We start from the raw sequence: 72089 nt of genomic DNA, 5'->3' as shown, positions 1-72089 counted from the left end.
GAGGTGATGGCAGGGTAAAAGCCTTGGTCAGGCAAGTGGTGATGTCCCCAGAAGAGGGTGGGAGGAGCACATTTGGGGAGCAGAATGGGTTATTTCAGACATCCTGAATGTGACGTTATGGGTAGGGCTGGATCCAAGAGGAGCTGTCTATCAGATGAAGCAGAAAGGATGAAGGTGCGAGAAACCACCGTTGGCTGTTTTGCAGGAGTCCGTGGGGATTTTTTTAAGAATGCAAAGTGTGTCAGATAGCAGAGCTGCGTGTCAGTGGTCAGGGGCCCCGGGAAGAGACAGATGGCCCGCTCAGGTCGGGTCATTTGAGAAGACTTTAATCAAGGGATGGTGTGCAGAAGTGTGAGTAGGATGTAAGAGAACCACAGACATGTTGCAGACCTAGGACCAGAGTAGGGTGCTGCTCCCAAAACCTGAGACAGAGAGCAGTCTCAGCGGCGAGTGACTGGCAGAGGCTGAGCCAGGGCAGCAGTATTTTGTCCTCCATCAGGAGGGAAGGGAGCCATCGATGGAGTCCCCACTGTGCGCCAGCCTTCTGGATCCCAGAGCTGGGCGACAGGAGGAGGAGAGGGGACCCAGAGGGCGAGCAGAAGACACGGTTGTCCAGAGCCAAGGATCAGGGAGACAGGGTGATGCAGACACAGTGGCAGGTTAATGGCACTGGTAAGAGCTGAAGTTGGGGTGGGGTGGTGCTGGGCAGCCTAAGCAGATGATGGTTGTTGGCTAGGAGTGGAGCTGTGCACACCCGTGAGCAGGGGAGGAGGGAAAGATGACCATATTGGGAAAGGGCTGCGTTGGGGTCCAATAACCAGGTACTGGGAAATGTCCCTGGTCAGTCCTACCTCTAGAAAAAGCATCATTAAAGGGAAAAGAAAGAGACAGATTAGTAACCCACAAGGACTGAGTGATAGTGATGAAAAATGCAAAGTGAGCTTCCAGCAGCCTTTCGATCCTGGGAGGTGCTTTTATGAAACTGGCAGAAACCAGAATTTCCAAACTGTACCTGCTCTTAATTTCTTTTCCCTGAAAGTTGGACCCACCTGGTGCGTGAGAAAAAAACAGTCTTGAACACACACAGCCTGATAGGAAGCTGCCTGTCTCCCACTTTTCACTTCATCAGCCTCTGCCCTTGAACTGGGTTCCTCCAGCTTCCTTGTGCTCGCCCAGGGATCTTGTTAAGTGCACATTCCGATCCAGCAGGCCAGGGGTGAACCCAGGGGTCCTCTTTTGCACCAACTCCTCAGTGAGATGCTCGTGGTCTCTGGAGCCACTCTGGGTCCTGACGTCCTGGGAGGCCTTTTCTGTGATGAGTGGGGGAGTGGGGAGCAGCAGCCATGAGTTCATCACAGGTATGAGAACTAGATAGGAAACATCCAAAAACTGCTTTTCAAAGGAATGGCCTCACCTGCACCCCCAAAGCCTCCCCATCCCCCACCGCCTTTCTGAGCATTTGAAGCTCTGCATGTTCAGCAGATGTATTCCACTGGTACTCACAGCTTAAAAGCAAATGCTCCTGCAGGCAGAACGGCTCCTGCACATTGTAAATTAATTGTTAATTGCAGTGGCACCTTAAATAGATTGGCCAGGGTGGCTTGCTGATTTCCTTCTACTTGGAATGGTTCTCTAGCCCACACGCTAGATGACTTTTCACCACCACCCCTCTCTCCCTGTTCCCCTGCACGCACTAGAAGTGGTTTTCTGCAGCTTCTTGAGATGATTTGCACCCATGGATGGAGGCAGATAGTTCAGGAGCTTCTGTAAACACCTCCTTATCACCACTGTCTGCAAAACTGGCCTCCTGCCCTTCTGACTGTAGCAGTAAATTTCAGAAAAGGCAGCTCCCAAGCATTCGTTTCACTCATTAACTGAAGAGGGCGATTACAGGTCTACTGGATTTGAAAAGCACAGGGCATTTGAGGCTGGCGATTTCTCACACTCTCACTGAAGGCCCTCCTTGGCTGAGAATGAGCCCATCCAAGGGCAGCTGATGCCCTTCTGGCCCCTCAGATCCCAAGGGTTATACACTTGGACGCACGTTTCATTTGTTATCCATTATTATTTAGTTCTAATGTTTGGGTGATGAGTTCAGAGCTAGGGTGTACTTATTGTCATGAGACTGTTTGTTTTGAAAATTAAGGCCCGTGAGATAGAAAGATCCATTCAGACTTCTCCCTCAGGCACCGAGCCCACCCTGCCCCGCTGCACTGCCCCTCCTTGAACTTTTTTCTTAAAAAGCAGAATGCAGCATTTGCCAGCACCTGCGGTCTGGATATGCCTGGGTCCAGTCATCATTTTCTCCACTCTTTCCCGATGTCTTCATACCCACTCAGACTCATCAAGCAAAACAGGTTCACCCATAATCTCTGGTTCACCCTAGATTGCATGCACGCTAAGTCACTTCAGTCGTGTCTGACTTTTTGCAACTCTGTGGAGTGTAGCCCGCCAGGCTCCTCTGTCCATGGGATTCTCCAGACGAGAATACTGGAGTGGGTTGCCATGCCCTCCTCCAGGGGATCTTCCCCACCCAGGGATCGAACCCACATCTCGTGTCTCCTGTATTGGCACACAGGTTATTTATCACTAGCCCTACCTGGGAAGTCCTCACACTAGACTATAGAGAATTAATTCACTTCAAGTGGGATCATCCCCTCACTACAGCAGTATTCCAGTTACAAGTGATTATTACTGAGTGCTTACTGTATGCCAGGGGTTGTACCAAGGCTTTCCATACAATGGTGCATTGCTATGCCAGACGCCTCTATGGGGTGGGGGTGAATCCCTTTCCCAACTTCACAGGAAGGAGACCAGGACATACCATGGATCAGTACCTTGGATTGGGGGCGCTCAGTTGGGAATAGCAGTATTAGGCCTGCACAGAAAGAGAACCCAGTTCCTAACACTGCCGTCTAGTGTAAAGGCAGCTTGAGGGACTTCCACCCTCATCACACATGCTCTGGGGAAATTCAGGAGGTGCTCTTGGAAGTTGAGGGGATGCAGATGGGAACAGCCCTTCAGTAGCCATTGCACACTAACAGTGTTTGCTGTGTGCTGACCTAGAGCTAGACGGTGCGCATCGTTCCCTGCATGCTTCACGAGCATCTGCCTCCACGGCTTTCGTCTAGCTGTTACGGGGTCCACGCTCATACTGATGGTCACATGACAGGTCAGTAAATTGAGAGCTGAGTACTTGGGGGCAAGGAAGAGCAACTTTATTTAAAAACCAGCAGACCGAGACAATGACAGACTAGTGTCCCAAAGAACCATCTTCAGGCTTTTATACTAAAAGTCGGGGTGCAGACTTGGTGCTGGAATCCTTTGTTCTTGTAGCTGCCCGCATAGGTCCAATCACAACCTTCCTGAAAACCTCCAACAAGACAAATGTTATTCCTTGTTCTGTAACTTTTTATCTCTATGTGGATGGACTCTTTAAGGCCAGAGCCTTGAGAATAGGCTACCCTTTGTATTTCCGGCTGCAGGCAGCATTCTTTTACAAGAGGTGCAGAGTCAGCATGACTCAGCACAGGCTGTCAACAGAGCACAAAGGTTGAGGCTAAAAGAGCAGATTCAATATGGAGGCAGGTTTGTTCTTCTCTGTTAACATACCTATGATGAAAAGTCCCATTCTAGCCCCAGGCCACCACACACCTTGGCAGAGACCACAAGGGATTCTTTGTCAGGCATCTTTCCCAGTGCCCTGGGCAAGAGGGCTCAAGTCAGGTTCTGGGAGGGGCTAGCTCTGGCACATTTGTTTATGTCTGAGTGAGCTGGGCACCTAAGTACATAAACTGTCAGACTCTGATTCGGGGATCTCAGAAAGCTGGGTTCCTAAGATCATGTGAGGAAAGTAAGAGTTCAGCCAGAGCGTGGGGTATATCTATTGAGTACAAGCCAGATAGGGTAAGGTGGAAAAGCCAGAGGGATAAAAAAGATACAACCGCTGTGTCTGGGCCCCATGACGACCCGTGTCAGTCCATAACACACACCGTGTGACTTCATAACCTGCTAGGGGAGGCCAAGGAAGGAAGGGGAGGGAGCTGGCCGGCAGGCAGCCTGGGAGGCCTCAAGGGGGAGGTGGCATCTGAGGCGAGACTGGAATGGGGCAGTAGCTCTCAGATGGGCAAAGCCTCCAGGGGGCGGGATGTTGCCTGTAGAAGCAGGAGTCCCCCTTTGAGACTTGGAAGGGTGTCAGTCAGTCTGGGTGTGTCTGGGCCTACAGCTGCGTGGCCATGTGGCCTTGGAGAGGACTCAACATCCAAAAACACTGTAACATCAGAGCCAACATCGAGAGTCTTAAACCACTGCACACTTTGGAGGCATCAGTTCAGTTTCTCTCCTCCCCCTCAGAGGTAGGTTTTATTACCTCCATTTCACAAATGGAGAAATGGAAGCCCAGAGAGGCTAAGGGACCTGCTCAAGGCCAGGTGAGGAGCAAAACCCCGGCTGGCACCCTTGAGAGGCCCTGCTCCTCACCTGGGCTTCCTGCCCCACTGTCGTCGACCCCTATCCTGGGGACCCGATCTGGTCGCAAAGCCACAGAGGCTGGAAGCAGCGAGAGCCACCTTCTCCATGTGTGAATGGAGGTGTTTCTGGGTCACATCCTGCGTGGTATTGGAGGTGGAGGCACTTTGGGGACCTACCTGGGGGACACAAGCCTCCAGAGAGGAACAGCCCCAGGTGGCCAGAAGCACAGTCACCGCAGGCTTGTGCTTCCCCCGCAGCCGGCTGCTTTGCACGAGTGCGTGCAGAGCCCCCACGCACCAGGGAGCTCCTGTCTCTTCAGACCACCCTCACCCCACCAAGGCAGAAGAAGAGAAGGGCCAGCAAATTAAAACAATCGAAGTCACATCACTTGTGCTTCTCTGAGCCACCCATAAATACATAAATACTCAAGCCTACTATTCTGACTCCAGCTAATATGTTGTAACCATAGTCTGTGGGCTCTGGAAAGCAGCTGTGAGGAGCAGAGCAATAAATTGGATTGTAAAAGTGCAGGATAGGAAAATGATTGCAGCCTTTTTACAATTACCTGGTGTTTCTCGGTGCAGAGGGGTGAGAGTGCTTTCTCGCTGTACTTCGGCGGTTAAAAAATGTATTCAGGTTAAGTCCGTTTCATTATTACACCATCATCGTCCAGCCTGTATCGATTGCTCCCCGCTCACAGGGCACTGCTGCTTGTCACCGTTACAGCTACTCCACCCAAGGGCCCTCCTGGCACTCCTCCTTTTCGGGGGAGTCAGCCGAGGCTCAGAGAAGTCAAGCAGTGTTCCCAGCCCAGGGGCTGGTGACTGTGGACCAGGACCCCAACCCAAGACATCAGATACCAGAGCCCATGCCGCCTGAGGGTGAACGCTTTTGCTTTTCACTCCCTTACTGCCAGGGAAAGGGAAATAGGTCAGTTTCCATCTGTCAATTGCGTGTTCTTTTCACAGCCGAAGGGTTGGAACAGTCCCCTACTTGGTACAGTGGATCCACGATCACTTCTGTGAGATTGTCAGTCACGTGAGGGGGTCCCCCTCTGACTGGAGAGGCCGGGTCCCCTCATGGCATCCAAGCATGGGGCCATTTTCCTGGTCTCCTTCCACTTTATTAAGAATCTCACAGACGTGAACTTCGATCCCTTGTACTGCAGACGGGCTGCTGTCTATTTTTTGCTCTTCTACTAAAATTTTCAAAGAATCTAAAATAGCAGTTGCTGACTCTTCCCCACCCCCCGCCCCCCACTGTGTTCTCTTCTGAAATATTTAATTCTTCCTCGAGCGGTTTAACATTGCTTCACCCAAGGATTAACTTCCATTTCTGAAGAAAGTCCATTAGCCGAGAGAGAGGAGACCTATTTCACCGAGTGGCAGAGATGGGAGGCTGGCAGTGCACGCGGAGAGAACCAGGGAGGCCCACGGCTCGCCTTGACGGAGCCACTTGCCCATCAGCAAAGCCGGGACCCGCTCCCTTGATCAAACACATACTGATTTTTAAAAAGCAAAGTTTCCCTGCAAAGACCAATTTTAAGGGGATTAGTGCTCCATGAATAATGCATCGGGGAAAGAGCTACAACAGTAGTACTTAATTGGAAGAGGTAAAATCAACTGCGGTGAAGAGCTCACTTCACCTTGTAGACACCGAGCAAGTTCTGGAGGGTCTTCAGCCCATGAGACAGATGGGAAGGCGGCTCCGGGGAGCCGGCCAGAACGGTACCGCTCAGGATTGCAGGCTGCTGCTCATTTTCTGCTTATTTGTTTCTTAATGGCTCGAGAAGAGGGGATGGGGAAAAGCATGGGTGAGATCAAAGCTTTGGTCATTTTTGCCTTTGTTTTTGAAGGTCCGAATCACACACTTAATTTCTCCGTCTTCCGTAATGAAGTCAGATGATGCTGGTGTCAGCTGACTCACCCAGCTCTTGCTTCAGTTGGGTCCCTGGCCTTCATCTCCTGCTCCCCTTGGGCGAGACCTAAAAAGTGTGCTGTTTCTTGCCCCATGAGGCAGCTTCTTCCAGCAGCCTTTGATGAATAGCTGTGATGGTTTTACTGCCTCCCCCCACGTGTCTTTCTGTTCAGCAAACTGTACCTTGTTTAGACTGGGGGGTGGTATGCAGCATTTTATATCTTTGACCGAAAGTGTCAGAATTCACTCACAGTGGTAGCAAGAGAAAGGGATGTTTCCTCCCTTAAACTTGATCCACTGTAAAAAAAAAAAAAGAAGTCTCTAAGCTGTGACAGTGGAAATGTACTTGCCAGTCACCATGGGAAAATGTGATTCTTAACCGATTAATGATAAGGCTGATTTTCCCATATCCAGATTGGGTAGTGATGAATTACTAACTGTTGTCAACTCTCACTTTCTTTTTTTTTTCTCCCTTGAAAAAGAAAATGAAAGAGGATCTGTAAAAATTAAAGAGAGATCACAAGGGCCCTACTTTGAGCATATCTTTTACCCTGCAGCTGGCCCCCCACGAGACACAGTGGACACCGCCTGTCTTCCACTTTGCTTTAAGATCACTGAATTAAAGCCCAGAGAGACGAGAGGCATAGTCAGCCCTAGAGAGTGTGCAGGGATGCCCACGCTGCTTCACAGTGCATTTTGTGGCTCCTGGGAAACCTGGCCCTTTGGCTCCCATGTGGTCAGCTGTCCAGGGGCCCCAGGTTTGCAGTCACCTCAAGATCAGGCACCAAGGGGAGGTATGTGGAAAAGATGCCCATCGATAGTATCTAGAGGTAGGGTGCTTTTAGAAACCCTCTGACCAGTTTAATTATCCCCACACTAATTAAACTGAATTTCTGGGCAATTTTGGGACAGGGACAGCTGTGCTTTTTTTCAAACAGCCCACTAGAATCCACTGTGCAGCCAAGTTTGAGAGTCACTGATCTCAGGGCACCTCCTGAGACCACTTTGAGGAAGGTTTCATTCAGGATAAGGCTTCCCTGGTGGCTCAGATAGTAAAGAATCCGCCTGCAGTGCAGGAGACCCAGGCTCAATGCCTGAGTCAGGAAGATCCCCTGGAAGAGGAAATGGCAACCCACTCCAATATTCTTGCCTGGAGAATCCCATAGACAGAGGAGCCTGGCAGGCTACAGTCAGTCCATGGGGTCACAAAGAGTCAGACACGACTGAGCAACTAATACTTTCACTTTGATTCGGAATAATGCCTGCCTGCATCCTAGTCCCTCTTCGTAGAATCACCAGATTTACCATACTTTTCCTATTGTGTGTGTCTTTTTTTTAATCTTTCTTTATTTGACTGTGCCGGGTCTTAGTTGTGGCATGCAGAATCTAGTTTCCTAACCAGGGATTGAACCCAGGTCCCCTGCATTGGGCGCACAGAGTCTTAGTTAGTGGACCACCAGGGAAGTCCCCCCCACTGTGGGTTTCTTTCTTTCTTTTTGACACATTTCATTCTGTAATTCCGTTATCCCTCCGTGGCAACACAACATTTAGTCGTCGTGTTTCCCACCAAGAAGATGGTTTAAAGCTTTCAGCAGTATGTGACCTCACAGCCTTTGTCCAGCTTAGTAAATCTGCTGACTTGTGAGAGCCATCGCTAAGACTTCACAGTTCCATTGGAGTTACTTCGTTTTACTTCACCAGTTTTTTCTAAAGCAAAGATGTGTTTTGGCTTTGCCTTGAAAAGATTATAATTCTTTAAAATTAAACATGCTCAGGGAGGGAAGAAGATTCTTTTATTCTAGACTTTTCTCAGCATTATTTCTATAAAGAGTGAGTTAAGCTCTTCTACCACTAGACTATTGGGTCTCTAAACTGTTAAAGAGTAGAGCTGTACTAAATATCTGCCAATTTTTACAATTTACATCTAAGGAGAGAACAGGTGTAAAGCTGAAGTATTATGTGAAACAGGAAGAACAAAGTGAAACAGCCGTCATTGCAATTAAGCGTTCCTTTTTTACAAGACTGTAACAAATAATGTGTTTATTTCCCCACCAGCACACCTTCCAGAACACATAAAAGCTGGGGATAATGGGAGGCAGAAATCTCTGGTTCGGTTTCTGACTCATCCACTGTCTGAACGTGAAATGTTAGGTATACTATTTCATTTCTCGAAAATGTTTTATACTGCCTACCTCATGGGCCTATTATGTCGTTTCAAAGAGATGTAGGTGAACACACACTGAAAAGCCTCAAGCATGATATGATATAATGTAAAATTAAAATGTCATTAATTAAGGGTTCACTGTCTGCTATGGCCTTTTTGTACTTGGGTACAAGGCTGCCCTAAAATAGGCACATTTAAGCCATGATCTAGCCAAAAGAACTGAAGTTAAAAGAGAAATGAATCATACACCGAATAATGTTTCAGTGCCTCTTCCCGGAGGGCAAGGGGAATTTACATCACCACCTGCAGAGGGCAATTAATTGGTTGAAAGACCACTATCGCTCAAGTCACTGCCTTAAAAATGCCTTGCACCGCGCATCAAGACAGAAAAGCAAGGGGTGTTGGGAAGAGAGAAGGAGTCTCAAGTAGGTAGATTTTATTTACATAAAGTAATTTTTCTATTCTAGCTTCTTAAGAATTTATGAATGTTTTAAGTTACTTGGACTTGCTTCATATGTAAGGTGCATTTTCCACCCTGAGGTCAACCAGTATGCATCTTCAGAGACAGCCTGAAAGGCAGGGAGATGCTATAGCGGGAGGTTTCTGCTGTGCCCCTGGCCTGGTTGCTGTCGTAGACTCACTCACTGTCCTGTGCTTATGCCTCAGACTCTACCACTTGAAGTGCTCGGGTGGTACAGTGGTTAAGCAAGGGGCACTGGTTCCATCCCTGGTTGGGGAGCTAAGATCCCATGTGTCGCACAGCCAAAAAACATTTTTTTAATTAAAAAAAAAAAAAAAGATTCCCCACTTGGGTAACCCAGTGGCTCAGATGGTAAAGAATCCGCCTACAATGCAAGAGACCCGGTTCAATCCCTGGGTTGGGAAGATCTCTGGGAGAAGGGAATAGCAGCCCATTCCAGTATTCTTACCTGGAAAATCCCATGGACAGAGGAGCCTGGCGGGCTACAGCCCATGGGGTTGCAAAGAATCAGAGACGACTGAGCAACTAACACAGACCACTTGTCATCTGTCAGGACAGTAGAAGGAAGACAATGGGGTTATTTCCTTATACATGTATTTATTTGCTTTTTTTTTTTAAGGATAAGTGCATATTGCAGTTTTTAAAAAATTATTACGATGAGAAAGTTCCTCTTTTAGAATGATGGAGGTAAAAATGTGTGGAAAACATACTTCTCTTTATTTCTGCCTTGATTATAAGATCTCCCTTCCCTCACCTCCTGCCAGCTTCATCTCTCCCCATCTGTGTCCCATCTCTGGGAAGATTCACCATTTGCCATTGATAATCATATGCCTTTGCAAACAAAAGCCACAAGTGGGACTCTCATGCATGAGTATTCAGCCAGTTCCCGGATGTTAACTGAGCAGCTTCTACAGGCAAGGCACTGTTTAGGTGCTAAGGATACAACACCAAGAATTGTTGCAGTCCCTGGTTTTCAGATACCATATAGTTTAACCTTTAGTAGCTTTTTTAAAACCTTTCTTTTTCCCCCAGAATAATAATAGATTCACAGAAAGTTTAAAGATAGTATAGAAAGGTTCTATGCATCCTTTTCCAGGTTTCCCAGTATCATAGGACATTGTGTAAACCAGTCTTATATAATAGAATTGCATTTGTGGATTTGTGTAACCATCATACAGTCGAGATGAAGAACTGTTCATCACCATGAAGACCTTCATGTTAGCCCTTTATAGTCGCAGTCGCCCCTCACCCCCCACCCTCTCTAACCCTAGCAACCACTCACCTGTTCTCTACCTCTACAGTTTTGCTGTTTTGCACATATTATATAAACGGACTCACGCTCTGTGTGAGCTTTCCTAACTGGCCTTTTTTCTGCCTTCAGCATAATGCCCATGAGGTCTGCCCAAGCTGCCGTACCCTTAGTCTGTCCCTTTCTGCTGTGGAGTGCTGTTCCACGATATGCGTGGACCACAGCTGTCTAGCCGTTTACCCGTGCAGCAACCTTTTGCTTGTTTCCAGTTCTAGATTTTTTAAAGTAAATCTTTTATGAACAATGGTGTGTACAGGTTTCCGCATGAATGTAAGTTTTCATTTTTCCAGGACAAATGCCCAGGAATACCATTGCTGGGTCATATAGTAAATCTGTGTTTATTTTTTGAAGCAACTGCCAGACATTTTCCAGAGTGGCTGTACCATTTCACGTTCCCAAAGGCAATGTATGAGCAATATTGCCACATCCTCGCCAGCATCTTGTGCTGCCACAAGTTTTCATTTCATCTGGACTAAGTGTGTAGTGATAGCTCATCATAGTCTCAATTTGCAGTTCCCAAATGGATAGTTGTGTTGGGCTTATTTGCTGTCCACGTAGCCTCTTTAGTGAAATGTCTGTCTGGTATGTGTCTTCTCGTATCTTGCCCACCTTCTGATTGGATTGAGTTTTTTTGTTTTTTAATTGACTCTTTCTTTTTTGGCTGTGCCATGCAGCGTGGGATCTTCATTCCCCGAGCTGAACCCACATCCCCTGTGTTGGAAGTGTGGAGTCTTAAGCCACTGGACCGCTAGGGAAGTCCTGTTTGAGGTTTTAATATTGAGTTTAGAGTTCCTTATATCGTCTGGATAAAAATCCTTTGTGGACTATGTGGCTTCCAGATATTTTCTTCCAGCCCATATAGCAAAGGTTTTTATTTTATTAAAGTCCAGTCATCAACTTCTTTTTCTTTTATGGTGTCATGTCGTATCTAAGGATTTTTTGCCTAGCCCTAGATCCTAAAGACCTGCTCTCATGTTTGTTTTTTTTTCTCTAAGTTTGATAGTTTCACTATAATTGTCTATCATCCCCTTTGAGTTAATTTTTGTATAAGGTATGAGGTTTGAGTTGAGGGGGCTGGTTTCCTTTTTTATCTATAGGTATCCAACAACCCTAGTGTCATTTGTTGAAAAAGTCAGCCTTCTGCCACTAAATTACTTTTGCACCTTTGTCAAAAATCAGTTAGGCAGTAAAGTGGAGTTATTTCTGGGTTCTCTGTTCTTCCCATTGATCTCTGTCTCTCCTTCTGCCAATACCACACAATAGCTCTACAGTATGTCTTGAAAGCAGGCAGAGTGATCTTTACTTTATTCTTCCTCAAAATTGTTTTAGCTATTCTAGTACCTTTGCTTTTACATAAAATTTTTAGAATCATCTTGTCTATAGCTACAAAATAGAGGGATTTTGTAAAGCATTGCATTAAAACCTATATCAACTTAGGCAGAATTGACATCTTTACTATGTTGAATTTTCAAATCCATAAACACAGTATGTCTCTCCATTTATTTAGATCTTTGATTTCTTTCATTAGCATTTTGTGGTTTGCAGCATCCAAGTTCTGTACAAATTTTGTTAAATTTACATGTAAGTATTTCTCTTTTTTTTTTTTAGCAATTGTGAGTGATATTACATTTTTAATTTGGTGTTTATATGTTCATTGCTAGCTTATAAAATACAATTGATTTTTAAATATTATATTTATCTAGTATTCTGCAACCTTGCTAAACTTCCTTATGAGTTCTAGGAGTCATTTGTTCATTTTTCTTTTGGTTTCTTTTTAGGTTCCTTGGAATTTTTTATGTAACCTCATGTTATCTAGAAGTAGAGATATCTTTTGTTCTTTGTAAGTTTGTTTTTCTCACCTTAGTGCACTGACTGAGAATTTCCAGTGCTGTGTTGAACAGGAGTTTTGAGAGCACACATCCTTGCCGAGTTCAATTTTATGTGGAAGGCATGTTAACTACAGCAATTTGTAGATGCTTTTTTCAAGTTAAGAAGGTTCCTCTTTGTTTTTATTTTTCCAAGTGTTTCTATCATGAATGGGTGTTGAATTCTGTCAGCTACTTTTTATGCATTAATTGATAACTATCTTGTAATTTTCTTCTTCAGCCTATTAATATGATGGATTTCGCTGACTGACATTTTTGAACGTTGAACTAGCTTGAATCCCTAGAATAAGGCCCACTTGGTCATGGTGTATTATTCTTTTTATATTCTGCTGAATTATATTTGCTAATATTTTTAAGGAGTTTTACATCCATTTCTATGAAGGCTATTGATCTTGAGTTTTCTTTTTCATAGAGTCCCTGCCTGGTTTGGATATGAGGATAGTATTGATTTCATAAGATGAGAAGTTTCCTCCTCTTCTAGTCACTGAAAGAACGCATACAATCGTTCTTAATTCTTCCTTGGTAGACTTTTCCTAGGAAACCATGTAGGCCAGGAGATTTCTCCTTTGGCAGACTTTAAATTACAAATCCAATTTCTTTAATACTTATAGGGATATGGGGTGAGTCTGTGATAGTTTGTATTTTTGTAGGAATTGGTTCATTTTATCTAAATTGTGAAATTTATATGTGTCGCGTTAGTCATAGTAATTCCATATTCTTTTGGTATCTTCAGGGCACATAGTAACAGCTTCTGTTTTAATTCATGATATTTGTAGTTCGTGTTTTTTTGTTGTTGTTTGATCAGTGTTGTTTTAAAGAAACAGACTTTTCTTTCTCATTTATTTTTCTATTTTCAATTTTACTGGTTTCTGCTCTTTATTATGTCCTTTATTCCACCTGCTTTGGGCTTATTTTGCTCTTTTTCTAGATTCTTGAGGTAAAAGCTTAGATTATTATTTGAGACTTTTTCTCTTTTCCAAAACAAGCGTTTAGTGCTAAAAAATTTTCTTTCGGCACTGCTTTAGCTGTGTCTCACAGATTTTAACATGTTGTCTTTCCATTTTAATTAAGTTCTATGTGTTTTTATTTCCCTTGAGGCTTCTTCGTTCAACCATGGAGAGCTTAGAACTCTTTAGTTTCTGTTTGGAGAATTCTCAGTTATCTTTTTGTTCTTTCTTTCTAGTTTGGTTCCATTGTGGTCAGAGACACACTCTGTACGGTTTCACGGGTGGTGGTGTGTTTTAATTTGGTGAGTTTGGCTCTAGATGTTCTTCTTTGCCTGCTTCCACGAGCATCTGAAAGAATGTGTGATCTGCAGCTGTTAGGTGCAGTGTGCTATGGGTACCAGCGTTGCTTAGTTCCTGTTGGTCAATGACGCTGAGTTCTTCTGTTCCCTGGCTTATTTCTACTCACTTTTGGGAAAGGGATGTTGAAGTTTTCAGCTTTGACAGTGGACTCTCTGTTTCTCCCTTCAGTTCTGTCAGGTGTTGGTTGGCATATTTGCAGCTCTGCTGTTTGGTGCATACACATTTACGATCTGCTGTTTTTGTTTGTTGGGTTTTATTTTTTTTGATCCTTCTAACCTCATGTAATATTCACCTCTGTCTCCGGTAATCTTCTTTGCTCTGAAGCCTATTTTGCCTAATATCACAATTCCATTCCTGCTAGTTTTTGATTAATGACTATATGGTACATCTTTTTACGTTCTTTTACTTTTAATCTGTCTTTAACAGTGAGTTTCTTGGAGACAGCACATAGTTGGGTCATGTTATTTTATCCAGTCAGCCCCTCTTTGACTTTCAGTTAGATATAGTTAGATAATTTACATTTGATGTAATTATTGATACGTTAGGGCTTAAGTTGACCATTTTATATTTCCTTTCTGATTGTACTTTCTCCCTCTCTTTTTTATCTCTGTCTTTTTCTTGTCTTCCTCTGGGTTGCTTGAACATATTTTACAATTCCATTTGATTTATATATAGTGTTTGTGAGTGTGCTTTTGTATAGCCTTTTTTAGTGGATTATCTAGGTATTACAAACATATGTATATGTGTGTGCTTGTGTACACATGTAATCTATCACTCTGCTGGTGTCAACATTTTACTGGTCTGAGTGACATATAAAAACTTTACTTCCCTTTATCTTCTTTCACTCTCTCCTGTTTATATACACATTTCCTCCACCTACATTTAGAACCCATCAGACAGCTTCATTTTCAACCATCAAAAATACTTTAGAACATTCAAGAAGAGAGGGATGGCATATTATTTGTTCAGTCTCTCAGTCTTGTCCGACTCTTTGTAACTCCATGGACTGCAGCACACCAGGCTTCCCTGTCCTTCCCCATCTCCTGGAGCTTGCTCAAACTCATATCCATTGACATTTATTGTTCATCCTGACATTCCAAGGTCCCTTCATGTTCATTTCCGGTGTGTTTGGAGAACTTCCTTTATCCATTCTTGTGGGATTAATAACACATTCTCTTAGTTTTCCTTCATCTAGGAATGCTTTGAATTACCCTTAATTGCTAAGATATTTTCACTGGTATAGCATTTTGGGTTGACAGTTCTTTGAAAAGCACTTGAAGAATGTTGTACCACTTTCTACTTGGCCTCCCTGGTTTTGGATGAGAAATTCTTTCCTCTTTCCCCTCCGTTTGATGTTGAGCCCATCCACTGAGCATTCTGTTTCATGTAATGTATTTTGCAGTTCTAAAATTTTCATTTGGTTTTTCTTTTATAGGTCTATGTCTTTGCTGAGACTGTTCTTTTTCCATTTGTTTCAAGAGTGTCCCTAATTGTTCATTGAAATATATTTTGATGCCTGCTTTAAAACCTTTGTTAGATAACTGTAGCATCTCTGTCATCTCAGCATTGGCATCTGTTTTTTCATTCATTCAATTCATTCAAGTTGAGATTTTCCTGCTTATTGGTCTGAGTGAGTTTAGATTGAGTCTAGGACACTATGGGTTTTATGAGACTTAGAATCTTACTCAAAGCCTTTTCTATTTTAGGTGGCTTCTTTTAACACTGTTCCAGCAGGGGAAGGGATAGTCTCACCTTACTTCTGCCAGATGAGTGTAGAAGTCTAGGTTCCCAGTTCAGCTGCTATTGATACCCAAGGGAGGAAGGAGCTCTTTATTATTGCTAAAAAGGGGTGGAGGTTTCAGCTCCCCACTAAGCCTGGTACCACCTGGCTAGGAAGAATATGGGTGCCTTCTACAGCTCTTCATACGGTCTGCACTGGCAACTCAGTTTGAGGAGAGTGGCGTGCCTTATTACCACTGTTGAAAGTCTTTACATTCATAAGGCCTCCCAGACCCCATCCCAGCATGGGGTGGTAATGAAGGTTCAGGCTTCCTACTTAGACTATTCTGACACCACTCTGGCAGGAGTCAGGGTCGAGTATATTGGGGGTACCTAGCACAGGCTGGCAAGGCTGAGAGTTTAGGTTTTCCACTTGAGCTTTGCTGGTGGGAGTGGGGTCACATTTTTTTTCTGCATTGTTTGGCTGGAATGGATCAGTTATTGTCTAAAAGTTTTCTGTCTTGCTAGGATGCCTCTTTCCAGTCCTTTAGCTGTAACGAGCAGCTTGTTTGGGGGTGTTTTTGTCTGTGGGCTTCCCAGGTGGCACAGTGGTAAAGAATCTGCCTGCCAGTGCAGGAGACACAAGAGACGTAGGTTCGATTCCTGGGTCAGGAAGATCCCCTGGAGCAGGAGACGGCAACTCACTCCAGTACTGTGGCATTTCCAAGTTGTTGGGTTCTTCACCTCCAAGTCTGGAATATAGGAGGCAAAAGGACAACCCAGGACAGTCATCACGTCGGTCTTGGGCACCCCAGGCCCCAGCCAGTCTTTTCTTCCCTCCGCGTCTCACCTCTCTGTCTCCATGATGTAGAGACGCAAGTATACAGATAAAGAGAGCCTCTGTCTAGGCACCTTACCGAACCACTGTAGCGATTCTGATCATTTTCAAATGATGAGCTTGGACTTTGGAGAATGACCGTCACATCCGTGGACAAGAACTATCTTGTTCTCTTCCTGTACAATTTTTATACCTCACTTCCTATCTCATCACTGCCTTACCCAGCATCACCGGCGTAGTGTGGCAGAGTCGTGACAGTGGCAGGCACTCGTCCTTCTCTTGCATCTAATCTTTCAGTGACCAGTAGATTGTTTTATAGGTTTCTGTTTATATCCTTTATCAGTGTTTTCTCCGAACATAGCTTATTAAGAATTTTTATTCAGAATGGATGTGCAGTTTTATGAAATACCTTTACTAAATTTACCAAGATGATCAGTTGGTATCATCAAAAATCATGTGTTTTTTCTCCTCCAGTCTATTCATAATAGAATTCTAGGGACACGTTTTTCTAATGTTGAGTCTTCCTTGCATTCGTAAGACAAACCCTGCTAGGTTCCAGTGTGTTACTCTTTTAAGACACTGCGAATTTTGATTGGTTACTGTAGTTAGGGCTTTTGCTTATGTACGCATTCATAAGACTGTGTTTCAAAGCCCTGCATTACACCAGTGGGATGACCTGTTACAGATGGGGCATACTGTCTCAGACCACTCCCTAAAATCACTCTGTTAAATGAATACTACATTTCCTATTAAATACTGAGTTTGTTTTTATGAAGTGTCCTGTCTGGCTTTCATAGGCGTTTGAGCTATTGGTCTGTACTTTGCTGTGTTAGCACCATCCTACCCATCTTTGGTAGCTAGGTTATATTAGGTTAGTAGAATGAAGGGAGAATCTTTACATATTTTCTGCATTCCACAGCAGTCTAGCACCGGAATTGATATGTACTTTAAACTTTAAAGGTGTTGAAAGTGAGAAAAAAGGAAGAGTGAGTAGTAAAACCATCTGGTCCTGGGGCCTGGTTAGTGGGGATTGGAGGTGGAAGAGGGGTCTCTAACTACCTTTTCTCTTTTCTTTTCCTATGGTCACTGGTCTTTTCAGGTTTCCTGTCTCTTACAGAGTCATTTTGGTCATGTACATGTTCCTAGAAAATCATTTTCTCTTTCTTTGCAAATTTAGGTTTCTCAAACTATTGGAACTTGCATATGTATTCTCTAATAATTCTGAAATGAATCCATGCCTGTAGTTTTTTTCTGTGTAAATGTTTATTGGCGTATGGTTGCTTTACAATGTGGTGTGGTATTCGTTTCTGTTGTACAGCAGAGTGAATCGGCCATATAGCCCCTCTGTTTTGAATCTCCTTCCCAGTTAGGCCACCACAGAGAGGGAGCAGGGCTCCTCGCGCTGTCCGGGAGGTGCGCCGTGGTTATCTGTTGTATGCACAGTATCAGCAGTATCTCAGTACTACTGGGGTGATAGTCAAGCCCAGTCCCCCAGTTCATCCCACCCTCCGTCTCATGTCTCTAGTTCTGGCCCCTTTATTAGTCCTAATTTTGTTTTGTTTCCTTTCCTTTTTCCTCCCACAGGCCGATCTCTTGTGTTGGTCTTTAAATAATCTCTTGGTTTTAATGATGTAGCCGCCTTGTTTGTTTTTTATCAGTTCCTGTTTTTCTCTTTATTGATTCCCTTCCTTCCACTTTGTTGAGCTCTTTTTAAGACATTGCTTGAGATGAACGTTTAGTGCAATTTTAATCTTTCTTGTTTTCCAAATGCACTTGAAGCGTGGAGTCCCTCTTTGATGCATCCTGTCAATTTTGAGCTGAGTGCTCTTATCATCATTCATTGCTACGTGGGTTCCAATTTCTTTTGATTTTCTTTTGTAAATTAACTCTTAGGTTAGAGTTCTAGGAGGCCTGTGCTCTTTATCTTCCATGAGTTGTATTGAGATTTTATCTGTGGCCAAATGATTGGTCAGGTTTTTTACCTGTTTCATGAAAGTTCAAACATAGCTGGGAACTGAATTGTCTGTTAGTTGGGAACTGAATTCAAAAAGGAAATGTATTTAGTTTGATGATTGTGTATTGAAATCATCTCTATCCTTACCTCTTCTTCTGTCTACCTGATCTGTCAATTTCTGAGGAAGACATGCCAAAGTTTCCCACGAGGATCATGGATTTAATGGTTTCTGCTTGCATTTCAAACACTTGTTACATAATTACGTGCTGTGGCGTTCAGCAAGAAAGCTTTGTGACTATTGTCCTCTAGATTGTATCTTTAAGAGTCCTTTGCTTTTGACCTTGAATTCTATTTTCTGTCCAATATTAATACTTCATGTTTTTTTCTTTCTTTTTGATAACATGTACTAGGTTTATTGGGCTTCCCAGGTGGCGCAGTGGTAAAGAATCTGCCTGTCAATGCAGGAGATGCGGGTTCAGTCCCTGGGTCAGGAAGATCCCTTGGAGACAGAAATGGCAGCCCACTCCAGTATTCTGGCCTGGGAAATCCCATGGACAGAGGAGCCTGGAGGGCTACAGTCAGTCCATGGTGCTGCAAAGAGTTAGGCATGCCTTAGCAACTAAACAACAACAATTAGGTTTATCTCCAGTCGTTCTGTTTTGTGCCATTCTAAGTCTTTTAAAATAACATACAGCTCAGTTCTAAATATTTCTCATCACAAAGTCTGTCTTTTAATAGGAAAGTTAAGCTATTTGTATTTATTATAAACATCATTATGTTTGACCTTACCTGTCATTTATTTTCACTCTCTTAACATAACTCCCTTTTCTTTATTGATGTACTCGTAATGTCATCTTTATCTTTTTTTTTCTTTTGGTGCTTTGGAATTTCTACATTCTATTCTTCAGTTGTTTCAAGCAGGGCATCTAACTCTCATCACTGAGAGGAAAATATCATTCTAATCAGAATTTGTAGCCTATCCTTGCCACGATATAAGATCTTCAGTGAATTTTACCTGTTTTTAACTTAACTTCCAAGGACTCTTTCCTGCTCTCTGATGATTCAGTGTTCACAACAGCCTGTTCTGATTTTCTCAATGCAGTGTTCCTCTGAAGATAGCAGTTGCGAGCGTGTGTGTGTGTGAGTGTGAGTTCTGTCCTCTGCATTGGGATCCCATTTAGGGTATCTTCATCTTCCTCCATGGTGTAAAGTATTTCCGCAAATGTCTCCTGCTTCCTGCTTGTCCATTCATATGTTAAAATGCAGAAAGCTGCGGATCGGTGTTGGTCCCTGCCCTGTGCTTCCTCAGCATCACATGCTTGGTTTCCACCGCAGATCCCTCTTCTAAGAACCGCATATTGGTTCATGGAGGGGCAGCAGTACGACAGCTGATTTCCCTTCCGGGCATCTGGGAAGGAGCAGCCAGGCCAGCTGGGGAGCCCTGTGGGGTCCCATAGGGCAGCTCCGCCCTGAAACAAAGCAGTTTCCCACAGCTGACTTCCACGCTGAGTTGTTTCTCTTTTCCCCTCCTTCCCCTCGACTCTGCCTGCTGAGTTCTCTCCACCTGTTGCTCTAGACTCAGCTTCCAGGAGGACACCCCCAACCCCCTCCAGCTCCCAGCCTTCTTAAGGCGGTAAGTTCACAGCATGCAGCCTTCTCCATGCCGGGGGAAGGGGCATGGAAGGGCGATCCCGGTTATTTAGAGCCCATCTTTTAACTCCTTTCCCTCATAAGGGCCCCGTGGTCTGCCTGTGTCCAAATTAGGCTGTTTTCAGCACAGCAGTGAGAAGGCTCTGCTGAACCGGCTGTTGTGCTGGGCTTGTTTGGGGCAGCAGTTTTCCCCATTCTAGTTTTTCTATCTACCTGCCCTTCCTGCCAACATGTCTGGGGCACTGATGACGCCCTTTCAGTGCTCAGAAGGATTTCTGTTCCTTCTCGGTGTGGGGAAGACAGCATATGCGCTTGGTCTGCCGTCTTGAAGCAGAAATCTCAAAAGGGTTTAGGATGACAGAGAGGTGGCTCTTCTGTCCCGGCTTCTTTGTTTTTGATTTTATTGGAGTATAGTTGGTTTATTTGCAGTGTTGTTAATTCCTGCTATGCAGCGAAGTGACTCAGACACATCTCTACTCTTTTTCCTTTTCTCTTCCATTATGGCTTATCATGGGATATTGAATATAGTTCCCTGAGCTGTACAGTAGGACATGGTTATTTATCCATCCTCAGTATAATAGTTTGCATCTGCTAACCTCAGACTCCCACTCCATCCCGCCCCCTTGCCCCCCTTGGCAGCCACAAGTTTGTCCCCTATGTCTGTGAGTCAGTTCAGTTCAGTCACTCAGTCGTGTCCGACTCTTTGCGACCCCATGAACCGCAGCACGCCAGGCCTCCCTGTCCATCACCAACTCCCGGGGTTCACCCAAACCCATGTGCATCGAGTTGGTGATGCCATCCAACCTTCTCATCCTCTGTTGTCCCCTTCTCCTCCTGCCCTCAATCTTTCCCAGCATCAGGGTCTTTTCCAGTGAGTCAGCTCTTCACATCAGGTGGCCGAAGTACTGGAGTTTGAGCTTTAGCATCAGTCCTTCCAATGAACACCCAGAACTGATCTCCTTTAGCAGGGACTGGTTGGATCTCCTTGCAGTCTAAGGGACTCTCAAGAGTCTTCTCCAACACTACAGTTAAAAAGCATCAATTCTTTGGCGCTTAGCTTTCTTCACAGTCCAACTCTCACATCCATACATGACCACTGGAAAAACCATATCCTTGACTAGACGGACCTTTGTTGGCAAAGTAATGTCTCTGCTTTTTAATATGCTGTCTGCTAAGTCACTTCAGTCGTGTCCAACTCTGTGCAACCCCACAGATGGCAGCACACTAGCCTCCCCCATCCCTGGGATTCTCCAGGCAAGAATACTGGAGTGGGTTGCCATTTCCTTCTCCAATACTTGAAAGTGAAAAGTGAAAGTGAAGTCGCTTAGTCCTGTCTGACTCTTTGCGACCCCATGGACTGCAGCCTAGCAGGCTCTTCCGTCCATGGGATTTTCCAGGCAAGAGTACTGGAGTGGGCTGCCATTGCCTTCTCCGAATATGCTGTCTAGCTTGGTCATAACTTTTCTACCAAAGAGTAAGCGTCTTTTAATTTCATGGCTGCAATCACCATCTGCAGTGATTTTGGAGCCCAGAAAAATAAAGTCAGCCACTGTTTCCCCATCTATTTGCCATGAAGTGATGGGACCGGATGCAAACAGGTAGCTTTTTGAGTGAAAAAAACAAATCACTTAAAATTTTCTTTCTGTAAAGAATTCCAAAAGACACATCCTTCTTCCTGTACCTGAAAGTCAAATAAATAAAAGGCAAGAATAGAGTCATGTTTGTCTACAACCAGGATGAAGGGGTGCTTACTGCTGCCCGACAGAGACTGGAGTTGGGACTGTGTTTGTATTGGCAGCATCAGTCATGTACACTAGCAGCCTCTATTAAAATGTAACTATTAGCAAATGAAATTAAATACTTCAGTTGCCTAGTAACTAATCTGATCTGAGAAAGAAGCAAAAATAGAATACATAAATTTAGAACTTTTAGGCCATGTGCCAAGCGAGATATTCTTGCTTGAATCCTTTGGATCATCTGCCATTTGAATAGAAGGAAGGATGTTTTTAGTGTCAAATCGGCAACATTTGACCTTGCTTGCTGAAAGTGAATCCCTTTTGATGACTAGACATATATGAGAGATAGGCAGGTTTCTCAAGGACTTCCATCTCCATGAGACTCTGAAATTGCCAAGTAGGGGTAGGAGCAGGAAGAAGCTTTGAGGGGGATTACTAGGAATTTATTTTTCAGACTAAAGCCAAAGGGCATTGAGTGATTTAAGCCACCTGATGCAATTAGGGGGTAAAAATGTATAAAGTGTCTATTTTATCTATTTCCACATAAAAATAAAATATATTTCCTCCCAAAGTGGCTTTTCAACAAGGCAGAAAATTAAGGAACAGTTTATGATTGGGTAGTGCATCAAGTAATGACTTGGGTCATATAATATTGGAGTTTAAAGAAATACCATAATAAATAAATTGACATTCAGTGTGATGTCAGTTACTTCAGGTATTATTTTTTCCTGCTTCTCTGAAAAAACTGAGAAAAAACTTAACCACAGTTGCCTGTATTTGTGGATGACATATTTCAAAAGAGAAAGAAAAACATTTTAATGGGTCCTTCCAAAATAATTGAAAACTTCAAAAAGAATTGTGAGAATAGTGGAATGAATTCTATGTACTGTGGACCCAGGTTAATAATTTTTTGATGTGGACCATTTTTAAAGTCTTTATTGAATTTATTACAGTATTGCTTCTGTTTTATGTTTTGGTTTTTTGGCCACAAGGCATGTGGAATCTTAGTTCCCTGACCAGGGATCAGACCCACAAACCCTGCCATGGAAATGCAGAGTCTCAGCCCCTGGACCACCAGAGAAGTCCCCAGAGTAGTAATTGCTCTATCATTTTTCTCTCTCCCTTTCTCTTATATACACACACATGTACATTTATATGTGCACACATATACACATACATTTTTCCTAAACCATTTGAGAGTTTGGTTCAGTAGCTCAGTCATGTCCAACTCTTTGCAACCCCGTGGACTGCAGCACACCACGCTTCCCTGCCCATCACCAACTCCCAGAGCTTGCTGAAACTCATGTCCATCGAGTTGGTGATGCCATCCAACCATCTCATCCTTTGTCGTCCCCTTTTCCTCCTGCCTTCAATCTTTCCCAGCATCAGGGTCTTTTCCAATGAGTCAGCTCTTCACATTAGTTTATCTTAAAATATTTCAGCTTGTATTTCCTGAAAACATAATCAAATACAATATTCAATTCAGGAGATTTAACATCGATATAATAGTATTATATGGATGCAACTGTATTAGTACTGTGTTGTGTTGAGGCTGTATCGCAATCCATATTCAGATTTTGCCATCTGCCTCAATAATGTTCTTTAAAGTAATTTCATTTTCCATGCATCCAGGATCCAGTTCAGTAGTGCTTGTGTGTTACATTTGGGCGTCATGTCTCTTTGACCTTCTGTAATCTGACTCCTCAGCCTTTCTCGTCTTCTGCAGCATTGACACGTGAAGAGAGAGCAGAGAATGTCCTTCATTTGGGGTTTTTCTGATGTTTCCTCATCATTAGATGAGCACCTCTTTTTCCATTATTAATGGCAATATTCTTTTAAACAATCCAAATTCATAAGAGAATCATGCAGTGGCAGATGGTGAGCAAGCCTCAGAGCCCTGTCACCCCAAATTGTGTCTGGGTCGGCCGTGGCTCATGGTTGGGCATGGCTGGCAGTCCTGCCATGTGCCAAGGGCTCCAGCCTCCACCCTCTGGCCTGTCCCACACAGGAGGCATTTTCTAACAAAGTATCCAGGGACTCTTTCCAAAATAGGAAACCAACCATTTCAGCCCAAAACCTACTTCTTCCTGCCCCTTTCTGTTTTATTTTATGTTTTAATTTATTTGTATGTCTAGCTGCACCAGCATAAAAGTTGTGGCGTATGGGATCTAGTTCCCTGACCAGGGATTGAATGTGGGCTCCCTCCTTTGGGAATTCAGAGTCTTAGCCACTGGACCACCAGGGAAGTCCCTCCAAGTGTTTCAGAGATGTAAGAAGCTCATGAAAGAAGAGGCCACATATATTATCAAAAATATTTCAGCCATATAAACATTCTTCCATTACTAACAGTTATTAGAAAGCTAAGTTTTTAAACTGATACTGACATTCACTGCTAACCTAAAGAAAGGTTGGCTGATACCTGGAAGGGCTGGGAACTATGAGTAAACATCATTGGCAAGGCCAAGAAACCAGTGAACAAGACTGACAAGGGATGTTCACATTCAGGCCAGTAAGTGAAATCTATAGCCTTCTTGTCTTCAAGTCGAGACCTACCCCACACCCAGGTTTTGACTAGTGGGTTCGGTTAAGAGAAGTTTTTGCAGGGAATCTGTGACATGTGTGTGAGAGTTAATGTTTACCTGTGGTTGGATCTAGAAGAAGAAATAGTCAAAGAGCTGTTTCTTGTCCTTGGAACTGAAGAGGTTCACGTCTTAGTCCTCAGGGCCTCAGGTTTCTCAGGGGTGTGGGCCGGTTTCCCTCGTGCCTGCAGGCACATGCATGTTCTAAATTCTGAACAGTACCGCAGTTCTTCTGGGCTTTGCTTTATGACTCTGCTTGGTGCTCACCTTCGCTGATGTCTGTAACTTTTTCCTTTTCCTCCTCCCCTTCCTGTTTTTCTGTACTTATTTCCAGTCTTAAAGTTGCAGACTGGAAACATCATAACAACTGCCCCTTGGCTGTGATACCAGAATCTTGAGGCTTCTAACCATGGTGTTGTGTTGGCCCAAACGTTTGCTCGAGTTGTTCTATAACGTGGTGTGGGAAAACACTCGAACTTCCTGGCCAGCCGAATGCTTGATGCCTTCTGCTGATTTATGGTTCTCAGCTTAGTTAGTTCTGAGCTAAGTTTCTCCTTCAGCTTCCACGAGACTCTCCTGAGCAACTTTCCGCAGCAGAACTCCAGTCCCGCTCTGTGCAGAGCCAGGGTGGAGGGGTGGCAGAGATCAGAGGAGCGTGGGCATCTCTGTGGACTGACGCTGCTGCTTCTCATTCATTCATTCAGCAAGCTCACCTTGAGCATCTCCTGTATGCCCAGCACTGCCCTTGGAGCTGGAGATACACAGGTGATGGATCAGATCAGATTCCTGCCTTCATGGAGCTCGTATGACAGTGAGGAGTCAAGTGATACATTAGTAAGTAAAGCCAGGAAGACACACTTCCCAGTGGTGACAAGCACCATGATGACAATCAAACAGGGTAGCGTGAAAAGCAGTGGGAAAGGGTGGGGGCGCTCACCTGGCTTCCCCAGGCACTGTCTCAGCCGGGTGTGCCCACCTTACAGAGAGAACTCGGGGTCAAGGAACTGGACAACAGCTTATGGACAAATAGGCATGATCAAATGGACACCATTTGATAATCTGAGAAATTACCTGCTTCCTGAAGAAGACGACTGTTTATACCAGGGGAAGCTAATAGAGCATTATCATTTGTTTGATGTTTATATGACAGAGAATTGAGTTATGGACCACAACTTTAGAATAGGCGTTGTCTCGCTTACGCTTTCTAGACATGATGTGGCTATACCACGCAGTTCATTCCAGTGAATCTCTATGACTCTTAGCAAAGTAATTACCATTCCGTTCACATCTGCCCTTGAAAACAGGCCATATGCAAGTCTCTCTTAGAGTAGTTATCTTCCAAATCAAAAGGTAACAGACTGAAAGGATGACTTAAAACTGGGTAGATGTTATTCTTCTCAGATCTTTTCAAAAGGTCACATCTTTGAGCTTTTGCAGTGCATCAGGCTTCCCAGGTGGCTCAGTGGTAAAGAATCTGCTTTCCAATGCAGGAGACATAAGGGACGTGGGTTTGATCCCTGGGTCGGGAAGATCGCCTGGAGGAGGGCATGGCAACCCACTCCAGTATTCTTGCCTGGAGAATCCCCATGGACAGAGGACCCTGGCAGACTATGATCCATGGGATTGTGAAGAGTTGGATGTGACTGAGCACACACATGGTAGCCTGGATGGGGCACAAGAGGAAGGAAGGGCTGGATCTATTCAGAGCATGACTGGTCACGAGCCTGCAAGCCATCATAACAAATGGATTCTAGTCTCTGGGTGTCAGCCTGAGATAGTTGCATTATAAATTTATCAGCAATGGGCTTTCTCTAGTGCATTATGGAAAAGTGCCTGCATACCCTCCAAAAAAAGATATATGCCTTCACCAAAACTTGACCAAAGAGACTTACTACAGGGTGAGGTAGCAAGGCAGGTCTGATGCCTGTGGTGGGGCAGAACATGGCACCCAGCCCATAAGCTCTCCCCTGGGTGGGCGGCTTCTCCACCACTTTGAAGTCAACTCTGCTAGTTTCACCTCCCCTCCAACACCCCCTGAGCAGAGCCCCCCAGGGCTCACCGTTTGAAGGGAAAGGGAGAGCTCCCTCCTGGGAAGAACTGGCTGAGGCCTTGCTCAGTTCAGTTCAGTTCAGTTGCTCAGTCGTGTCCGACTCTTTGCGACCCCATGAATCGCAGCACGCCAGGCCTCCCTGTCCATCACCATCTCCCGGAGTTCACTCAGACTCACGTCCATCGAGTCCGTGATGCCATCCAGCCATCTCATCTTCTGTCGTCCCCTTCTTCTCCTGCCCCCAATCCCTCACAGCATCAGAGTTTTTTCCAGTAAGTCAACTGTTCACATGAGGTGGCCAAAGTACTGGAGCTTCAGCTTTAGCGTCGTTCCTTCCAAAGAAATCCCAGGGTTGATCTCCTTCAGAATGGACTGGCTGGATCTCCTTGCAGTCCAAGGGACCCTTGGACTTACTACTGCAGCTTATCTCAGCCAGCCCTGTCCTCCCCTCTGCTCTGATCAGCTGATTCCACAAACCCTGGGAATGGCAAAAGGCCCAGTGGAAGGGCTGAAATGCACACCTCTTGTGTATTTCCAGTCACAGTGGGGGACAACAGAGGCCACTGTTACCTACATAACCCTCACCAAGGTCAGTAAAGCCAAGCCTGGAAGGTCAGACTTCCTGCCTGGGGTGGTGGTAGGGGTAGGGGTTGTGGCGCTTCAAAGCTTAGAAATAGAAAGTTCATCAAGAAGAGGACCTGGAGAAGCGAAAGGCAACCCACTCCAGTGTTCTGGCCTGAAGAATTCCAAGGACTGTATAGTCCATGGGGACACAACTGAGCAACTTTCACTTTCAAGAGGAGGCTCTTTAGAAAGGCCCAGTGCACAGATTTTATCACAGGCAAACACAAGACAAAGGGTATCCCTACACAACCTACTCTCCGACAGCACCATTTGCGCCATCACAAGGTTCCTGAGCAGAGCGAGCATTAAATGGACAAGCTCAGGTGTCCTTGTGGTTCCCTGCTGACCTGCCCCAGCCCTCAACCCCCTGTGCCAGAGGTCGGCCATCATTTCTCCTCGCCCTGGGGTCCCTGGGCCTGCACTTGGCCAGCTACAGCCTCGAAAGTGGAGACCGCTCACCTTGTGCCTTACCCCAAGAGCACAGCCCCATCATCTAGAAAGAGACTGGAAAAAGCAGGAAAAATAAACAGGCTTCCCTCTCTGAGAGGCTTTGATGGCTTCTAATTGTCAACACAATGCAAAATTACCCTGAAAGATAAAAATGTAAACTTGAAGAGCCGCAGAAGACGAACTAGACCGGCGAGCAATGTACGTAGACTGTTGCACTGGCGACCGACTGTCAGCTGCAGCAGCGGGAGTCAGGGTCCCTTGGTAATTATGCGCATCCATTAGCATGGCATCCGTTCTTTGTCACAAGCGTTTGGTGACAGTCTCTCTCCAGAGAAGCACACAGCCTTGTGGTCTGCAGCGCCGTGACCACCAGGTACCATCCCGAGGGAGATGCTACCGATAACACCGTCTTCAAGGCAGAGTTTGCTGGGTTTCTGTTCTTGTTTTAAAAGCTCAGGTGCTGGTGCAGAGGCACAGTGTTTATGACAGTTTTGTAGGCCCTGCTAACAAAAGCCGCACGCACAGAGGAAAATTCAGCGTTAGGGTTTCGTGGATGATGGTGGTGGGGTGGGGGTGGGTAAGCGGCAGAAGGTAGGGAAGGATGGGGGAGTGTCGTTGCCTTTCCTTTCGCAAAGGAAAATCGAGGGGCAGGCCATAAACAGAGCTTCATTCCCAAGCCGGCAATTCTTACACTTAATATGTTTTGTCAGGCAAGTCTTCAATACAGATTAAAATGAAATGCCAAGTAATTTCCACCTCTCGGCCGCTCATGTCTGCGAACAATGGAGAGTGTTTTGATGAATGTCAGTTAATGGCACTTGCATGCTTGTAGATTTAGTCCCAGCAGCAAGGACTAGGGGTGGGGGGGAGCGGGGGAGGCTGTGTGTGTGTGTGTGTGTGTGTGTGTGTGTGTGTAGAGGAGGGTTGGGGAACATTGCTCCCTAATCTCCTCCTGACTGAGGTGGTTCGTGACAACCCAAATTGAAAGTGAACCCACAACAAAATCGGGATGCCAAGATGAGACGACCTGTTGTTGTTCATTAGGCTCAAAGCAGAAAAGACGACTGCCAAGAGCTGCCTCTACCCCGAGTAGGATTTCTTTGCATGTAGGTGGCATTGTGGGGCGGATGCAGTTTCCGCGGAAGGAACGTGGACAGCTGCACTGCTGCATCCAAGGCTGCGGTTCAGCTAGGATATTGAAACCAAGCCTCAGTAGTTGTACTTTTTGGGTCTGTCTGCTTCCGGTTGGGTCCTATCCCCACAGAAATCAGACCCTGCCTACCCACAGGTTAAGCTATGATTCCTCATTCCCCGTACATCCCTGCCTTTGCCATTTCTCATTGTAAACTCCCAGTGTGGGATAATCAGAAGAGCAGGATTAAGACAGAAGCTCCAGCAGACTCTGTCCCCCAAGGATTTAAATTCTCATCTTCCTCATGACTAGTGGAGCTTCCTGGGGTGGCTCAGATGGTAAAGAATCTGCCTGCAGTGTGGGAGATAGGGATTCAATCCCTGGGTTGGGAAGATCCGCTGGCGAAGGGAATGAATCACTCTAATATTCTTGCCTGGAGAGTTCCATGGACAGAGGAGCCTGGCGGGCTATAGTCCACAGAGTCGCAGAGCCGGACACGACTGAGTGACTTAACACTTTCACTTTCCTTCCTTGTGACTGGTGTGTGCTGTGTTCTTATTTCTCAGCCTGTTCTTCAGCTGGATTGGGAGGATTTGGTTTCCAATGATTCTCTTATTGTTCAGCATAGGAGCTTTAACGGGAAGTTGCTGACTAATTTTACGGTTGTGTAGGTAACAATTAATACTTCTGTCCAGCAGTCATTGTGAAGGAAGTTTCCATGTTCAAAGTCTAGTAGATTAGATTGGTTTTCTCTTCCAGTACCAGGGACCAGGCTGTTAACTGGACTTTGGTGCTGACTTGCTTTCTGAATCATTTGGTTACCAAATTTTTTAGTGTCCAAGCTGATTGTTTTTTTTAAAGACATCGAATCAGAAAGAAATTCCTGAAGGAATGCTTAGGACATGTGTGAAAATTCTCTTCCTGTGACCAGCAGGTGAATCCCAAGGGCAAAGAGAAGAGAGGCTGAGTTGTGTTGGGCTCAACTGTTCTTACTGTTAGTTAATAGCGTTTGGACCCTCTGTTTATCTGGTTTGATCCCCACAGCAGCCCCCTGTGAAAGGGTTACCATCCTCATTTTATAATGAAGAGACTGAACTCTCGTGGTTTCCCCAAGATATCACAGAGCAAAGAAGCAAGTTTACAGGTCTGTCTGACCCAAAGTCCCAGCTCTCTCACCAAAGCCTTATCTTTGAGACATTTTCCAACTATTTGGAACTATTGCCCACTATTTCCAAGTAATTCAGGATTGAACTGACTTGCTAAAAGATGCATGGGGAAAGAAGTCATTCTCATCCATTTATACACTGGCATTGAACAGTTTAAAAAATTTTAACTGGGTATCCTTTTGGTCAATAATTTGTCTGAAAACATCAAACATGGTGGCTGACAACTGAGTCTGTTGCTCAGAGGATTGCTTTGCATGCCGCAGTTCATTCATTTCTCAGGTGCATTTCAGAAGTGGCATGAGTTTTTCAATTCTTAGTCTGAAAAGTTTGTGTTGCTGCCAATTCTGGGCTTTATGAATATGAAGCCAACATTTAAGGAGGTACTTCTATAGCAAGAATAAAATGAAATGGCTTGAGTTTCTCCCTTCTGCATCCAGGGAATTTGGGAAGGCAGTAGGGAGAGGGCAGCCTGCCAATCTGTGAGAGGAAGGGTGACACTTCCTGCCAGTGTCTGGAGTCTGGAGGACTGTGGCCAGAACGCAAGTCATGTCCCTTGTGACTGACCCAGAAGCCCACTGTCCCCTCTCACTTCCCCAAACCCTCCTCCACCGTCCAGCTTTGTTTCGCCGTCTGGGTAAGAGAGAGCCAACCTCCGTGTCTTATTATCACTACCGTTGGAAGCACGTATGATGTCGGGGAAGCATGTGGGTGAGGCCAAGTCTTCATTTCCTCGTCCATAAGCGGGAGTGATACCTCCCTCCCCGGGTTCCTGAGTCTTCAACAGAAAACCCATGGGGCACCTGGGCCAGCCGGCACAGCCAGGCTAGGTGAGAGGTGGTTACCACAGCAGAAGCATTCCCAGAGCCCCCAGACATGGCTCTCCTCCTCCGCACACCTGACCGCACAGTCTGTCTTTGAGAAGAACTCCAGATCTTCTGGCATTTGGAGAGAGTGCCAAAGTAAGCGTTTACACTGCTGGGGAGGTCAGCGTGGAGTCCCCGCCTGCAAAGGTGATTTCAGAGGCAGCTGTAAAAAGCAGAACTGTCACATCAGAGGGCTCCTGGGCATTTCCTAAGACTCGGTCTTCCGAGACTTTTTCCTGATCAAAAGGATTCTTCAGTTTCAAAAATCAAAATAAAATCTCTGGCAAAATGCCAAAATAGAGTTGAGCATCTCTGTCAGCAAATTTCACTTCCCCAAGAATCGTCTCCACAGACAAACACTGGTGGTAAGTAGGAGCCAAAAGATGTGGGGCCCAGGAGTCCTGCTTCAGCTTAGACCTCCATCGGGAGGTGGACAGGATGGGGTCTGGTCCCCAGAGTACAGGTGTAGGGAGAGTTCAGAAGGGGTGTTCCTCCGAAGGAACTTTAAGATTTTGCTCGTTTCTATTGGGGAAGTCTGGGGACTTCCCAGGTGGCTCAGTGATAAAGAATGTGCCTGCCAGTGCAGGAGATGCAAGAGTCACAGGTTCGATCCCTGGGTCGGGAAGATCCCCTGGAGGAGGGCATGGCAACCCACTCCAGTATTCTTGCCTGGAGAATGCCATGGACAGAGGAGTCTAGTGGGCTACAGTTTATGGGGTTGCAAAGAGTCGGACACGACTGAAGTGACTGAGCACAGATATTGGGAAAAACCTGAAGAATGCATGTTGGAATGGATTCTAAGCAAGTTAAACTCAGATGAAATAGTCTGAATGTAATATGTTCTCTCAAACAGCTGGAGGTGGCTCTCAGAGATGGCTTTGTTGGTGGGCTGAACGTTGGCCTCAATGGTCCTATGTTGAGTGCAGTTCTGGTGTGTCCCTGGTGTATCGCAGAAGGAAGGCATTACAGGCTTAGCAAGCGTGGCAGGTTGGAGTGCATCTATCATGTATGCCCTGCACACCCACTTCTCACCTTGTCCCCAGGCCAGACTCAGAGGACACTCCCTGCTCAGGCCCTGAGAAGCACGTTAATGGTGGGGTGAGGGGCACTAGCCACTCTGCAGGCTGGGCGTGCTGGGGTGAGGCAGCCATTGAGATACTGATTTTGATATGGATGATAGGGGTCGCTGTGTGGCAGAAGACACAGACAGCAGTGTTACCAGAACCAAAACGGGTCCACTCAGCCGCACGCGGTAAGCTGTATCTTATGGACACGTGGTCTGTGAAGGAAAGCGTGCTGTTTACTGTAAGGCGCCAGACAGGGAGTCTTGGACAGTTAATGCTCCAAAAGCCCAACGTCCCCAGTAGGTTTCAGCAAAGCGTTTCTAAAGGCCAGGCAAAGGAGGGGAGTCCCAGGGTATGTGATTAGCTCATGCACAATTCTGGGATTGGTGGATGGTGAGGTAAAGGAAAAAGGTGGTAAGTTATGACCAACCTAGACAGCATATTAAAAAGCAAAGATATCACTTTGCCAGCAAAGGCAGCTGAGATGAGCTACCCCACGTCCAAGGTCAGGGGTGGCGGTTGAGACGAGCTACCCCATGTCCGTCTAGTCAAGGCTATGGTTTTTCCAGTGGTCATGTATGGATGTGAGAGTTGGACTATAGAGAAAACTGAGCACCGAAGAACTGATGTTTTTGAACTGTGGTGTTGGAGAAGACTCTTGAGAGTCCCTTGGACTGCAAGGAGATCCAGCCAGTCCATCCTAAAAGTCCTGGGTGTTCATTGGAAGGTCTGATGTTAAAGCTGAAGCTCCAATACTTTGGCCCCCTGATGCGAAGAGCTGACTCATTTGAAAAGACCTTGATGCTGGGAAAGATTGAGGGGAGGAGGAGAAGGGGACAACAGAGGATGAGACGGTTGGATGGCATCATCGACTCAATGGACACGGGTTTGGGTGGATTCCAGGAGTTGGTGATGGACAGGGAGGCCTGGCATGCTACGATTCATGGGGTCTCAAAGAGTCAGACAAGACTGAGCGACTGAACTAAACTATTGCAGATATTTCCTGAATTGGCCAGACTCTAGAGGAGATGTGTCAATTTCTTTCATTTGATGAGGGTTTTTTAGCATCAGCAGAACAGATGCTCAGGAAAGGTGTATCAGGTGCTGTTATCTAGGTACTTCACAGAGGAGCTACAGCAGAGCATACGGGGGAGGGGTCTGTCCCAGGAAGGTCCCAGAGGATCCTGCTCAGTTACAGGCACAAGGTGGCACCGTTACCTAGTGGCCATCAGAACGTTTGTTCAATATTGCTGACCAGCTCTCCTACCAACATCATTTGTAAAATGTTTCCTTACGCCATTATTTTTCTTTGCTTTTACTGTTGATACCTAAATATTCTATAGCCTGTTCTAGCTGTAAATCAACTGAGTGCTTCTACTTTGATCCCCTTTTCTCTGTATCCCTTCATCTTTGACATTGGAGAAAACCACTTCCCAAAACATAATGGGTTCTACCAACATGTCATCTCTGGCATACTGAACTGAGTGCAGGAAGTGTGATTGAGAAGGAGTGTTCCAAGTGTTCAGCACTCCTCCAGGGCTCCCCAAGGAGGGCTGAAACACCCCACTGCCTTGGCTGGTGGCTCTGTGTGTGTATCAAGCCCCAGGATTCGCTCTTTTGCTCCCTCTAGTGGCCAAGGAGGATAAGTGCTGCTGTTGTCTTCATTTTACAGATGAGGAAACTGTCAGCCAATCATTGAAAATCTCTCTGACCTTAACCCTTCCATCCCAGGCAACCAGGGTGTCTCTGTGAGAGTCCCCCAGACCTCCAGCCACACTGCCCTCTATTTGATGAGCATGAGGTGGCCAGACACTCAGAACCAGCCACGAAAGGTGGGCAGTGTTACATAGCTACAGGCTCTTGGCAGACGTTGGGGGAACATTTTCCAAATGGCAAAGCCTTCCTTAGACATATGGTCTTGTTCAGTTATAATAACCCAATTTCCTGTTATACGTGATGCAGCTGAAGCTTGGGGTAGATGAGTGGCCAGGGTCCCATGGGGGGAAGTGACCACAATTCTCGCCCTCTGACTCCAGGGCTCCCTCTGAAGAAGCTAAGTCATGATCCCATGTCCTTCCATAATCTCACCAAAGTCCTATTAACAGAGGATTCAAGGGGAAAAGGCAGTAAGTAATGTCCACATTCTGGGTGTCACCGTGATGAGCCTTCCTTCCAAGTCCTGAAGGGCAGCCCTCTGCCCTGAACTTCCTGCTGACTCAGTCTGAATTAGTACTGTGGCCCAGACAAGCTGCCTCATTCTTTATCTCCTTTTCACTTGGCTAGTCTGAACCCATTATAGGAGTAAAGGAAATAGAAAGTATTAACTATTAAAATTTGCTTCAAAGAAAAGTTGAAAAAAGAAAAGTTTAAAAAATTTGCTTTGAAGAAAATATGTGTGGCCCCCACCAACCTGTGATTTTCATCAGGGTTAACAGACTGCCCCTAAGAAAAGTTTGCTTTGGGCCCCATTGCTTCAGCTTTCCCCATCTGCAAAATGGACACAAAACCATGATCCAGTCCCCTCTGCATTTTTAGTACCTGTTGAGGATGAGGGGAATGGAGGTCAGGTGTATCTTCAGCCGAAAAGACAAGCTTTGCAAAGGGTCTTCTCGCATCCCCCCATTTCTCTCCAGCCTGCCTTCAAAGTCCCTGCCTTCTCCAGAGACCCCAGGTCTGCAGCTTTTGCCTCTGGGAGTGAGGGGTCAGAGGAGTGGCATCAGCTAGGTTGCAGGCTTGGCACTTGGTCTAAAGAGTGCTGCGTCATCGTCCTGTCTGTCTTTTCTCCCCACTAATGTGGAATGGGGGTGAGGGGAGGTGGGGTGGGTGAGAGTGCCCTGGCCCTAAACCGGAAACTCGTCTACTTGCCACCTATGCTTGCTGCTGCTGCTGCTGCTGCCAAGTTGCTTCAGTCGTGTCCGACTCCATAGATGGCAGCCCACCAGGCTCCCCCGTCCCTGGGATTCTCCAGGCAAGAACACTGGAGTGGGTTGCCATTTCCTTCTCCAATGTATGAAAGTGAAAAGTGAAAGTGAAGTCACTCAGTCGTGTCCAACTCTTCGCGACCCCATGGACTGCAGCCTACCAGGCTCCTCCATCCATGGGATGCTTAAAGACACATAAAAGCATGTCACTAGAGGCATTGAGTCAAACAAGAGCTAAGAGGCACTTAAGGGTGCTGTGATGTTAGCTGTGCCTGCCTTTCTGTCTTAAAAAATACACATGTGCAGAGGAGAATCTGGCAATGAGGACCCAAGCTGGCAGGATTCTCCACCTTCAAGCCCACCCCCCACACACACCCCTGCAGTTGTTCAGCCCAGTTAGGAGAGCAGCAGGTCAGTGGTAAAGGTGGATCATCCCTTCTTTTTTCTTTTGTAAAGCAACAATCAAACTGAGCACATTTATTATACAATGTTATGTGTACCCCTACCAACTAATCCCAATCTCTACATCAAAGCATTATTTTCAAAAAGTTAAGAACCCAACAACGCAAATATAAGACAAATACATGATGAAGATCTCTGAGCCCGTTAATGACCAATCCAGTAAACGAGCATTTGGAGCCAGAGAGTTTCTGTGAAATTCAGCTGAACCCCCAGGTTGCCTTTGCTGAGTCTGAAGTTAGTGTGACAATAAGGGTGACTGTTTTCTGGAAATTTCTTGTGGAATGAAGGAGGCTGGATATCCTGGTTTGTGTCCAGAGAGGACCAACAGCGCCTCCAGGTCAGTAGGGTTTTTTCTGGCCTTCAGGCCTGGGGCTCGGAGTTAACTGTAGCCATGGCTGAGGGCAAGACACATGTCTGATTTTGAGGGCCAGGCAAAATGTTGTTCTTGTTTGAGCAGGAAGGAAACTGAGGCAGAGAAGCCAGAGCACGTGGACAGCAGTAGCGGGCTACGTGAAAGCAGCAAGCTCGATAGGGCGGCAGGTCTGATGTCGGGGTGAGTCTTACAAACCCATTCTGATGGCCACCCTCCCAGGGCAGCTACGTCCTTGGCAGGAAGGGGTCCTTGATCTTTTCTCTGCTGTGGACCCCTTCTCATCATGCTACCTTTAAATGCTTAAAGTAAAATGTCAAGGGTTTCAAAAGTGCTTTGCTTTGAGCAAAATCTCAGGAGTATTTGTCAAGGTTGGTGGTTGTTTAGGTGCTAAGTCATGGACTGCAGCCCACCAGGCTCCTCTGTCCATGGGATTCTCCAGGCATACTGGAGTGGGTTGCTATTTCCGCCTCCAGGAATCTTCCTGACCCAGGGATCAAAGTTGCGTCTCCTGCATTGCAGGCAGATTCTTTACACCCAGCCATCAGGGAAGCCCTATTTGTCTAAGTAGTCCTCGCTTAACTTGATCAGTTAAAAATTACGCAGAGACGTTTTTTAAATAGTATTGCCAAAGAAAAACTGCATGGACCCCTACCGGACCCCCAAATTCTATCCTCTGCCTTGGTCCACACCACCTTCTTGCTCCTCTGAATAGCGCCCTACCCCACGCATGCAAGCCCCTCCACCGGCAGGAAAGCTGCCACGGCCCCCAGGACTGGAAGGCACCTTTGAGGTGTGGTCCGTGGGGCCGGCGTCTAGAGGACTTCGCTAGCTGGCCTGGGTCCTCTTTAGGGGTTATAACAGAGGGGGACTGTGAGCTGCTCCAGTCACGACGTTTTGCCAGAGTCAAGTCAGCGATGGGCCTAGCTCTAGAATCTGGGGAGTGGTTCCTCCAAGAGGTGACTGCACCCAGCTCCCCGAAACTGCCTAGTAATCACAGGAAATTTGTGATTTGTCCCTCAGTTTTGCTAGTGATCTCCCTGAATAATGCTCGGGCGATCTCCTAACAGACCATGAATAGGGGTGGCGGGGTGTCATGCGGCTGTGCAAGCCTAGATGTGAGTGTGTGTGAGAACCAGCATCTCTGCAAACCCTGGGCTATGCAGGTTAGTGAAGTAAGGATAATTCATACATTCTCATAAGTCTATTCCCCATTATCTTCTCTTGAGTATTTTCTGGTGCATAGAGATAACTTGTTCTGTTCAGAAGCAGAACCTCCCTTAGCTACTATGTCAAATCACATTTCACTCAAAGGCTTCCTTCCTCCAAGACTGCATTAGGCGCTGGTTTTTTTAAACTTTTGTTGGAGTATAGTTGTTACAACATTGTGTTAGTTTCCAGTGTACAGTGAAGTGATTCAGTTATACGCATACATATATCCATTCTTTTTCAGGTTTTTCTCTCATATACATTATCACAGAATATTGAGTAGAGCTCCTGTGTGCTGCGGTAGTCCCTGTGGATTATTTTAAATAAAGTAGTGTGTATATGTCAATCACAACCTCATCACTTCCTCGCACATTTCCCCTTTGGTAACCATAAGTTTGATTTTGAGATCTGTGTGTTTCTCCTTTGTTTAAAAAAAAAGTGTCATGTTTTTAAAATTAGATTCCACCTATAAGTGATCCCTGGGTTGGAAGATCCCCTGGAAAAGGAAAAGGCTACCCACTCCAGTATTCTGGCCTGGAGAATTCCATGAACTGTATAGTCCATGGGGTCACAAAGAGTCGGACACAACTGAGTGACTTTCCCTGGCAGGATAAGTGATATCCTATGGTATTTTCTTCCCCTTTCTTACTTCTCATGATCATCTCTGGGTCTGTCCATGTTGCTGCAAATGGCATTATTTCCTTCTTTTCTACAGAGCAAAGAGACTTCAGGCTTTTGGTGACCGAGGCCTTAAAACCTCACAGGGGGACATCCTTGGAGCTCCATGGCCAGGAAGTGCGGGAGGAAACAGGACTTTCAAAGCAGAAAAAGTAGGTCTGCTCAGAACCAGAGCTGGCCAGCCAGGCCTCTGAGGTCTCAATGCCAGTTAAGGTTTCAAACAACAACTTCTTTTCTTCCCTGAGAAAAATGGCTTGGGCACGCTTCCCCGGTGTGCGTTTTGTCTGACAAGAAACCCTTTTGTCCTCTGTCAGTAGAAACGCCAAGAATAAAGCCCGAGGGGCACTGCCAGGAGACAGGTGCTGGAGCCCCGACCCCCTCTGCTGGCACCTCTGCCCGGGGGTCTCAGCTGAGCCCAGGACTCTCCCCAGGGCCTGGGAACGCGACAGGACAGGAGACGTCAGTCACCCCATGGACGCCCCGGCTTTGGGAGGAAATGGAGATGGGTCTGTCTGGTTCATATATTAATAGGCGTCTGTCACACACCAGGTTAGGAAATAATCCTCCCATTGTCAGCCTGGCTTAATCCTGCCGTCGTCAACGTGTCTTCCAGGACCTCATGGGGAGGGGCGCTTTCTCGGAAGAAATCCCTTTTCAGAGGGAGAGGCTGATGTGCCTCTCTCACCGTGGGCCTGTCCCCGCCAGGAAGTCCGTGTGTCTCATGCACGATGTTCAAGGCGCTGCTGAGGAAACCTGCTTTGTAACAAATGAAAGCCTAGATCTCTTGAAGTCACCCCTTAGGTGGTTTTTGCAGAAGTAGAGGCTTCTACAAACTGGGTTTCTTTAAAGCAAGGGGTTTTTTTTCCTGCATTTCTGTTGGTTCCTAAAATAGAAACAAACAGCATGATTCAGGAAAGGGCAAGAAGGCTTAGCCTGCTCTGAAGAAGGCCTATGGGATTTCACCCAACGATTATCACCACCCCACCCCCCTACCCCCGCCAAACACAGCCCTTCAACCAAACCTAGCAACTGAGATGACCACAGTATTTCTTTCTTTCTTTCTGGCCATGCTGTGCAGCGCATGGGATCTTAATTCCCCAACCAGGAATTGAACCCAGGCTCCCACAGCAGAAGTGTGGAGTCCTAACCGCCGGACCACCAGGGAAGTCCTCACAATTTGTTTTTAATTAACCCTAAAGTGTTTTCGAATTCAGTGAAGAATGAGAAAAGCAGTGTCCTGAGCGCAAAGTCAAAAGCAGGTTTCTGTCAGTTGTATGAAACCATCACGGTGAAAACCTTTTGAGTAAAGAAACCCAAGTACATTCTTCTATCCTTCTGACAGGATGTGAGTGCTGAGGGCGACCCTAGAACCACCCAAGAGGCAGGAATGAGCCAAGTTGGATTTGGCTAAAAAAGAACAGGAAACACACATCTAAGCACCCAGTTCACACAGTGGTAGGAAACTATAAACTCTCTCTACGATGCTAAGTCTTTATGGCAAAAGTGAATTTTTTGACAGTGAATCATCACCTCAAAGAAGCTTCCTGCAGCCCGTGGCACGGAGCAGCCTCTTCTCAGACGCCGGGTGCCGCTTATTCTGCTCTCGGCCTTTATTTGCCTCCCACCTCTCCCCCAAGAAGGCTGCACTCAGCTACAGCAATCCATCCCAAGGAGGAGCTTCGCCTATGAGAGATTAATCATGAGCTGGGATGTGTGATTGATCCTGCCACCTGCAAAGCAGGGGGACGCTGAGGCCGTCTTTACTGCAGTAAGCAAAGTTCAGAGCTGTTTGAGTTCCGCTAGGTAAGCAGGACTCTCCAGACCTGAGCCGGTAGGCTGCCCTCTCAGCAGGAATTCTCGCCCTGGCCATGCACAGGTGTGCCTCAGTGGACGCACCTGAGCCACGGAGGCTAGAGGGTCAGAACTGCTCATTTTTGCAAATAGCCTGACTCCATCAGGTTTTAATTAGCATGAAGTATGGCAGACCCATTCTGTTCAAGAGGTTGGCAAATGAAAATCGGATTAAGATCTGTCCTATAACCTTAGGCTACATAGGATTTTTCCTAATCCCAGCTAGAGGCTAGTATATCCTAATTCTTGCAGAAAAGGAGTCTTGAGGTTTTGTGGGGTTTTTTTTTGGCCATATCCTACCCCTCCCCCTAAAAATAAAACCTTAAGTACACGATTTACCCAAAAATTAAAGGGAAAGGGAAAATAATTGCATTTGCTGTGGATGTAACTTGGAACAAATATATGCTAAAGAGAGCTGGTAATTTGGGAGGACCCTTGACTCAGATGCTCAGTAGAAGAAACAGCATCACATCACAGATGGATTAGGTAGCCTAGTGGCCCAGAGCGCCCACAGCCCTGGGCTCCAAACACAGCTCTGCAGCCACTTTCGAGCTACAGCTTTGGGTAAGTTCATTGTCATTTCCGAGCCTCTATTTTCTTCTCATTTAAATAGCAGTTTAGTACTTACATTTCTCCATTTCTTCAAAGTAGGAAATCAGTAAAACAGTACTCTCAGCTCAGCTAGAATTCGACGAGATGATGACTGCGGAGATCAAGCCCGGTAACGAGGACAACGTAAGTTCTCAGCTTACTGTATTGTTAGACTTGACCAGCAGGTCTAGCGGGACCCAGGAGAGGTAGGAAGGAGTGTGTGCAGCGGCTGAGTTGCCAAGGGAAGCATGTAGTAACACCGCTTCCCAGCAGCAGAATTCCCCCTTCACATCCGGGGCGGAAAGCCTGTCCTCATCTACTCGGTATCAGATGGGTTTGGTTCTTCACCCTCAAGGTTATCAGGAAAATATCTAAGTACTGACTACATTCAGCTCCATCCAAACACCGGGGCAGTTTTAAACCTGCGCACACACTGTCATTTACAGACCAGTCACACACCTTAGGGCTCAGCCTAAAGGCTGATGCACAGGCTAATGTAAAAGGGATGGTGGAGCTGAGGCTTTGGGATAAATTATGGTTTAACGGCAGTGAACGTGGCTTCTTCTTCTGACCTTGTGTTGGAAGCCAGACCCTGTGCTGCTCTCCCTACACGATTCTCAGAACGTCTCCATGCAAGCTGAGGGGAAATGAGATGGTAGGTGGATGGAAGGGGAAGCCCCTTACCTTGCAGAAGACTCCAAAACTCAAAAGAGCCGTTACTTAAGGGGCGATGACTGTCCTTGCAGGTCTCACCTGCTCGTCACCTTGTCCTCTCAAAACCTCACAGCATCAGGATGGTAAGAGTCTCAAAGGTTGAGTACCTTGTACTGAGTCACATAACAGGCCAGAACTCAGTCCCTGGAAATCTAATCACATATCCTGTGCTTCTCCACCTAGAACCCCTCTTCGTGCCCACCAAAGCTGCCAGGGATAAGTCAAGAGACTAGTGGTGATGGGGAGACAGGAAAGGGCTTCTCACAGCCAGGTTTCAGTAACTCACTGGCAAGAAAGTGAGGTTTACTCTTAGGGTCTGAAGACCCTAAAAGGCTCACGTGGAATGTGTCCATGCTCAGCCTGTGTGCTATGGGAAGCTGCGAGTGTGGTGATGGATTTCACCGTCTCTGCGAAGCCTCGCTTACCTTTACAGTGTCTGCCCTGTGTGTGGCAGCACCGCCCTCAGTGATTAGCGTGTGTGAAGGCCCTACACCCTCACAGTGATCCCACGCAGTAGGTTTTGCCCATCCTGTGGAAGAAGAAGGGACTTGCCTGAGGTCACAGAGGTAGAAGTGATCCAGCAGGGGTTGGAACTTGGATGATCCTGGCTCCAGCAACACAGACTAGAAGAGCAGTGTGCTGTGGGGCCTGGAGTTGCTTCTCTTCCCTGTGGCAAGTGCGCGCCTGGCATGGGTGTTTGCAGGTAAGGGTGCACCTTTTGTAATAATTCACGTGAATGATCCCACTGGACACTGAAGTGGTGGCACCAGAGGGGAAGAGTATGATACCAACATCCTCTGTTCAGTCATCTTCAAGGCCTTGAAAGAGGTGGATCTGTATCAGATTTTCCTGTTTGAACCCTTCCCACTGAGCATATTCAGCTGCCAGCTGGGTGAGGCTTCTGGAAAGAGTTTGGAGGCCCGCTGAGAGCCTTGACATCCTTGTCTGAAAGGCACTGGCATTGGCAGCTGTCCAAACACTGTGGTTGACTTTCAAACTATTTAACTGAAACCATATTTAAGGGGGAAAAAGAGTGAGAAGGAAGGGGTATGGGGTGCCAGAGCAGGAGAAAGATCTTGGCAAAAAAAAACCAAAACCAAACCCTTCTGTGTGCTGTTTGCACCATCGGGTTGACCAGACAGGGCCACAAAGCTGATAGAACAGGATTAGCAAAACTGCATTGTTGGCCGTGGGTGCGGCATGACACGTGCTACAGCAGAGGCATTTGGCAGGATTAACCTGCCGAGGATAAAGACGTAGCAGACCAGGGGCTGAATTAATGGACTGGCATGACCGAGGCAGGGAAATCTATTTGCATGCGATATTAACTGTGCTAATAAACTCCAGGCTGGGTTCGGCAGCCCTGTGGGTCCTCTCAGAAACAGGATTTTTTATTTCAAAGCCCACCTGGAGTCTTCCAACCAAGACCGGCTAACGCAGGCAGGCTTCCCAGGCTGCCTTTAGGCTCAAGCTTGCTGTCATCCTAGAATAAACAAACGCACATTCTTACATACCCGTGGGCAGCGTGGGCGCCCACTGACTGTGCAGAGTGACCCTCGTACCCCGGGCTTTGAACACCAAAGGGTCCTCCGTTCAGAGGGTGATCGTCTCTGAAAAACAGTGAACGATCGTTAAGTATAACACACTTGACAAAATACCTGCTTGGAATGGTTGATTGTGCCTGATGCATGTGTTCTCATTGCATGGAAGTCAGGGCGAGAGCAGGGTGAGCAAGCAAGACAGGCCAAGGCATAAATTTTCAGAAGGTGCTCCTGGTCCCGCCTGTACAAGGGCACCATCAGCACCTGAGAGCAAGTGCCTCATGCCTCTCATCCTGGTCCTGCTGAAAGCAACGGTGGGAACAAGGAAGATATGGGCATTCAAGATTCAGGCACGCTTAGACACTCACACTGTCGCTAATGCATAGCTGAGTGTTGGGGGGCAGCGCCAGGAAGAGGCCAGGCAGATGAGAGGAGAGGGGACCAAGAAAAATGGAATTACCCTCCAAGTTACTGCTGTGGGCAGCTGGGGACCTCTGCCAGCCTGGGTGGGACGAGAGAGCAGGAATTTTTCCACCAGCTTCCAAGCATCACTGATGAGGGATGTTAACTCCTTGTACCCCACAGGCCCACCATGTTCCTGCCTAAGGGAGGCCGTGCCAGCCGAGGGTACCCTATGCACAGGGCCAGTGGGGCTCCATACAGCCAGCACCTGCCACGTGAGTGAGATTTCATTTTCAACTGAAGATGCTGACTCTCTATCAGACTCTTATCACCACACCAGGGTTCATTCAAATGTCCATTTTTCACAGAGCCGTAGATTTAGAGCAGCAGTCCCCAAATCTGGATTATCAGAATCCCTGGGGGTGGGGGTAGATTGCTGGGCTTCGCCTTCAAACCAGCTGCAGCAGAAGCTGGGAGCAGGGAGGAGGGAGCCCTGAGTCCCACGTCCCCATCCTGAGCCAGTCAGCCAGGTTGAGGGGATGTCAGCTGCTGGAGAAAATCTGCATTGACCCATGGACACCCTGGGAGCTGGTTGATGAGGAAACACACCCTATTTCTGTTGCCATCATCTTTTTCCAGAAGGAACAGGCAGGAAAATGGTTTGTTGATTTGAGACCTCTGATGTTATAAAGCTTAGATAAATGTCACGTCCTTCCAATTGCCTTCGCCAAGTGATCATTATGTGACGTTAAACACACATACACACACTCTCACACGCACCAGAATTAGCTAGCTTGACCTTGCCAAGCAAATAGTGAAGAAAAAGAAGTAATATAAACAGGCCAGAATGGGAAATAAAGAGATAAAAAGCTTTGGTTAAAATGGGTGCAGAATTCTGGAACACCAGAAATGTTACCATGCTCATCAAATGCCCCTGGCATAGCTGAGGCACTTCGAAGGCAACAGCAGGGAACCGGGCCCTGAGCAGAGAGGGAGGGGCAGCTGTGATGCGCGAGCCCCCTGTTCTGGGGCATGTGGGGGCTGGGGTCCAGTGCAGGCCACCCACCAGGTGGCCACCCACATACTCTGTTCTGGGGCTGCCTTTGCCCAGGGAAAGGGGAACTTTCCTGAGCTCACAGAAGGCTCCGTCCCCAGGAAAGGCCCGATTGTTTGCCTTGCAGAAGGTGCTGCGTGCTCTAGCTCTGTGTGTCAAGATCTGAAAGAAGACGGTGCGGTGCCTAGATGAGCGGACAAGAAGAGGGAGGTGGGCGGGGCGGGGCCGCCCGGACCTGTGTGCTTCTGCTGGACTTGTAGTTTACTTTGGATGGATGGGGGAGGGGAGGAGGGGACAAGCAGGAGAGTGACAGGCTCTGAGTCATGTTTTAGAAGCGTCACTTAGGCTGCAGTAAAGAGTGAACCACAGCGGGATGAGTTCGACGCACGGAGCCTTGTCCAGGTGAGAGGTGGGGCGCCGGCAGGGGTAGAGGGCTGGCCTGGCCATGTAGGTGGCCGTGGAGATGAGAAAACGTCCTTCAGTGGCAAAATGTTGGCCATCCTGATGGCTCAGAGCAGACACTAAGGACAAACCTGTGTCTCTGCCTCTTAAGTTTGTGGGGACTTCCTCCACAGGAAGAGCGCGGCTGAGCTGCAGGTCGTGCTGTGCGGCGCTGGGCTGCAGGGACCCCACGATCAGGCTGAGGAGTGGCTGACCCTGGAGCCCACGAGATGGGGGGGTGTTCAGAGCCACAGCAGCAGACACACGGGGTGTACTGGGGGGACGCCAGCTCCACGAGGGAGGAGGGGCAAGTGCGGAAGTAAGGAGCCATGGGATCTGGGACTTGTGGGCAGGGGCCTTGGAGAGATTAATTCAGATCCGACTGGCCCTCTGGAGGAATCCCCATGGTGTCGTTGTGCATCAGGGCATGAGAGCCTAGAGGCGGGGAGGTAAGTGAGGAGGTCTGACAGTCGCTGTTCATACAGAACAGTGTGTGCACGTCCTGAGGATACTGGGTGCCAGCTTTCTTTTTCCTTTTCCAAATGCTTAGAAAGGACGAGTTGGACCACTCAAGTTTTAGTTTAAATGATGCATTCACTCAACCAGTATTTATCAAGCATCCCCTACATGGCGAAGGCTGGGGACCCGAGAGGGAGGCTGGAGTCGAGCGGCAATAGCTCACCGCACACTGTGTTGTAAGAGCCTCCAGGAAGAGGACCAGAGGCCTGGAAAGCGCAGGAGAGCAGAGTCGGGTCTGGTCGGGGGACGGTGACGGGAAGTCATGTTGGACTGGAAAGCTGAAAGAGGAGTGGGTATTAAACCATGTGAAATAGAGAATGAGGCATTCCAGGAGGAGGAAGCAGCTTGTGGCGAAGAGGAGTGTGGCATATTTGAGAAGTCAGAGCAGCAGATAAATGGATGGACCTAGCATCTGTCATACAGAATGAAGGAAGTCAAAGAGGAAAACAAGCATAGCGTATTAACGCATATATATGGAATCTGGAAAAATGGTACAGATGAAGCTATTTGCAGGGCAGGAACAGAGACCCAGATGCAGAGAACAGACATGTGGGCACGGGAGGGGGGGCAGTGGGCCAAGCTGGGAGAGGAGCGCTGACATATATGCGCCCCCACGTGTGAAACTGATCGCAGCGGGGAGCTGCCGTGTAACAGGGAGCTCAGCTCCATGTTCTGTGATGACCTGGTTGGGGCGTGGGGGGGGGGGGGGGGGGCGGTGGTTGGCGCTGAGAAAGGGAGGCTCAAGAGGGAGGAGAGAGATGTGGACATAAAGCGGATGCACGTTGTTGTACAGCAGAAATAACGTCGTAAAGCAGTTATATTCCAATAAAAAAAATTTTAACAGAATTCAAAATATAAAAGAAGTCAACAGGGTGTAGGCAGAGGGGGAGATGAAAGGCCGACTCTGCTGGCATTCTGCTTCTAACCCCTGGCTGCTCTCTGCCCCCTCCACTCCAGAGGCAGCACGGAGGTCCGACGGCTGGCACGGTGCGGTGGGGCAGCTGGTGTTGTGAATCAGGCCGTCGCCAATCAGAGAACGGCTACTTCACAACACCAGGGTCACACCCCACCCCAGGCAGCGCTCCCAGCTCCAGCCCCCATGCCGCCTCCACCTCAGCCATCGGCCATCGCTGGGGCACCGCCAAGCCCCCTAGAACCACAGCAGGCGGCTTTCCGGTTGACGCCTCATGCTGTGCAGACACCACCGCAAACACAGGAGCCCAGAGGCGGTTTCTCCCCAGACGCAGACAGCTCCACTTCGAAATGAAAGGCACTCCCGGCAGCATCGGCTTCCTGCAGAGAAAATGGAGCCACCAGCTTCCCACGGTGAGGATGGAGTGATGACCTCGGGAGGGTTGCACACCACTGACTGGCCCCGTTCCTCCTGGTGCTAAGAACGCAGCTGTGAGCCAGGCCGAGACTTTGATACAGGGTGGTGACCGCTCTGACCCAGGCAGAGTGGAGGGAAGGGAGGCCCTAGTGACAGGATGGTGGCTCTGGGGACAGTCCTGGAGGCCGAGGAGGGCCTTTTGTGGCCACACAGACCCAGGGAGACATCTATTTCCTAGATGGTCCCGGGTGCCCTCGAGAACACATGCCCGCCATCAGAACGTGTCCCCACGCAGGACAAACCTTGCGAGGGCCCTTCCAGGCCATCGGTGTGTTACACGCTCCCGTCCTGGGTAATGTGATCAGTCAGCTGTGCTGACAGGCGGGCCTCCTTTCCCCAGGACCCCACAGCCAGAGACCTGGCGAGGAACGGGGAGGAACTGACAGAGGTCTCCCGAGTTGGTGTGTGGTTATGTTTGATACCTAAGTGAAATCTTCCGTATGACACCGCTGTTTCTTAGAGCCAAGGGAGGAGTTTAAAGCAAAGTGCCTGGGTTGGCTAGCATGCTTTCTGAAGCACTAAGCAAAAAGGAGGATGTCCACCTCTCTGGTTTTCTATGGGACAGAGTGAGATCCAGGGCTGCTGCGATGAACCCAGGCTTCCGTCTCTCACCTTGGTGCTTGCTGCTGTCCGAAGGAAGCCAGAAGGAGGGATCCGGTGCAGAACGAGGTTACACAGAGCCTGGGTTAATCAGCACGGCCCTTAAAGCTTCTATGAAGTTCTGTCCTTGACCCCAAACCGCTCAGGCATCTCTGAAGTTTGTACTGTGTTATGCTTGGGGACAAGCATCTTTAGAGTGAAGAGCCCCAGTTTTTCCCAGAAAGGCCTTCCCCCACACCGTTTTCTTGAAGCATATGAATAGCACGTCTCTAAGAATCCATCTACTAACCTCTTCTCCTTCTACCACCAGTGTCCAAGTAGGCACCATTCAGGGTGTGGTCCACTGTGGTGGCATCAGCACTTTGGGAAGGTGGCCCCCACCCCCACACACCTGCTGCATCACAGTCCTGGGGCCTGGAGCCCAGCCTCAGCTCAGGGACTGGGTGTTAACACAACCAACCCCTGTTGGCTGCCCCACATCCTCTCCCGCTTCCATTCCAACCTCATCTCTTCTGCTTGTTCCTGCCAGAATGGTCTTTTCCAAACACGTGCCTATATCATGGGAACTCCTCCACTCCCTGCCTTAAAATTGCTCAGGGAGTTGGCCTCACCCTACCAGCACTGGCCCCCCGAGTGGCGTGCCCCCCACCCCAAACACCTCTCCATTCGTGCCCTTCCTCCCTCCAGCACCCCTGCCCCAAGACCTCTTTGCAGACCCTCACACCCTCCAAGCTTCCTCCTGCCCCAGGGCATTTGTGCAGCTCAGCCCTGTCTGAATGCCCCCACTATACTCCCCCGATTGGCGACTACCTGTCCTCCAGATTTCAGCCAGCATTGACTCCCCAGCCCGGAAGGCCAGGTAAGACAGCTGGTGTTCAGAGCAAGCTGAATTCTACCCCTGCAGAACACTCATCCCATTTTGTCATGATGCCTTCACAGGTGGGAATCTTTGCTGAATATAATCCTCCCCGCTGGCTGGATGCTTCCTGTGGGCAGGGACCCTCAGCTTCATTCACTGTTGTACCCTCAGCTGAGTTCTGTGTCTGGCATTGAGTAGTGACTCAATAATGAATTTGTTCACAGTCTGTGCTCTGAGTGTCCTTCGAGGTCAAATGGCTCTCTCTTGCTCATTGGAGCTTTGGGTCTTTGTTTCCTTCCAGTGACACTATAGTGACAGCAGCAAGCACTTAATAGAAGCCAGGGCACGCGCTGCCCTGAGCCCTGTGCATCGTCAGTTACCTCCAAGTGGCAGGTCGTGTAGCCACCTGTCAGGTACGAAGTGAGGCCACACCATCCCTACTGTTGGTAGCTGGCGCCACCCTGACCTACTACTCTGCTGCTGAGAAGCAAAGGGGACAAAGCTGGAACCCGCCTTCACTGTTGGTGGGAATGTAAATTGGGGACGCCACTATGGAAAACAGTATGGAGGTTCCTCAGTAAATCTAAAAATAGAGTTTCTATATGATTCAGCAATCCCACTCCTGGCATCTATCTAGATGGAAAGATAACATGCACCCCAGTGTTCACGGAAGCACTGTTTACCAGAGCCAAGACATGGAAGCAGCGTAAAAGGCCATCAGCAAGTGAAAAAGATGTGGTGCGTATATACAGTGGGATATCACTCAGCCAAGAAGGAAACAACGCCATCGGCAGCAATGTGGACGGACCTGGAGGTGATCACACTAAGCGAAGTCAGAGACAAATGTCATATGCTGGCACTGGTATGTAGAGTCTAAAATGGACACAACCGAGCCTATCTATGAAACAGACTCACAGAGAGAACAGACTTGGGTTGCCAAGGGGGAGATGGGTGGGAGAGGCGGGATGGAGTGGGAGTTTGGGGTTAGCAGATGCAAGCAAGTATATACAGAATGGATGAACAACAAGGTCTTACTGTACAGCACAGGGAACTCAATATCCTGTGATAAACCATTATGGAAAAGAATATGAAAAAGAATGTGTGTGTATGTATATAACTGAATCAGTCTGCTGTACAGCAGAAATTAACGCAATATTGTAAATCACCTGTACTTTAAAAACAGGAGGACAAGGCTGGACATGAAGGTCCCCAGGGCTTGCTCCCAGGTACCCAGCAAAGCCCACTCCATTCTCTCTGGTCTCTGAAACCTGGCACACCAGGCAAGTATTCTTCCTGTTTGTACGTTTCTAAAAGGTTAAATTCCAACCTTGTTTAAAGTACTTCATAATGAAACCTGATTAAAAACCTAATGAAATATAAAATAGGGTCAAGTCCAGAGAGAGAAAACTGTTTAAGAACCAGAGAAAGCTCTACTTAATTTTGTTAAGCTGGTGAATTCATTCGAGGTTTGCACAGTTACCTTCAGAGGTCAGTGCTTCTGGGAACAGCAGGGTTTAGGAAGGAAGTTTCCTGAGGAAGTATTTAATGTCAGATAGCACCATGGTTCTCAAAGTGGGGTTTACCTTCAGAGGTCAGCAGCACCTGGGAACTTGTTAGACACACACATCCTCTCCACGTGCCCACAGCCCTGCTGAATCAGAAACCCTGAGGGGAGACCCTGCAACCTATATGTTAATAAGCCCTCCAGGAGATTCTGAAGTGCCTCAAGTTTGAGAACCACTGAAATACGTAAAAGGGGGGAAAAACCCTTTTGTTACCAAATGTAAAAAGGGCAAGGTTGTGGAATACCCACAGTCCATTCAGAGCAGTGTGAGAAGCATAGGGCATTTACTGTGAGAAATGGAATATTTCTTGACATATCAGTTAACAAGGATATCACAGTCATCAACGATTCCAGCCCCCCGCTGTGAGCTAGTGAGCCTGAGGAAACTCACGATGTTAAAATGCAGGATTCTGGCCCCAGATAGATGAGGTACATGTCAAAGGCATGCTTTCAGTGAGCCCAGACCCTTGCATCTTCCCATACATAGCAAAGTGCTTTCCTTAACCTGGGATATCTGGTTTTCTTTAAATAACAATCAGCTTTTGGTGTTTTTTTGCATAACTTCTATATAACCTGGCTTTCCCCACCGCCCACCTCAGTTCAGCTCTCTCGGTGTTACTTGAGATGCTGTCTTCTGTGCTTAAAGTCCTAAAAATTTCCACCAAATAAAACATAACTCTCAACTTTTAGGTTGTGAATATTCTTAAGTCCACAGTTATGGTGACTGATGAAGTGACCAGAGCAGATTCTTCTTCGCCTGAATTCAGCCAGGTTTATGTATGTACAGAATTTACAGGTACTTACTTAATTGGAAATTAAAGGAAATTTTGCCCTAAAAATGGGGGGGGGGGCCTCTTTTATTACATACACAGTTAAATTAAGGTTAAAAAGCTGGCTTGATAAAAATATCTTTGCAAATTCTGACTTTAAACAAAGGCCTTCTAGTGGGGAACTTGCATTTCTTTGTGTCTTTTCTTCTACCTGATTGTCCAAGGACATTCTATGCATGTCAGAGTGTGTGTTTTGAAAACTTGCCCTCTGCTATACTATTTTTGAAAGTAAACTCTCCAGGCTTCACTTACATCCTCCCCTACTCTTGTGGAGAAGTCTCCTGCAGGTTTGAATCACTATTAATATATATTTTATTAATGGCCAAATGATGGATCCTTTTAAAATGGGAGAAACTAACAAATTGGTGAATCTAGAGGGCTCCCATTATAAATAGCTGTTTTATTGGTACTTATAAAAACAAACCAGAGGTGGGGAATATGTATTTAATGGTGAACCCAAGTACTTCAGTTTAAAACAAGAAAAACTGGTTTGGGAAGCTCCTTTTGTGGTTTTTGTTTCCCCCTCAATGAGTCTTACAGATGGTATTAGAATAATTAATGTTAATAGGAAAAACACAGAAGGAAAGTCTGGATACTATTTCCAGCAAGGTAGAAAACTTTTAAAGGAATTATCTCAAGTGAATAAAGAAATCTTTAGATGGTTATTTAAAATGGGATTAATAGAATGGACATTAATGTGATTAAACCACAAGGTTTTTATATTACTACACTACCTAAGGTTAAATGGGCCAAAAAGTACCTCCTTCTGGTCCCCAACATTAAAAATCAAACAAATATATTCACCCTAGTTTTAAAATTTATATTTAAAGAGCTAGAAAATTTTTCACTGATGCCTGACCAGCAACTATTTGGGGCAGCAGTTGGACAGAAGGGCCTGACTTCTGAGGCTCAGTCCCCTCTAGGGATCCCAGAGGCTTTTCTATAAAAACAGATACAATGGATCGGGAAAAAACAAAACAATTTCTTAAAACTCCTCCTGTAAGATCAAAACTTGTTGATTAGATCCTAATGAAAACTAAAGTTAAAGGTATAAGTTGCCAGAATTGAGATGAAAGTATATAAAGCTGGTATATTTAAATGGGGTTTATATAAGATGGTTACATCTCTTTTGTTTAATTATTGTAGGATAGGCATGTTTCCATTGGGAAATACTTCCCCTGTGTGATACTGTAAAACAAGGTGTATAAAGCTGCGCTGCAGGAACTCAAAACTGAATGTACTAAAGGAAACCAACCTGAGCCATACAAGTGAGTAAAAACTGGAAACTACATGATACTAAAAATAGTGATTTCTGCTCTGGGTTTAATATGTAAACTCAGAAAAGAAGGTTTCTGCTGAATGCCTTGTGAAAAACTTTGAAGGCAAGATAAATGCTCAAGTTCTAAGACATAGAACTCAAATTTCAGTTTAGTTAGAAATCTTCTCACTGATACATAACATATAGTTGGACAATCAATCTTTTAGTATTATTTAACTGACAGAGTTATTCTTTGAGGAAATTAAAAACAACTGTCTTTCTCTTGCAGATATCTACAAACCAGAATGTATTACTAAGTACAGGCCGCAAAGACCTGAGTCTGAGCATAATTAGCTCCATCGGTTAAGACCTGAAACCAAGGGGAAAAAAAAATATGACAAAGTGGCAGCTTTAAAGTTCAAACCACTGGGAATGCTCCCTCAGCCAGACTTCACAAATAGTAAAGCTTTAGTTATCTGAGCAAGCAGTTCTAATGTATTCCAACTGTTCTTTATAAATTAGTAAGTTTATATTGTAATACCAGACTCATAATTTTTTTAAAGTGAATCTGTTGCAGGATGGCAGACCCCTTCTGAGGCCCAAAACTGGGCTCTTGTCTAACACTCAGAAATGAGTTGTCCAAGGAGACGCGTGCTGACAAAGCAAGAGATTTTATTGGGAAAGGGCACCTGGGCGGAGAACAGTAGGGTAAGGGAACCCAGGGTGGCTCACAGTCTCGGGTTTTTCGGTGATGGGATTAGTTTCTGGGTTGTCTTTAGCCAGTCAGTCATTCTGACTCAGATTCCCTCCTGGTGGTGCATGGCTTGTTCAGCCAAGATGGATGCCAGAGAGGAGGATTCTGGGAGGTGGTCAGACATGTGGTGTCTCCTTTTGACCTTTCCCGAATTCTTCTGGTTGGTGGTGGCTTATCAGTTCCATGTTGCTTACCAGGCCCTCCTGTCGTAGAACAACTCATGCAGATGGTTACAGTGATGCCTGGCCAGGGTGGGTGGTTTCAGTCAGTGTGCTTCTCCTAACAAATCCATGAGATGTCTAGTTTTGCCTGTTTATGTCTGTGAACACATTATACATATGAGATATCCTACCTGTGGATAATATTATCAAAATTAAATTTGTAAAGAATGCTTACAAATTAAAGAAACTGGCTATAATGACCTTCAGGTTCACGTGAACTAGAAAGTATTCAATGTTAAGTTGAAAGCTGGTATTAAAATTTAGGTTTATTGATCTAGATAATATAGACATTTCTTTAGAGTCATCAATATTAAGTAAAATAATGTGTTATACTTAGGTTTGAAAAGTGTTAGTTGCTCAGTTGTGTCTGTCTCTGTGATCCAATGGATTGTAGCCTGCCAGGCTCCTCTGTCCATGGAATTGAATTCTCTAGGCAAGCATACTGGAGTGGGTTGCCATTCCCTTCTCCAAGGGATGTTCCTGACCCAGGGATCAAACCCACGTCTCCTATATTAGCAGGTGGTTTCTTTACCATCTGAGCCACCAGGAAGCCTAGGTTTAACAGACGTTAAATAAAACCCTGTTCTATCTATTGCAAGGAAAATAACTTGATACTATGAGACTTGATGAGCTTTTGGGTAAACTCTTTAAAAATATTTTAGAAATGCCTACTTAAAACGATCTTTACAGATATTGGTAACTTACAGTACTAAAGCTGTGCTAATTTAAGTGATGGAAGTTTATTGACTAGCTAGCTAATTTCCAAAAAGAAATAAGCTACTGAGACAGAAGTTACTAAATAGAAAAACTAAAGGTATTTAGAACTATTAATGAAAATATTTGGTGCTGCCTGAAATGCTCTGTTAGAAAACAAATGTTTTTAGAAAGTATTACTGATATTTATGTTCACTAGTATACAAAATACTAATGTAAAAGTTCATATTGCTTACTTCTTAGCTTTTACTAGAAATTAGGGTTTTTAAGAGTTGAGGATTCTAGTTGTGGTTCATATACACAGAGGAATATTACTCAGCTATAAAAAAGAATGCATTTGAGTCAGTTCTAATGAGGTGGAAGGACCTAGAGCCTGCTCTTACACAGAGTGAAATAAATCAGACAAATATCAATATATTAATACCTATATATGGAAGCCAGAAAGGTGGTACTGATGAGCCTGTCTACAGGGCAGCAGTGGCGATGCAGACACAGAGAACAGACTTTGGGGCGCAGTGGAGAGGCAAGGTAGGACGATTTGAGAGCGCAGCACTGAAACATATACATGACCAAATGTAAAGTGGACAGCCAGTGTGAGTTTGCTATATGACACGGGAACTCAAGGCCAGGGCTCTTCGACAACCTCGAGGGTGGGAGGGGGAGGGGACATATGTATCCCTATGGCTGATTGATATTGATGCATGGCAGATACCATCACAATACTGTAATTTACCCTCCAATCAAAATAAAATGTTTTTTAAATAGCTATTGAAAAACTCTAATCACTGACACTTTACCACGTAGACACCTTATGTGATATTTCTAGATGGAAGTTACTAATTTGAATTACTCTAGAAAAATAATGCCTGTAGGCATTTTTAGTTTATACTATGGTGATATATCCATTTTTAACTAGAATCCCACAGTGCCTAATAGTCATGAATAAATTTATAGATTGTTTTTCAAAACAAAGTTGAGGATTCTAATTCAAACATGCAATTAAAACTGCTAGGAATACTATAGAAACATTTCAGTATTCAGTAGGAAATGGAATGTGTTTTCAGTAAAGAAGGTATGATGTATGGAATTATATTTTACTGAGGAAAAAGAATAAGTTGGTTGGTTTTATTTGGAAGAAAAAATATAAGGGACTGGCTGATATCAGTACAAAACCTGAAGAAAGACTGTGGAAAAGAACCTGAGAGACAAGTTTCACGCATGGTTAGGATTAAGATTAACTGAATTTTTAACTAAGTGAGTGGATCTTGTTAAGTAAACTAATGCAAGACTGGAATCTGATTTCTCTCTCTGTTGGAAGTGCTCCTCTTTGGTGACAGATGGTGTGAGTGTCTGTACCCTGCAGGAGTGATAAAAGATTCAGGGTCTATCCCTGTGGGGAGATCCCCTGGAGGAGGGCGTGGCAACCCACTCCAGTATTCTTGCCTGGAGAATGATCCCATGGACAGAGGAGCCTGGTGGGCTACAGTCCATGGGGTCACAAAGAGTCAGACACAACTGAAGCAACTCTGTGTACACACACACGTGATCCATATTTTTCTTGTTGTATAACTTTGGTTAAATGAAAATATTGTTTAACAGTAACCTGTGATCCTGTTGCATATTAAACCTGTTTGATATTTTTATCAAACTCTTAACTAAAGTTCTTTTAGCTTCCAGTTGACTCTGGGATACGTCAAAGGAACATCTCTGAAAGATCTTGGAGAGGAATATTAAACTAAATTTATTTGGTATGTTAAATTACTTAGGAAGTATTGTCAAGTAACTGAAGATGAACCTTAGGTTATAGTGCATGGATAAATGTCATTAATATATTCCAAAATTTATATGGAATCCCTACCCTCTGATATGTCCTGATATAATGTTATTAATCATAATTCTAGTTATCCTAAAATGTTATATCACAAAAATATCCAAGTTTTGTGCTAATTGCATTGTACTTAAATCTTTAACCATAGTATTTTAAGCTTTGTCCTTTATAGACAATAATTATTTTACACTGATGCTTTTACAAAATGAAGATTTTCAAGAAGACTCATGAAAATAACTTTTTAAACAAAAATTTCTGACAGCTTTAGATGCCACTGAACTGGGTAACAAGTGACAAAACTAATGGAATATCTGATTCCTTCATCCAGATGAAAAGGAATTGATTACATAGGACTGAATGGTGAATAGAATTTATAACTATGACTTTTGTCAATGGTACTAGCTGTATTACTTGCATCTTTTTTATAATACCGTGTCTATTTTGTGAGATTGTCTTTTACAGTACCCAGTGTATAAACGGGCCTCCACCAAAATTGATGATGGCTAAACAGCTTGAGGAAATTGATCATATTTATGACTCTCATAAAAAACTGTAACAGTGTGATTCTAGGTGTGGGAATAGGCAGCAAGGAAGAACATTTCCTGGATGCTGATAAGACAGAGGGTCCAGAGAACCTTTCATCATCAACAGGGCCTAATCTGGAACTTTGCACCTGGAGTGGCATGCCAGCAGAAACTTCCGCCTGATCTGGGATGAGCCTCCCTGTGCCCAGGGATAATAATTGGTCATGAAATGTCTCCCGATATTGGTCAAATTCTGGTTCAAGAGAAGGATCTAAGAGAATATTTCCGGCCATATCAGTAAACAAGGATGTCACAGTCATCAGTACTCCAGCCCTGCAACATGAGCCTGAGAAACTCAGGAAAGACAAGAAGACCTGCCATCTAGCAGCCGGCCTGCAGCCACTCCCTGCGGTGAGCCCTGGCCCCAGATAGGAGAGAGGTACACATCAAAGGAATGATTTCCGTGAGCCCCGAACTTCTTGCATCTTCCCATACAGAGCAAAGAGCTAAATTCCTGATCTCGAGATATCTGGTTTTCTTAAATTAACAATCATATTGTTCTGACTACTTGCCCTTTGTTGAAAAATTCTGTATAATATAGCTCCCCCTCATCGCCTCCTTGGAGCAGTTCTCTCAGGGTTACTTTAGATGCTGTCTCCTGGGCTTGAAATCCTAAAAATTCCCGCCAAATAAAACATAACTCTCAACTTTAAGGTTGTGAATATTTTTTTTAAGTCCACACTGTAGTTGAATAATAATTTTTCTTAAACCTACTTTTTTGAATTTTTAAAGTAAATCTCCTGGTGTTCTACACTGTGGAAACCTGACCCTTCCCTTCCTCACCTGAACAAACATCCCCAGAACATCCTTTTATCCATCACAGCAGGGACACTGGAAGGTAAAAGTTTCCACCAATTCAAAGGCTTAGATGTTCATTTCTTAGTGACTGAATTATTAACAGAGTACAAGGCACATTTTCAGGGCTTTAGATGCCTTTCATCAGAGCTCACAACAAGCCCATTTATGAAGAGGAACCACAGGCAAGGAGAGGTTAAGAAACCTTCCCCCAGACCGACACGCAGACCTACCTTTGATTGGCCACCTCTGTAATGAAAACCTAGGACCAGGAAAGTCAGCCATGCCAGCTCAGCACCCGGGGTCGGTCTGAGTAATCAGAAGCCCTTTAGGATTTGGCAGCTAACTTGGGGAAACTCTTGACTCTAAAACATAACACCATAAAGATGAACACTGGACAGTCATTTCATTTGAACTTGAAAAATTTTGTTATTTACCTTGAAGTGGGTTTCTTTTTTGATGGTGGAGGGAGGAGAGATTTTCCTGGTTTACTTCGCTTGTAGTCATCACTAGACGTTTACTTAGGTCCCACGGGTGGTGGTTTATGCATTCCTTGTGTAAGCCACAGCCACGGACATTCAGCCCTTTGTTGAAAATGATACTCCAGGGAAGTGGCTTTTCCTCACTATATACACACATACATTAATAGTAATGTATTCACTGTGCTGCCACAAAGCAAGAATTCCCATGTTCATATCTTACCTACAGCAGTGAGGCTGCAGGGAAAACTGTATACACAGATGTTGCTGAAATTTTAGGAAGGGTTCAGGGCCTCACAGAGGTGAAGTGGAAGGTTTTCACCATAGTGATGCCTGATGGGTTTTTAAAGAGAAGAGAGGCAATAAACATTCATTCCCTCATTCGCTCTGTCCCCTAAACTCAAAGAACCTCACAGAGGCCAAAGAGAGTTTGAAATTGCTATCTTCATAACAGCATTGTTTACAAGTAGCAAGGACGCGAAACAACGTAAATGTCCATCAACAGAGGAATGGAGAAAGATGTGGTGTGCACAAACAAGGGAAGATTACGCAGCCGTGACAATGAACAAATGCGATTTGCAGCAACATGGATGAACCGAAAGACAGATACATACTATCACTTACATGTGGAGTCTTTTTTTTTTTTTAAGGGATGTACATGAGCTTACAAAACAGAAGTCAAGTCATGGATATAGAAAACAAACTTGCGGTTACCAGGGGGTAAGTGCAGGAGGGGTAAACTGGGAGACTGGGGCTGACGCATATACCAAGTGACATCGCTCAGTCGTGTCCGACTCTCTGTGACCCCGTGGACTGTAGCCTACCATGCTCCTCGGAGATCCATGGGATTTTCCAGGCAAGAGTACTGGAGTGGGGTGCCATTTCCTTCGCTTCCCAACCAAGGATCTTCCCAACCCAAGGATCGAACCCAGGTCTCCTGCATTGTAGGCAGATGCTTTACCATCTGAGCCACAAGCGAAGTCCTGACATATACACACTACCATACAAAAAACAGGTAATAACCTACTGTAGAGCACGGGGAACTACTCAATTCTCTGTAATGACCTATCTGGGAAAAGAATCCAAAGAGTGAATATATGTATAACTGATGTACTTTGCTGTACAGCAGAAACTAACCTACTGTAAATCAACTATACGCCAATAAAGATTATTTTTTTAAAAAAGGCATAGCAGAAAAGAGTTTCGGTAGAAAAATGGAACAAAATAAGTAAGAAAGCCTAATTCTCTCCAGCTTCTGGTATACTGGGGCACTTTGGGGGACCAGGAGCATTGCTTCTGATTTCTAATGGGTAGCACAGAGTCCAGAAGCAAGGAGAGCTAAGGAAGGTGAAAGCTGGGAGCTGCTTCAGGTCTGGGATGCTCTGCCATCTTAGCAGAGCAGGTGGGCACCTCGTAGCAGCCCATCAGTCCCTTCTCAGGTGAGTGAAATCGGGGTTTGGGTGGACACCAAGAGGAGCAGAAGGGTTGCTGTCACAGCTTCGGGGGGGGGCACCTGTGACTGTGGAAAGACCTCCACCTGGCCTTGTCTCATTGCGACTCCAGTTTCCAATTGACGAAGCAGAGGCCCAGACACGTCAAGTAACCTGGCTTAGGCCACACAGCATGGAGCTCAGTTTCCAGAGCCACAGGCCTCTATGCTCCAAAACCAACACAGTGACCCCACTCCCCTGCTGCTATTGACTGCATCCTGGCCCTTGGACGGTGTCATCTCACTGAGGCTCGGAGCCTCTCTGGGAAGGGAAGCAGTGTCGTCCTCCCCATCTCTCAGGTGAGGAACCGGCTCAGAAAGGTTGAGACACTTGCTCAAGGCCTCACGGCTGGTGAGTGGGTGTCAGGCCCCCAAATGTCTGCTGCCAACCCTGCTGAGGGGCTTCATCCTTCCTTCCTGGGCAGCGCCCCGCCCCACACACACCTGCTAGCAGCCTACCGCTATGTGACCGAGTGCCTTCAAGACTTCTTACCTGTCTTCTGCTTGAAACTCTGGAGCTCGGGCAGAGAAAGCACTGGAAATGAGGGGGGAAAGCCATGCCCTCCTGGAGTGAACCTCCAAGGCTGTTCTCTTGAGGCCTGACTTAAGTGGAGGAAGAGGGGTATGTGGGTGTGTGACTTTACAACTGTGAAACGCAATCCATTCCCTTTTTTTTTTTTTACCATTTCTTTTTGTACAGTGCTTCCAGGAATGCCCCTCCGTGTTTAGAGCCACAGAACAAAACGTGAGGGGAAAAAAACACTGTTGCAGGAACAAATCACTCAAGAATCAAAAGGAGCACAGACACACATGACAGACCGTGGAAGTCCCTTATCATCCTGCCCCTAGGGACAACCACTTCTTTAGAAGTAATTTGAATATTTTCTTATGATTACAAAAGCCACACACATTAAAAGATGCAGCAAAATGAAAGTAGACGCTTCACTGTCGAGCTTCCTTGGTGGGCACAGGGGCCGACACCACAGCCACTGCTGCAGTTCACCGCCTGGAAGGTTGCCAGGGCCCCCACCCTTGACCCTCTTGCTGTCTGACTCCATAAACTAAAGAGGCAAAGGCTGACGTGCAGTCCTTTTGAAACACCAGTCAGGTCACAGGGCTCTGGCCTCCACCGCCCGTGGCCACGTGGGATCCACCCCTCGTCTGCTGTTCCAGACTGTCTCCCCCTAAGGCCTGCACTTGCCTTCCCCTCGGGTGTCACCACGCCCCTCCTCCCCCCAGTGACAGCCCCCTGACCATCCAGTGGACCGCATGCTGCCACCTGCAGCGCACCCCTCCCGCCCATCTCCAGACCGTGCCCTGTCTTGTCATCGCACACAGCACAGATCACCTTTAGACTTACGTGATTTACCTGTGATCTGATCTTCCTCCAGACCCAAGGGCTGGCATAACTGACTCCTGTGATCCCTGATGTATCCAACAGCACTTGGCATACAGTCGGTGTCAATACATGTTTGTTGAAAGAGAGACCATGGACCCTATCTTTGTAAACAGACCCTTCTCAGCCCAGCTTCGCCAGCCCATCCTGCATGTGTATGGTTCCGGGGGGTAGCCTCCTCTAAGGTGTGTTCACATCACTCAAGCTCTGGGAAGCTGAAAGCTCAGATATGGACAGGAAAGCCCACAGGTGAGGGCTCTTGTCCCAGAGAAGGCCTTTCCTGGGGCACTGTGACCAGAGGCCCTCAGAAACAAGCCCAGGCATTTGGGAGGCATTCATCCTTGTGGAGCTGAAGGACACACAAAACAGCTTCTAGGCTCCCTTCCCTGAGCTTTGGACTAGGTCAGGATCCTCGTTACTCACAAGGCACGCTGTACTTCAAAACAATTCAGCAAAGAATTAACTATGACTTTGCCATATCCTATTTCTCCATTAGACAATAAGCTTCAGAAACCCAAGACTCAGCACATAGTAGGTATTTTGAAGGACAGCTGACGCACTTGCCCATGCAGTGCCCTGCTTTGCTCTGGCTGGGGGGCATGCTTCCTGCATTTCTGATCCTTCAGGAGACATTCAATGCCCCTCTCCTCCCAGAGTCACCAAACAAATTGAGACACTAACGCCAAACAGAAAGTGTCTTGGGGAAGACACCCCTTCATCCATGGAATCAGTGTGGTGTGCTAGGAGTGACTTAGGACCTAAAGGAAAGACCTAAACTTTGTTACTTGCAGCTAACAGCATTCATAACCTGCCTAACCAGAACTGTTATATCAGAATTACCACCCTTAACACGAAGCCTGAAGGTGAATCCAGGAGGATGAAATAATTCAACGATGCCATCAAAAGCCCAGGCTATAGGAGCCCCTCTGCTTTATCACCCTTATCACTTCACAGTCACAAGAGGGCTGCTGCTGTTCAAGGCATTACCTCCAGCTTCTGGGAAGAGGAAAAGGGAAGTAGAAGAGCCAATACTATCCCCTTCCTTTCATCAAGAGACATAACCTCTCTAGAAACCTCCACCATCACCCAGAAGACTTCTACTTACCTCTGAAAGGCCAGAATATCAGCTATCCCCCCTACCCACCCTAGAAAGATGAGAATTCAGATAAAGAGTGGGAAAGCTGAGACAGCAAGGGGGGAGTGAGTGAGTGAGGCTAGCTATAGAGTTAGCCAGCCAGAAGTATCTGTCAAAACTATGTAAATTATTTTAATAGAACTGTTTCTGTGGGGTTTCTTATAATAAAAGCAATGAATATATATTACTTTAGAAAATAAAGATTTTAAAACATCTCTCCAATCCCATCATACGGAAGTAATCACTGTGTATTCCATTATTGTTAACCTTTGTTATTATCCTTTCAGATCTTTATTTTAACGAATGAAATCATACTATGTGTCGCTCTGTAATTACCCTTTTCATTGGATATGATGAAAAATCTTACCAAATCATTAAATGATCTTTGCAGAATCATGTCTGTGTGTTCCATTGGCTAGACTACCATTGTTCATTTGATCCCTTGGCGTTGGGCATTTTGACATTTATAAAAATAGAATTAGAAACCAACACTAAGGTCTCCCCTTGTAGCTAAAATGCAGCTCAGTTGGTCTGCTTCTAAGAACATGTCACAAGAAATCATCTTGGATATGTAGTTTCTTTGAAGCATTTGAAATACTACCAAATTGCCTTCCCAGATGGATTATTCCAATGTATTATCCCTCGAGCAGATACAAGTGCCCACATATCTCCCCACAAATTTTCAACAACACTGAAAAAAAAAAAAAAAGATGAGAGAAACATGAATGACAGCCTAACCCTGCCCACTCAGTTCCCAGATGAGGAGATAGAGGGAAGAAGCTCCTGCACAAGCTCACCCAGCCCAGCCAGCCTGGGAACTGTGGCCTTGACGCTGCGGGCCAGGCCCCTTGGCACTGCACCCTGCCACCTCCTGGAGCATCCATCAGGGAAAGAGAAGCACCAGATGCAGGAGAATCTGGGGAGCCACGGACAGGTGCCAGAGGTCCCCAAGGAGAGAGGACCAAGGCCAGGAGACCTCAGAGGCATGATGCCCTGCAGGCTGTGGGCATGAGCAGTCCTCGGGCTGGGGTCAGCCTGGGCACAGATCTGCTCCTGATTCAGCACTGACTGCCACTCAAGCTGTGGGGCCCTCAGCTGTCCCCTTTCCTGTCTCTGGGGCCAGTACAATGAGGCAAGACGGCTGAGACCCAGGTCCACTTGCCAGCTACTTGTGCCTGATATGAACTGGACTGTCTCCCCCTAAAATTCGCATGTTAATGCCCTGTGGTGTGTGGTAGTCTCTCAGTCGTGTCCGACTCTTTGTGACTCCATGGACTGTAGCCCGCCAGGCTCCTCTGTCCATGGGATTTCCCAGGCAAGAATACTGGAGTGGGCTGCCATTTCCTTCTCCAGGGGATCTTCCCAACCCAGGGATCGAACCCAGGTCTCCCGCATTGTGGGCAGACTCTTTACTGTTTGAGACACCAGGGAAGCCCTGTTAATGCCCTAATGCCTTAGAATGTGATGGTGTTTGGAGATAGGCCCTTCAGGGAGGTAATGAACCTTAAATGAGGTTATAAAGGTGGTGCCCTAATCAGATAGGACCAGTGTCCTTAAAGAAGAAGAGAGGGACCTCCCTGGTGGCCTAGTTGTTAAGACCACACACGCTTCCACTGCAGAGGCTCTGCGTTCCATTCTTGGTCGGGGAATTAAGGTCCCCTAAGCCAGGTGGCACGGCCAAAAAAAAAGAGGAGGAAGACGCATGCAGAAGGCAGGCACACGCGAGGTAGGACCACGTGAGGATACGACAAGGAGGCAGCTGCATGCAAGCCAAGGAACACGGCCTCAGAAAAAAACAAACTAGCCATCACTTTGATCCTGGACTTCCAGCCTCCAAAACCATTTTTAAAAAAGCAATTTCTATTGTTTACGACACCCAGTCATATTTTGTGACAGCAGTGTGATGTGACGACTTCAGATGTCCCAGTAAATGTGAGGATCACTGCTTCTCCTACATCCTGAGCTGCAAGACGGGTACCCCCAAACTGGAGGCAGGTTCTTTCCACAGCCCTTGGGTACTCAGTGCGGGAGCTGGTGTGGACGCCCGCCCAGTACCTGGGCTTCCTCGGGCTCCCTGGGGCTGTGACAGACAGCTACCTGCAGGCTGAAGCTCTGGACCTGAGGCTCTACCTGCTACCCTGGCATCACCGGGCCCCTGTGCAGGCCACAGGCTCCAGGAAGTGCAGGGGGAAGCCAGTGCCACCGTGAGGACTGAGAGTCAAACCCGTCCCCGTGTGGGGACCTGAGTGGGAAGGAAGTCCAAAAGGGAGGGGGTATATGTATGTGTATGGCTGACCCTTTGCTCTATGGTAGAAACCAACACAACATTGGAAAGCAACTATACTACAATACAAGTTAATTTTAAAAAATTGTCCAAACATTCTGCACAGCTCCTCAAGAGTCCTCTCCTCAACGCCTGTTTCCTGTGATTCCCCTCTCTATTAAACTACTCTTCTCAGCATCTGCCTAAGGCACATGGGGAAGAGAGCCGTGTTTTGAACCCAAGACAGACCCATGTGTGCACGGCCCTCCCTCAGGATCCAGCGGCCACAGGGGATTGACTCCAGGACCCCCCGCCCCTGCCAGATACCAAAATCCAAGGATGCTCAAGTCCCATATATAAAATCATATCAGCATATAATCTAGGCATATCCTCCCATCTCCTTTAAATCAGATTACTTATTATACCGAATCAATGTAAATGCTATGTAAATAGTTGTAAATACAATGTAAATGGTATGTAAAGAGTTGCCAGGGTGGACAGCAAATTTCAATTTTGCTTTTTTGGAACTTTCTGCAATTCTTTCCCCCCAAATATTTTTGATAGGATGCAGAACCGGCAAATACAGAGGGCCGGCTGTACCTACACCACCCCGAGAGGAAACAGCCTTTGGGGGCAACGAGCAGGCACCGCGGCTGCAAAGCTCACGTTCCTCAGGGGATGATGGCAGCTGGAGCCAGGCACAACAGAGAAGCAGGAGTGTTCAAGCCAGACAGAGACAGGTTCAAATCCCAGTTCTGCCAGTCACTAGCAGGGCAGCCTCAGGTAAACAACTTGCTAGGCTAGGGGAACCACTGCCTAAACATCCGCCCTGGCCAGGCCCAATAGTAATAATGTGCGTAAGTTACCTTACAACAGGAAGTCCCGGCAAGGAATGCGGAACTAAAGAATTACCACCTACCGCAAGAATTCGGGAAAGGTCAAAAGGAGAGAGACCACAAACCGTGTGTCCTGCCATCCTCCCAGAACCTTCCTTGCTGGAATCCATCCTCAGCAGAGTGATGTGTGCACCACCAGGAAAGACTCTGAGTAGGAATGATTGACCGGAGACAATGAGGAAACTGATCCTATTTCCATAAAACCTGAGACTATGAGCCACGTGACAGAGCAGTTCTCCTGGGTTTCCTTCTCCTGCTGCTCTTCTCCCACACCCACCCAAGTGTCCCTTCCCAAAAAGGCTCTTCCTTTGTCGTCACATGTGTCCCCTTGGATAATTCTTTTCTGAGCGTGAGACAAGAGTTCAACCTCGGGCCCTGGAATGAGTTCCCTTTTTGCAACATCTCCATCAGCTGCGGGAGTGGAAATGACACCGACTTCCCAATATCAGTGGGGAACCTGAGAACGGCGAATGGAGAAAGTGCCTGACTCATGTGTGCTCGGCAGAAGGCAGCCGCCCTTTCTTCCCTATACAGCCACGGAGCTGTGAGGCTGTGAGCTCCCTTCAAGAAACAACCTGCCATTCAACTGCCAGGAGTGCAGTGAGCTGACAGCCTCCAGACAAGGAGCCCTCAGATGTACCCCAGTCTCGGAACAAAGGCCATGCCCTTCGCAGCCACTTCCTGCCAATGAAGAACTCCTCGGAGGGGAAGTCTTTGCTCAGGAGTGCCCCCAGTGACCTGGCTGAAATATCATCAGACCTGCTTGGCCGCTGGAGGTTCTTCCTGCCCAACCCACTCCCCCAATCCCTGCCCTCAAAACAATCCTCTTTCACTCCTGTTTCCCTCTCAGTTGAGTCCTCTGTGAAAATGAGACTAAGATAATCTTTCCATTCTACTCTTACTCCTGATTAGATCTCCCGCACGAAATAACAGAAAGGTTTTCACAGGGCTTCATCTGAGAGCATCTAGGATATTAATCCCACTGGGATCCCTCCAAGGGAATTAGAATCTGTCAGGTCTCTTCCCGTGGCAAGCATAGACAGATTCTTGTTAATTCCATAGGAAAAGGAACAAGAATTTATCGAAATGCTATGGATCATAGAAAAAGCAAAGGAATTCCAAAAAAAATTGACTTTTGCTTCATGGTGCTAAACTCTTTGACTGTATGGATCACAACAAATTGTGGAAAATTCTGAAAGAGATAATTCCAGACCAGTTTACCTGCCTCCTGAGAAACCAGTTTGCAGGTCAAGAAGCAACAGTTAGAACTGGACATGGAACAATGGACTGGTCCCAAATTGGGAAAAGAGTACATCAAAGCTGTATAGTGTCACCTTGCATATTTAATTTCTGTGCAAAGTACATCATGCAAAATGCCAGGCTGAATGAATCACAAGCTGGAATCAAGATTGCCAGGAGAAACATCAAAAACCTCAGATATGCAGATGAAACTACCCTAATGGCAGAAAGCAAAGAATAACTAAAGAGCCTGTTGATGATAGTGAGAGAGGAGAGTGAAAAAGCTGACTTAAAACTCAACATTCAGAAACTAAAATCATGACATCTGGTCCCATCACTTCATTGCAGATAGATGGAGAAAAAGTGGAACTTTATTTTATTGACAGACTACTTTTTTGGGCTCCAAAATCACTGTGGATGGTGACTGCAGCCATGAAATTAAAAGACACTTGTCCCTTGGAAGAAAAGTGTGCAAACCTAGACAACATATTAGAAAGCAAGACATCACTTTGCCAACAAAGGTACCCCATGGACTGGGGTTTTTCCAGTAGTCATGTATGGATGTGAGAGTTGGACCATAAAGAAGGTTGAACATCGAAGAACTGATGCTTTCAAACTGTGGCACCGGATAAGACTCTGAGGAGTCCCTTAAGATAGCAAGGAGATCAAGCCAGTGGATCCTAAAGAAAATGACCCTAAATATTCATTGGAAAGACTGATGCTGAAAGATGAAGTTCCAATACTGTGGCCACCTGATGCAAAAAGTTGACTCATTAGAAAAGACCCTGATGCTGGGAAAGATTGAGGGCAGGAGAAGGGGATGACAGAGGATGAGATGGTTGGATGGCATCACCAACTCAACAGACATGAGTTTAAGCAAACTCCGGGAGATAGTGAAGGACAGGGAAGCCTGGCGTGCCACAGTCCATGGGGTTGCAAAGAATCGAACATGACTTATCAACTGAACAACAATGGGATACCCAGAGAATTTTAGCGCCCCAAGATCTCATAGTCTCCTGGAATTAGAAAACTCTGTTTTCTTCAAGACACTACTGTTGACATCAATAAACTCCAGTTAAATTTTGTCCTTGTTACATCCCACTCAGGAGTCAGATTCAAGGAGAAGGTATCTAATTGGTCCAGGAGGTGGTGGAGCAACTTCCAGAAGCAACTTGTCTTCCACTGATGGAGAGACCCACTGACTCTGCATCCAAAGCAAGACCAAGGTGCCTGTCATTTGAAGGTGAATGGATCTGCCAGATGGTTGTTAGTTTCAATGGAACCTAACAAGAAGGCAAAATGCCTGCCTTGTCCCAATTCATGCCAAGAGCTCAAAGCAATGCACCTCCAATGCATTTCTACCTGTTTGCTCTTGGCTAAACCACCATCCATTACTCCCCTCAGTGTTTGAGTTTCTTAGGTTCAATATCATTGTGTCTAATCTTAACATTTGTTAACTCCCCGAAGGATCAGATATGGGAGTCAAGAAGGATGTACTCAAACTTTTCCAAAACCACTCATATGGGATTTAATAGGCTGCCTCCTGAGGCTTCCCAGATGGCTCAGCAGTAAAGAATCCAGTACCAATGCAAGAGACACAAGTTTGATCCCTGGGTTGGGAAGATCCCCTGGAGAAGGAAATGGCAACCCACTGCAGTATTCTTGCCAGGACAATCCCAAGGACAAAGGAACCTGGTGAGCTATAGTCCATGGTGTCAGAAAAGAGTGGGACACGACTTAGTGGTTAAACAACAACAAAACAACCCTTCCTCCACTCTCCAGTGTGATGGAGCACAGTCAGCCCTGCCCTGAAAACACCAATTTCACCACCTGGCTCTCTGGAATTTTGGCAACCTTTCAAAGGTCCGTTTTTCGTTAACATCTTTACTTTTACATTCCTTTCACTTTTCAGTTGAAGCTCCTTAGCCCAACTCTAAAGCACTTTGGATAGTTGGGGAAATTCATGGACAGGCCAACAGCTCAGCCAGGAGGCCGAGGACAGGTGACATGCTGCCCAGCGCGGATCCTCTAGGCAAGGATTCACCTCCAAATGCGGCAGGCTGCTACCTGCCAACGCCTGCGACTCTGCCTGATGACTTTGTTTTTATTCTGATTTCTCACAGGTAAAGCTGGGAACATAGAGATACGGCCTGGGAGGAGCGCTCATTCAAGCACCCAAGGAGTTTGCGAGATAAATCTACCAGTTTCTTTGCCCCGTGGGGGGATAACATGGCTTCCAAACTTCCTGGAGGGCTGAGCTCCCCGTATGCAGAGCAGTCAACTTTTGATAATGCACCTTCACCAGCTGCCTCCCCTCCCCGCTCCGCTGGAATTTCCTTGGATGGCCTCCCAATGAAACTACTTACACATAAATCCTTGTCTCCGTTTTTGTTCTCCCAGATGGAGACCTCAAGACAAAGCCCACTTTGAATCAGCTAAAGTTTCTCGCCAGAAAGACTCTGAGAACAGCAGCATCCATCCGCCGCTGGCAGAGGTCCGGGGTAGGAAGCACCAGGCAGAGCCCTCCACCAGGTGGGGAACCTGCGCTAAGTTACCTGCCTTCTCCCCAGATGACCCAGGAGCCCCGCCCCCTGCACACAACTGCAGGCTCTGCCCTCGAGGCCGGGGGTGCCAGGAGGCTGCTGCTGGGAATGGAAGGGATGCAGATGCCAACAGCCTTTCACTGCCTATCGGCTCATTTCACACTGACAGGCTACCGGGGGTGGAGGACTATTTTTATTTAAAACATCGGTTGCCATAGTAACATCCACATGACCGAATACTTATTCTAAGTCACATAGAAAATACCCTTGGGAGGGGAGAAGGAGAGAAGAGAAGGCCTGTGCTGCCCCTGGAATCAGACAGCGAGCGGCAGTTCCTGGAAAAGAGAAAGCCACGTCAGCCCAGGGGTCCGGGCGCTCCTCCAACACCTGCCTGAGTCTTCCAGGGCTTTCAATTTGCAGTCACTGAAAAGGTTTAAAGGGGACTCTGGGGAAGGCTGCAATCTGCCAAAGTGGCCTTGTGAGCCATAGTTCCTCTAGGGAGGCCAGAAGTTTCCCTTGGTGTGTGATCTGCTCCACGGGTCAAGATGGGGAGCTAAGAACATGGCCCTGCCACCGGCTGGCGATGCCATAGGAGGACCTGCTCCTACCCCACTCAGCTCTCCACAGGTGTGCTCGGGACAAAGGGAGTTTGTAGGGGCCTGTCATGCCCCCCACAACCCTGGTGCATAGGAGGCAGAACTTCAGGAAGCCTGGGAGGACCACACTGCCTGGAAAGCAACCCCTAGGAGCAAAGGAACACATGGAAAGGAATTGTCTTTTCCCAGCCAGAGGGAGAATTCATTTGCAGCCACCTCCACCATGAGCCTCCCTGAGCCTGGGTCAGATTCAGTTTCCTCAGACCATCCATGCTTTCTTTATCCCCCATTAGCATAGAGCCCAGAGTTGGTAATGTTAACATCTGAGGTCCTCAGAGGACCCCTGAGTGTCCCCACAAGACTTGCAGGGGTTTGGACAGAAATCATGGGGCTATAAGAACTTCCCCAGTGGTTCAGCAGTAAAGAATCCGCCTGCAACGCAGGAGACATGGGTTTGATCCCTGGGTCGGGAAGATTGCCTGGAGGAGGAAATGGCAATCCACTCCAGTATTCTTGCCTAGAAATTCCATGGACAGAGGAGCCTGGCGAGCTACAGTCCATAGGGTCGCAAAGACTCAGACATGACTGATAAACTTAGCATGCACACATGTATGGGGCTATGGTGGCCAAGTGTAATTAGTAAGAAGCATGATTAGTAATTTTTCATGGTTAATGTTACATTATGGACCATCTTTGGGGAACACCAACTGGACAAATGCCTCTCCCTTCCCCCAGGTAATTCAATTATTGCAAAGCTAACAGTTCACATTGATTGAACACTTAATATATGTGAGGGCCTGACCCACTTGATCCTGGCTCTGCCAGGGGCCATTGTCATGTACAGCCAACAGATGAGAGACTCCAGTTTCCCCATCACTGAATTTAGGTAACCTGCAGCTGGCAGGCCATGGAGCAGGGAATTGAATCCAGAGCTGTCTGAGTCCTGAATATGTACTATTAGGCATCATGCTATGAATGTGATTATGTGGGTCCACCTTGTCCAAGCTGAGAGTGGCCACAGTGCAGATGAGGTGGGGGGTGGGGAGGGAAGGGCCAGCTCTGACTGTGTGGGTGATGGTGGGGCTGGAAGGTGTTACGGGCTGGCTGCTTGTCTGTTAGTCTCAGATTTCTGTCTGCTCTTCGCCTCCCAGATCTGGTGTGGCAGCCTTCACAAGCCCTCAAGACTATCAGTGTCTACCACTCTGTTACAAGATCTGGAGGAGGGAGCCAGGAGCCAGGAGGTACAGCTGAGAAGGTGCTGCTGTGGCCCTGGGTCAGCAGTGGGGTTTCCCCTGAAGTGACCGCCCTTCTAGGCTCCAGGCTCTGTAGGACAGGCAGAGGCTCTCATGGGACAGCTCCTGCCTGGGTGTGCTGCACCAGCAGTGCCACAGAGATGCCAGAGCTTCCAGAACCACAGCAGGGTCATGTCACAGTTGCAGTCGGCTCTTCCTTGCTCTGGCTGCCACTGGCATCACCTTGAAGGTGGTGATGAGGTTTCAATGGGCCCTGGTCCAACTCTCACTTCATCCTGGAGCATGTTCTCACAGAAGGACATTGAGCAATGTCTGATCCAGCAGATCTGAGCAGGGCCAAGCTGTCTGACGTTGGGAGTCCCTTCAGGTCTCTCATCTCTCACATGAAAGTGATGTGTGCCTGCAGCAGAAGCTGCTGGGATCTCGCTCATAGCCACTGGGCTTCCTCAGGAGGCTGCAAGGGACAGTTTAAGGAAGCCCATGACTTCCTACCTGAGAGCATCCTCCGCCCACAGCAGTGAGCACAGCTGAACATGCAGGGCCGTCCACATGTGCCCACAGCCTCAACCAGGGAGGATCGGGGTTGGTGGCAGCTTTCTTGCCCCTGGTGAGGTGACTGTGAGGTTTGCTTCACAAGTTATTTTCTTGTGGGTCTCCATCAGGGTGGAGAACTGGGTGCCCTCTACATAACCTGCACTTTCATGCACAGGTATCATTTTCCTCCCTTCGCTGACTCACGTCCCCATACCATCGCCATGCTTCCTGGGATCACCTCCCAAATAAACCACCGGGGGCCTTGGCTCAGGGTTTGCTTTGAACAGAACCCAGCCTAAGATACCACCTCACGATTCAGGGAAGGCTGAATGAGGATGTAGGTCAAGCTCTCATCACAGTGAACTCTTGCATAACCTCTAATACCTCTTGTTGTATCTGATGCACATTTGGAGGTGGAGTGGAGTTTGGCTGTTGGTTTACTTTGGACGTTTGGGGGATCTCCATTCCCAGAGCCAGAAGACCTCTAACCTGGGATTAAATTTGACCGTGGTTGCATGTGTGCATGCATGCTAAGTCATTTCAGTCGTATCTGCCTCTCTGTGATCCTATGGACTGTAGCCTCTAGGCTCCTCTGCCATGGGATGGATGATCATCCACCAAATGCTGGATCTTCACATGGGTCATTCTCAGTGACTCAAGACTCTACCTTCTAGATCAGTTTTTCTAATAAAATGCCCCTCCAGGCCCAAAGAGAGGTTGTGTGGAACAGGTCAGGCATCAGACAAAATTATGCATTATCTTCCCCTCACCCTTCAGGCTCTTGGTCCTTCCCACTGCCCAAAGAGAGACCCACTTCTGCACAGTAGAGCGCCAGTACCCCCTAAATCTAACTTACCTCAGCTACCAAAAATAAAACCACACTATGGTCAGATGTATTAAGGCGCGACTGATGTTTTCCACTGAAATAGGGACTTCAGTCTGAGGAGCAGGATGAGAATGCACCTTGGCTGTCTAAGGGGAAGCTGGGAGCAGGGCATTCCTTCCCCTCCACAAGGCTGACCATTACTTTTGAAGATCCTGTTTCAGTGGCAACATTCCTGTTCCACTCCATAATGCATCCATCACTTAGACAAATAGAAATGGGGCAACACACCTGCCGACATGTTGCATCTGAGTCCCATTCTCTGACCCCCTAATATGAAACATCATGGTTTTGTTTAAGCTGTTGGCTTTTGTGTCCTCCTGTTCCATGGACTGCTTTGGTTTTCAGAAGAGAGACAAAGAAATCAGGACGCGTGTGATAGAATATTTGAATCAGAAAATTAAAGAGAGGTTTGCCTCCTCCACGCACAGCACCCTCTCCTGTGTAGAGCAGAGAGCCTCAAATCTTAGGAGAGATGAGAGCTGTGGGGAAGAGAGGGGCCTTTAAAAGGCAGCTCCTCGGCCCCACACCAGGAGGCTGATTTTAGGCTTTGAGGTTCTTTTTAAAGCTGGGATGCTGGTCATTCTAATAAAGGCCATCTTTTGCATTCTCACTTTGTTCCTCTAAATCACTGGTTCTCAAAGAGAGGTGTCCTAAGGACACCTCTATGCCCACGTCTGCCCTAAGCTCACAGAGCATTCGAGCAGATCAGAGAATGCTGCTGCTTTGCCTGTCAAAGGCAAAATCTGATGCTTCACAGAGACTCATGTACCTCAAGGATTAAAAGCTGACAAATGAACCAGTTTGTTCATTTCTACTCTATCCCATGAACATGATTTTTTAATTCATAATTATATATAGATATTCTGGGTCTATGAGCTAGCTATAATGCATACCCACTAAAGAGAAAATATATTAATCAAATAGTAACAGAAGAAACACACAGGCTGCCCCGTGTTGGCATGGACATGGCAGGTACATGTTGTACAGATAGAAGTCCTTGGGAGCTTCCTGAGAGCAGAAGGTGAACATCTACACCTCTATCCCATATTCTTGGTTAATTCTGCTCAGAAATATTCTGCCTCATACTTCCCAGGCTTCTAGTCTGACACACAATCATCTCGATTTGCAAAAGTCAAGAGTCAGAAAAATTAAAAATACCAGATTCAAATTCAGTTCAGTTCAGTCTCTCAGTCGTGTCTGACTCTTTGTGACCCCATGGACTGCAGCACGGCAGCCCTCTCTTCCATCACCAACTCCCGGAGTCTACTCAAACTCATGTCCATTGATGCCACCCAACCATCTCATCCTCTGTCATACCCTTCTCCTCCCACCTTCAATCTTTCCCAGCATCAGGGCCTTTTCAGATGAGTCAATTCTTCACATAGGGGGCCAAAGTACTGAAACTTCAGCTTCAGCATCTGTCTTTCCAATGAATATTCAGGACTGATTCCCTTTAGCATGGTTGGATCTCCTTGCAGTTCAAGGGACTCTCAAGAGTCTTCTCCAACACCACAGTTCAAAAGCATCAATGCTTTAGTTCTCAGCTTTGTTTATAGTACAACTCTCACATCCATACATGACTACTGGAAAAACCATAGCCTTGATTAGAGGGACCTTTGACGGCAAATAATCTCTCTGCTGTCTCTCTATAGTAATCTCTCTATGCTGTCTAGGTTGGTCTTAACTTTTCTCCCAAGGAACAAATGTCCTTTAATTTCTTGGCTGCAGTCACCATCTGCAGTGATTTTGGAGCCCAAAAAAATAAAGTCTCACACTGTTTCCACTGTTTCCTCACCTATTTCCCATGAAGTGATGGGACCAGATGCCATGATCGTAGTTTTCTGAATGTTGAGCTTTAAGCCAAATTTTTC

The sequence above is a fragment of the Budorcas taxicolor genome, chromosome 1 (assembly GCF_023091745.1).
Source record: "Budorcas taxicolor isolate Tak-1 chromosome 1, Takin1.1, whole genome shotgun sequence".
Taxonomy (NCBI): domain Eukaryota; kingdom Metazoa; phylum Chordata; class Mammalia; order Artiodactyla; family Bovidae; genus Budorcas; species Budorcas taxicolor.
Note: the sequence above shows the minus strand (reverse complement) of the source record.